The sequence below is a fragment of the Hakea prostrata genome, chromosome 9, assembly GCF_041222555.1.
Source record: "Hakea prostrata isolate BN-2017 chromosome 9, UWA_Hpros_2, whole genome shotgun sequence".
NCBI lineage: Eukaryota > Viridiplantae > Streptophyta > Magnoliopsida > Proteales > Proteaceae > Hakea > Hakea prostrata.
Window position 1 is genome coordinate 5489374 of NC_142608.1, and position 69905 is coordinate 5559278.

A 69905-nucleotide genomic window follows, 5' to 3' on the forward strand; every position below is an offset into this window, starting at 1 on the left:
GTAATATTTGATTTAAGATTACAGTTATTGGAACTTGGAAGATCTCTGAGGGTGAAAAGTTTTGAAAAGTTTTCTCTTACTCATTCTGTGCCAACTATTCTAGGAGTTCCTCATTAGCTTGTGCGGATGTTCCAGCAGGAGTAATTTGTCTAAGTAATGGGTATCTATTGGTGCTTTCAGAACCAAATTCGTGACCACAGATTGTCACTTTCAGTTAGAAAGATCACTGAATCACTTTTAGCGCTGATGGGTTGTCTCACAGCCATTACCAGAAGAAATAAATAAATAAATAATGGACAAGCAACCAACCTGCTAGAGGCCAAGGAATTTAATCATTTAGATGATAAAAAAAAAAAAAAAAAATCTCAAAGGGGTTGTGATTGATTGTGACTTCATGAATGAGAAACCAAAAATTTTGTTTCCGTGGACCAAATGAAGCAGATTTGAAGTTTCGGTGTTCTTCTTCTTGGAGTTTTATAAGATGATTTTTGCTATTGTGTTTTGTTTTAAGGAGATTAAAGAAAGAGGAGAGACTCAGAAAAGAATGGTGGAGACAAGCTTCAAGTTAGTGGGCTTTGCCAATTTCGTCCACCGCAACACTAAATCCAATATGTGCCTTGAATTAGGTTGATATGAATTTCTATATGCTATTTGATAACAATCTTTCGTTTCGGATTGTCGAACCAGCTCCCCTCAGCTTCAATTTTGGTCACGAATTTCATCCCACCAATCACCTTGCTTGCTCACGACTTCTATCCCACCAATCACCAGGCTTGCTGCTAGCGCTTAACTGTTTACTAGTTTTTCAGCTTGCTCGCCCAGTGATCATTCTTTCTATAAGCGACGTAGCGATCCAAGAAATGCGAGCCATCCGGCTTTTTTATAGTTCCACAGCTCCTGCAACTCTACATTTTGAATAGTTACTGCTGTGTGCCTATGCTGGTTCTTTCTTTTGCCAGGGAGAGCCCTAGGACGCTTGATAATATAGGCCGATGCCCTATCAACTCCAGGGTCTGCGAGTAGGTCTGCTTCCAGGTCGGTGATGAACACGACAAATTTGCCATCCCATCTAAAAAAGGCAGATAAAAAGGTAAATCATTTAAATCATGTATAAAGAAATTAGCATTACAACAATGAATGCTAGTGAAAGTAGACTACACTATCTCAATCATTAAAAATCCTACGAAATCATGCATCCACTGCTGCAATAGCCACTGGAATAGAGCTCTCCAAGATCTCTAACTATCATGTGAAGACGATCAACAGGAAATAATTCCCCAAAATGCTCCATATATTTAAAATCAATAAACCAGAATTCAATATTTTTTTTTTGTACAAAGGCGCTTTTTATAAACCAGAATTCAATCTATATACCTATGACTTGAACAAAGGAATTGGAGCCACAAAAGAATTGAAACCAGATCAGATGGGTTCAAGCCAAGGTAAAACAAATCAAATCTATTCACTTAAATAAGGTAGTTACAGATTAGCCCCTCAAACATGTATGGTTGATATTGATTTGACTCAAAGATACGTCGTTGAATCTTTTCATCTATGTAACATTAATTAAGAATTGATATCAATAAATATTTCCACAACAAAAAAATGATATCAACAAATATGAATTAGCCAATTCGATAGAGTAATCACTAAATTCTTCAAAGGTGGCAAGGCAAGAGGATTATTTTTGGATTCTCACACTATAATTGACCAACTTTGAAAAAACCCAATAATTGATCGTCTACATCGAATAGATTTACCTTTGTGCAATTATATTTTGTATGTATGTATAGGTTTTCTTTCATAACATTATAAGATGGAATATGACATTACAAAAAATACAAAACTTACCAATTTGATTTCCTCCAACTTCTTATCTTGGACTCACATTGAAAAGAAAAACCGATATCTAATGTTATCAAAATAAGAAAATTGGTCGCTGCCCCTTGATCTCCACTTTTTAAAATGGATTCTAATGTATAAATAGAATTGTGTAGTTCACCATTAAAGAATTAATTATAAATGAGAAAACATAAATAATGTGAATAACATAACACTAATAGCTTGCATGTCTTTCGTTTGTAGTTTGCATGGTTTTTACATTTTTATTTTATTTGTGCTAGATAAAATTAACACCAGGTCGAGTAGAATAACTCAAATATCTGATATGTCAAATATTTCACTGAGATAAATAAATATAACTCATGATAAATAATAATTCTAACTTTGAAGGCATAATAATAATCAATAGAACTATAGTTCATTATGCATGATAAAACATAAACATAAACAATGTGAGTAACATAACAATAAAAGCTTGTATGTATTTTGTGTATAGTTTCTATCATGATTTATGTGTGTTGTGACTAAAATATCCATTGCCGGTTTATACCTGGCCAAACCAATCTTAGCCAGGTTCGATTGAGAGATAAAAGAAGGATGATCAGCGACGTCCAAAAAGGAGCGATGATCCGATGGCTGTGATTGAAAAAGTGTTATAAGCGAGAAAGCTAGTATAAAAGCGATGGAAGATTCGTAAGAAGGTAAGTCTCTAGAATCAACCAAACTCTAAGCTCACTCTGATTGAACTCCATTACAAGCACTTTAGAAGCTCCAGAGAGCTCTGAAACATCATCTTCACCATACTGACTAGATCGTCGGAGACGAGACGCCGATCAAGACGATCGGCTCCTTTTCTTACTGGTATTCTGTTTCTTTCAGGAGTGAGAGGTTGATCGATCGAAGAGCAAACCAGATCGAATCAGATTTGAGGAGTTCAGTGCGGAAAACTACGGTTCAAGGCGATCGGCAAAAATAGCACTAACAATGTGTGCTAGACAAAATTAACATTATGTCAAGTAGAATAGCTAGAAATATCTAACATAAAAGTTCTTGTTCTTATACATAAGTACCAAGTATGTCAAGTATTCTTATGTGGATAAACAGATAGCATTATAAATAATACTTCTAACTTTAAAGGTATAATAATAATAAATAGAATTTTAGTTCGTTTAAATTAACTGTATGGTCATCTATTTCTAAGGTTTACTGGGAAGAATCATCTGGAAATAACAAAAAACGATCCGTATGAATCCATTTTTCGAACAAACTTGATAAACTTATGAGATTATACATTTGTGGGAGTAATGGATTTGGATCATTTTCTCTGTGGGAGTAGTGGATTTGGATCATTTTCTCTCCTTTTTTTTTTTTTTTTTGGTTGAGGTTCATCTAGGGCAGCTTGTGCTCACATTGATTACACTCTAGTGGGGGAGACGTTGTCAACAAAGATCGAACCCACAATCTTTCCATTGAGAAGTATGAATCTCTACCATTCTACCAATCCTGCTTTTGGCCCCAATGCGAGATTTAGCACGTATAATATTCTAACTTAAAAGTATTTATTCAATTTATCCTTTTAACTCTTGAACATGAATAACAATATTACAAATGACTGATTCAAATAACTAATTGAACACTCATTTGGAGATCTCCTCCAAATACGTAGTTTCAAATACTCAATCAAGTATTTTATCATATCGCACTTTTATCTTCTCGAGTTCTGATCATCCAATGTTGCCATAGAGAGGTGACACTTGGCTATTCAAAATGTAATAATTTATTTTTTATTTTAATAGATCAAATCTATATGCGTAGTAGTTACAGAGATATTCTTTTGAAATGCCATAAGAGAAAGGTTAGAAATTTCGCAAAATTAGGAATATAAATTGGATCTAGAAAACTCTAGAGATTATTTAGGATTAAAAACAGAAGTTAGATTTTGATAGTAAGTTTCAAGTTTGTGGACTAAAATTTGAAAAAGAATTACCAACAAAAAAAAAAATTTGGAAAAGATTTAGAGGATGAGAAGTTGAAAAATCAAATCTTACGCCAAGTAGTTGGAAAAGAACGAAATAGATTCGGAGAAAACCAGATTTTTATTTTTGAATGGGAAGAAAAAGAAAAATCTGAGATCTCAGGCGCGTTTGAGTTTGTTAGTTATTTCGGTTTTTTCAGTTTTCGAATCACGTGGCATGTGATACTGATTATTCGTTAAAGTCTTTGTCAGTTGAGATTTTTATTTAGTCTTTCTTTTTTTTTTTTTTTTTTTTTCTTCCAAATGAAGAACTATAAATAAGTTGAAGTCTTTAAATTTTCAGAGTAGTAGTGAAGACTTGGAATTCAATTTGGAAAGCAGAGAACAGCCATGGAAGCTGCATTGATTGTTCAGAGATCCTTCTTCAGAGGAAGGGATCTCTCTATTGTGAGGGACAACTCATCTTCACAAGTAATCCTTCTGCTTTATTTCTATTTCATTTCATTTCTTGTTATTCTGAATTGAAAGTTCTAGTATTAATTGAAATTGGTAGGAAATTTGGATTTGTAATTGTTCATTTATATTTGGAAATATTCTTCTACTACATTTAAGAAACTTTGTTATTATATTTATAGCAGAGATTAAATACTTTGTTTGTCTGGTTGATTAATTACAATTGTTCGTGGAACTCTTTAGAAAATGATTAAATCATAGTTTTCACGTTTTATCTATCCTTCCTTGTTTTTATTTATATATATATTTTTAAAGAAAAGAAGAACATCTTTATCGGTAGCAGATTAGTTTGAGCAGTTGCTGGACGTATATATATGTATATATTGATCGTGTTGAACCAGAGAGGGGAGAAAAAGTTTGATCGAGTGTCTTATTTTGGCAATGGTTTTGACATTTTCTGTTTTTGATTCATTTATTATTTTCAGTGGACTCCAAGGCGAAAATGTTATTTATCATTTGGGGTTTCACCCAATTTCATCGTTAGAGCAGGTTAGTGTGTTTGATTGATTTCTTGTTCAGAAACTACTCTTCTGGTGCATTTTGAGTCCATTTTTTTTTATAATGACTCGGTGTTCTCATGGAGAATACCAGGAGAAAGCCTTGTTTCAGGGCCAAATGGCCGTGCTGCAAATGGTTCCTTAAAATCACGAGATGGAAATAGCACCAAGAAGAGAGGAAATAGCACCAAGAAGAGAGACAAAATAGACACAGGAGACAAAGCTGACATCGAACAGGATCTCAATGAGGCTAATGGCACTGTATCAACAAGCCATATGTTGGGTGTAGCAAGAAATGATGAATCACGGTTTATGGATGCGTATTTGAATGTGATTGGGAGAGATGCTGAAGTTGAGCATTTGGATGTGAGTAGGAGTGAAGCTGATGAAACGGTGGATAATGAAAGAATTTCTTTGGTAAATGGAAAGCTTTCAACAAGAAAGGATCCAGCAATGGAAGAATATTTGGCTAGAAAGTTGAAGCATGAAGCTGCTATGTGCAGGCAGCAGGTACTTAGGAATCTAGCCGAGGAGAACTTATTAAGTGGGTCTAAGATGTTTGTTTATCCTCAGGTGGTGGAACCTGATCAAAATATTGAAGTGTTCCTAAATCGAAGTCTCTCCACTTTGGAAAAACAACCAGATGTTCTGATGATGGGAGCTTTTAATGATTGGAGATGGAAAAATTTCACAGCGAGGTTGAATAAGACAGACTTTGATGGAGATTGGTGGTCTTGCCAGCTTTACGTTCCTGAGCAGGCATACAAGATTAATTTTGTCTTCTCCAATGGTGGGGATGTTTATGATAATAATGATAAGAAAGATTATTTTAAACATGTCAAAGGTGGGATGGATGCCGACGGTTTTGAAGTTTTTATGCTTGAAGAAAAAAATAGGGAAGTAGAAAGACTTGCTGCGGAGCAAGCTGAAAGGGAAAGACAAGCAGAAGAGGCAAAGCGAAAGGAAGCAGAAAGGGCTGCAAGAGAAGCTGACAAGGTCCAAGCTAAGATGATGGTTGAAAATAGCCAGAAAAATGTCAGTCAATCATTGAAGAAGGCTGTAAGTTCTACCAATTGGCATATACTGCCTCATAAGTTTGTAGCTGGAGACTTGGTTAGATTTTATTACAACAAAAGCTCAGGTCCTCTTGTTCATGTTAATGAACTTTGGATCCATGGGGGGTACAATAACTGGAAAAATGGGGTGTGTATCATTGGAAAGCTTACTTGCAATGAAAGAAGGGATGGTGATTGGTGGCATGTCGATGGTATGTATTAGTACAATGTTCCTTACCCTAGGTGCCATCATTTATTTCTTTTCTAGTCTAAATAAATTATATTCTGATGAAATCTATTGCAACTTGATTAGGCAACTTAGCATGTTATCGACGGCACTGGTAAATGTGGGTGCTTGCAAAGGGGAAACCATCATATGGAATGCATAAACTGTACTAGAGTTTACTGGCCTATCTTCATAATTATCTTTCTATTAGAAAAAAATGTTGCAAACAATGAAAGAACCTAAGAAAGAAGTCTTTGCTTAAAAAGAGACTCTGGACACCAATGTATGTGCTGGCTTTCATGACTGAACATATGTTACTTTATATATTGATGTTGAATGTATATCTATACTTTTCTTTCTTGTGCAGTTGATACTTAGTGAAGTTATTTTTTATTGAGTTACAAACAATTGTCTAGGTTGAAAATAAATCCATATAATTGTGATACTATGGGTGATAATATATGTTGCATATGGACCTTCATCTTTAGATTTAACTATTATTGAGTAGCAACAGATTTTGTGTTACTTTTCAGGGAAAAAAAAGAAAAAAGAGGATTTTGTGTGTCCATATAGCTTGTTATGATCTCAAGGTTTACTTCTATCTATCGCTGACGTGCTTCCCTTGTCATTTTCTCTTCTCAATAGTTCGTGTACCTGATCGAGCGCTTGTCTTGGATTGGGTTATTGCTGATGGACCTCCGAAGAGTGCCAATCTGTATGATAACAAGCACAGTCAAGATTTTCATGCTATTGTCCCAACGGATATACCTGAGGAACAGTATTGGTTTGAAGAAGAGAACCGGATATATAACAAACTACAGAACGAGAGAAGGTTAAAGAAAGAGGCTATACGTGCTAAGGTTAGTTTAGCTTGAATGATAGTCAATATAGTTGGACAGTTACTTTGTGATCTGGAATTTAGTTTGAAAGGTAAAAACTGAACCTGAACCCCTTTTGAGAGAGAATTTATCAGAAAGGATATATACTAAGTGCTACTTCATTGGATGGCTAATGTTGTGGCTAAAGCTATTGGCTTATTGTAGTGGATCCTAGGGTGGAACTTCTCCTCCCTTGTTGTTTATGTTTTCTGTTTGGTGCCCTAAAGTGGTTGCTACAGTTATTTCCCTGAAGACTCCAAGGTCAAGTCACTTATCCCAGGCATCCACTATCTCCTCCAGTTGTGTACTCAGTCCAAGGTTCTTTATGTCTCCCAGAAGCATATACGGTCCCTTGAATGACCTCTTTGTTAGTGTCTGTAAGTTTGGCTACTTTTGTTCTTGAATGTAAGCAAGTTGCTTTCTGTTTTTGCTCTATTCTCTTAACTCCTTGCTTGGTTTCTTGAATTGTAGTTCCTCTCTTAGATTGGAGTTTGGTACCCAAAAGCCAAAATAAGTAAATAAAGCTTTTTGCCTTTTTGCTGAGTTTGACTTAAAAGTTATTTCGTTGGATGGTTCCACAAAACATTTTGTGTTTCCCCTGTTTTGACAATTAATGAGCGGTTGAGGACTTGCAACTTTGATATTGACTATGACAACATCAAAGTTGGTACTATAATCTTTGAGGACTTTTAGAAATTCCCCAAATATGGATTAGGAAATTGACAAAGGAGTTGGAATGACATTTTTCAGTGCAGTGGTGCTTTTCAACTTTACAAGTACTCTATATGCTCTCAGATAGGAATTCTTTTTTCCTATATATATATATATATATATATATATATATATTGCCATAAATGACAAAAAAGCATAGATGCCACAACCTTTTCTCTTGAAAAGCACATCCAAAGTTTTAAAATGGGAGTCATTTTAGTCTCTCGATGGAGCTTACCACTCTTGCCAGTTGCCACACAAGAGGAAAGCTTCCCTCACCAGAAATCCTGCACCATGTGGTTGGATCTCAGAGATTCCAATTTTGCCTTCTTCCACTGCTCCCTCAAAGCCCACAACTATTATAATTCTATCACTCTACTCCATAAGGATGATGGCTCTGCAATCTCCTCTATCCTTGGGATAAAGTTTTGAAGCCATATCCCACTTCCACTTACTTCTATATTCTCCAACTTCCCCCCCCCCCCCCCCCCAAAAAAAAAAAATCCCCAATCCCCCTCCCTTGTCAACAAATTTGTTCCTCTGTCCCTTTGGAAACTCTCCAAGCCATGCCTTTCAAATGAGGAAATCTATACTGATGTGCATGCTCATAAGCCCAATCATGCTCTTGGGCTTGACGGATTTAGTATGGGATTCTACCTTTCCTGTTGGGATATAATAAAGGATTATCTCACTAATGACATCAGAAGTTTCTTCTTCAACCGCCATCAGCTCCATTAAATAAACCAAACCTTCCTATGCCTCATCCTTTGATTTGCGGGGGTCCTTCATAATGGTCTCTCTGCAATCTTCTCTATAAATTCATTGCAAAAATCCTCACAAATTTGAATCTAGCTTGTTGTTCCTCTTTTTTTTCAGTCCCAACCTGTTTGCCTTCATCTTTGGTCTGAGCATTATTGATAATATCCTCTTGTGCTTTGAAATCATCAAAGGTTTGGACTTTAAGCACACCTCCCCTGCCGCCATTCTTAAAATGGACATCCATAAAGGCTTTGACTCCCTTAAATGGGACTTCCTCTTGGATGTGGTTGATCTCATGAACTTCCCCCTTGTTTTTCCCAATGGATCCTCACTTGCATTTTCACCCTTACCTTGTCTGTCCTTGTCAATGGTGCTTAAGCTAGGTTCTTTCCCTTCAAGGTTGGCAGTCGCCAAGGCTACCCTCTTTCTCCTTATGTCTCCTCCCTTGCCTTAGAAGTTCTCTCCCATAGCATCCATACTCTCATTTCCTAGCACTTGGTCTCCCCCCTCCCAAAGTTCAAAGCTTCTAATTTCATTCACCTTGCTTTCGCAGATGACTTCATGATCTTCTTAAAGCTGATGCCATTTCCATCTTCTCCATTACCTTTTTCCTCTAGCAGTTCACATCTCTATTTGGTCTTTGTGTCAACCCTTGGCTGCTTTACTATATGATGGGACTGTATGCTGTGTACACGTCTGGTGTTCCAAAAAAACTCCCCCTTTTCTTCCTTCATCACCTCCAGATCTTGGTCCCCCGATTGCCCCCTCTACAAGCTCCTTTGTCTCCCTTCCAGAATTGGCACATTCATCACAGCCTCCCCTTGGCAACACATCCATACCCCCTCTTCTAAAGTCCCTTGGTCCAACCTTGTTTGGTTCAAATGCCACATCCTTGGCTAAGCCTTCACCTCTTGGAGAGCTCTCTCCCTTTGCCTTCCCACCCAATCCTTCCTAAACCACCTCTGTTTTCCAGTCAACCCCCCTTGTGTCTTATGCCCTGAGGAAGGAAACCATTTCCCACCTCTTCTTTCCCCCTCCAAAAGTATCTGGCTTCTTTGTAGTGCCTCTATTTGGCACCGATCTAAGCATCCCTTACCTTTTGACTGCAAGTGTAGTTGGCTCACATCTTCCTTTAGTGTTACCTCAATTGCTGACAAGTTTGGGAAACTGATCTTTGGAGCCAATATCTCGCACATCTGGATGGATCACAACTTGCACAGATGGACATCCAAATCTAGACCCACTGACCAGATTTGGAAGGCCATCTACAGGGATGTTAACTTCAAGATCGCTTCCCTCCCTAAGAAACTACTTGTAACTACCTAAGGAACAGGGATATTATTGTTACATGGAGACTTGATACTGAGGCTGAATAGTTAGTTAAAAGCCTGATTATATTCAATGGAGCCAATACGACTGGTCCTCCTTTGCTATATAGGTCTAGATGAACTGAAGCCACATGAGACCCTCCCTCCATTCAGTGGCTGCCTTCCTATTGCATTGTGCTATTTGTAGAAGTACTACATTTTGTAAACTATCCTTGACATCTTCAAGATGGATCCTTCTTTTTCTTTTAAAGACCTATTAAATAGATTTTCTTCTGAATTCTACTTGACTCACTTTTTCTTTTATGATGTTTCTTCCATGCTTGCATTTTCACAGGCTGAAAAAACGGCACTCATGAAATCTGAAACAAAGTCAAGAACTATACAAAAATTCATGTTGTCTCAAAAGCATATAGTCTACACTGAGCCAGTTGACGTCCAAGCAGGAAGTACTGTGACAGTTTTTTATGATCCTTCAAAGACAGTTCTGAAAGGAAAACCTGAAGTTTGGTTTAAAGGCTCATTCAACCGTTGGACCCATTGTGATGGTCCATTACCTCCTCAAAAAATGTTGCCTACCAATGATGGTTCACTTGTCAAAGCTACTGGTGAGGCTTTTCTTTAGATGAACCTGTTGTTGCACTGCATTGCATTTATAAATCTGGTCAGTATCATGATTATTGAATCACCTCTTATATTAGATATTCAAAAGGAATTTTCAATTTAATTTTCATATTTAATGTTTTCCTAGGATTATAATTTTTAAATCTTGTCGGAACAATGTTCAAACTCCAGTTCTCTTCCCATTTTTGCCGTCAGTTGATTTGTACCTATTTATCTCTATATACAAATTTTTTTAATGGATAAATCTTTACCTCTTTTTATGCGAAGTTGTAGAATACATTGCTAATGCTTATTTTAAAGTATACCATGAATAGACAATGCATAAGTTGACTCAGGAAAATAAGGGGTGATCTAAGTATATAGTGACTTATTGAAACCTGTGAAAATGCAATTGGGGAGAAGTTGACACGATTATCTTAGAAAGTTTATATACCCCTCAAGGAAATCCATTTTTCCATAGCAATGTTGATATGTGCTAGTGATCCATTTGACGAACTTGTGAAATTCATGACTCATGGACTCCTAGCTTGATCTTCTCATTTCCCAGTATAGTAGGACTTGACATTCTGCATAAAAATTATCTAATTCTTGTCCAGACATGAAAGTGTGAATTCTTCTTGCAGTAAAAGTTCCATTGGATGCCCACATTATGGACTTTGTTTTATCAGAAAGTAAAGATGGTGGTGGGACTCATGACAACAAAAGTGGGATGGATTACCATCTACCTGTCTTTGGAGGGATTGCAAAGGAGAGAAAAATGCATATTGTGCATGTGGCTATTGAAATGGCCCCAATTGCAAAGGTTAGTTTCTGGCTTTCTGCTCTACTTTATCAGGGTTCTGAATGAAGCTTCCCAGTTGATAAATGCTGATGAATGTTGTTTTTTCTTTCTAGATTTTTTTCATGAAGTCAGGAGTTTATTACCTTTGAAAAGAGTTGAGAGTGTTTCTTTCCCTTTTTCTTGGTGGGGTTAGGGTGATGATAAATTAGCTTGAACGGCACTGCATTGATATGTAGAATGTGCTGGGGTTTTTTTTTTTTTTTTTTTTTTTGGGGGGGGGGGGGGGGGGGAAGAGGAGTGAGGTTGTTAAGGTATTGGTGCAGGCACTTCTTATCTGGTAGAACTTATATATCAAAAGATATTATTCACATTTGAAAGAAAATAAGGGGTGTAGAGGAGTGATTAAATAAAATTTTCTTCCAAATCTCTTAAACACAGTTATAAGCCCAGACTCAACCATTGAAACATGATGTATATTTCCCAAAAAACTAATAACTTCTTGGATAAAAATAAAGAATCCATTGAATCAAATAAAATTGTATGGTCCCACATAAGAACGAAAAGGTTCTGTTTGTGGACATCTGTTGCCGTGTAATACTCAATAATTGTACCAGACCTTCTTAACCAATCACATGCCCTTCAGCTTAGGTAGCTAGAGTGGATATTGTCAATATCTATGCTGACTTGCATGGTGGCCCTATAAGTAGTTGTTGTCTAGGGAAAACTTTTTGTGCCTGTGTGTGTTTGTTTTGGTCCAGGGTTCCACACCATAGGCCAAAGAAACACCACTAGGGGCCATATAGGGACCCACAGGAGGCCAGGCAGGGACTCACAATTGGAGAGCAAGGGGACCCATAAAGCCACACTAGTTAGCACACTGCACACCACTATCAAGAAGGGTGGGTAAGGTGTAGGAGGATCGATCTCTCACCAGTTCTCTAGCTTGAAGCTCATCTCCCCACTGTTGTGTTTGATTGTCAGGAGATGTCAAACAGCTAGGATTAGGAAAATTGCTGTAGTGCTAAATAAGACACTGTTCATAAATGCATCAATCTATGGTGAAGGGACAGAGAACACAGGGGGTGTTTACAGATAGACCCAGGAGAAGCCACTGTTTAGTCACTGTGAGTTAGTTATTCAACCAGATTTGATGTAAACTTACCATGAAAATTCAGTTTTTGAGGTCTGAAATCTAATGCTGCATTTGATAGGTCTCTCATAGGCAGTGGATAGTGAAAGTTGATAGAAATTGGGGAATGTGCACATTTAGCTGCACAATGGGAATGAAGGGTCAGATGAAATTCAAATTCTGAGACAAGCCATCCCAGCTTCATTAGTCATCCGTTAAATATGAAGGCTGCAAGAAAAAGAAAGAATAAATAGAAAGAGTAAGAAAAGTTAAGCAACAAAACTACCCTAAGGGTAAAATGGGCATCTCCAGTGCTTGAGGCTCTTGCTAGTACCCAAACAAATCAGTTCTTGTTCTTGCATAGACACAAAATTCTGCGTTGATCACACATCCAAATACTATAAAAATGTGAAGTTCAAAAACCATAAAGCATATTTGGACTGCCAAATATAGAGGGGCATAGATTCCTAGAATTTTGTCCAGAGCATTTTTAGACCATAATAAGATTGGCTATCTATTGATTGAGAGAGAGGGACCAGTTAGGGCCTACAAGCCAGGCTCTTTCCTTTCTCTCTTGCTTTCTCCTACTAATCCATACATATTCTTTTACTTCCTAGACGAATAAAAATACACTTGGAAGTAATTGTAGAACATTTCCTTGTACAGCCATTGGAATTCAGTGTTATCAGCCCATCAGCCATCATCTTGCTTCTGGAGTGGAAGCAGTTCTGTGTGTCCTCACTGCTTTTATGTGATACGAGATGGGAACAGAAGAGGAGGGTGTATAAATGAGAATAAATATATTTCTCAATAAGTGAGTGGTTAAAGAAATATTCAGCTCTATTCAGTTATTTCTTCTTTCTAAATTTTTTTGGTAGAACTTCTTTTATTTCTATTTTGCAAAAGGCAATCTTATCTGCTTTAGATATATACCTGCAGTGGTGTATTGGAAATTGTTGTTCTGAAAAGTAATGCTAAAAAATTTGAGGCATCACTCTTCTCAGAGTGCTGGATCTGTGTCATCTGACATGAGACAGGGCATCATTTTGTGGAACATTGTACCTTCTTCTTCATGCTGGATTATCTGGAAAGGCTCAGTCTAACTTCTTTTGAAGACAAATATATAATAAGCAAGTGAAGCATTAAGTTTCAAATAGTGTCGTGTTTCTTGATGAGTTAGAAATATAATCTTTACTGATCATTATTTTTGTGTTCTTTTGTAGATAATACTATGTTATATTACTATATTACTATCTCATTTAACTGTTATTAGTTGATTTGATCTTCTATTGATGTTTGGGCCTCCTGTCTCTCCTCAATGAATTACTGAAATATTACCTGACATCATCCAGAAAAGAGCATCTATAGTTTCTCTATGTAGTGCTTTTGTTATTTTCTTTTGAAGGAGCATCTTCCAAAACTTTGATGTATACAATAAGGGAACCACCCTGTAGATATTGTAAATTAGATATCTACTTATATCTTTTCGTACATGATTGACTTAAATGTTGTTGATCTCTGTTTCAGGTGGGAGGCCTTGGAGATGTTGTCACAAGCCTTTCTCGTGCCACTCAAGATTTAGGCCATAATGTTAACATAATCCTACCAAAGTATGACTGTTTGAACCTTAGCAATGTAAGTTCCAAATACCACAGACTGGCCACAGATTTCATGAATTTTCAATCTTTTTTCTATTGAAACCGGTGGAATACTATCTTGAACTTTTATGATCAAACTGGCTAGTAGTCTTCTCTAATTTAATTAACCTTTTCAGGGGTAATTTGTCTGTGGTAGATTTGGTACTTCTTACTTACTATAGTTGTTTCCTTTGAATTAAACTAGTTGCTTTTCTTGCTTTAGATTTCTCATATTCTACATATATTTTTCCTTCTGGTTTCATTGAATAATTCATGCTTTTATCTTTTTATTTGAGGTGTTATATCTACATGATTTGTTAGTTCATTAGAGTGCTGGAGGATCATCTAATGTTCCTTCAAATGCCTGCACTTTTACTTCCTTGCTTAACATACTTATGGTTCCACATTTATTAGCACCTCCACCTTCCCCCATCCCCACCAAAAAAAAAAACAAGATTCCAGAATACTTGTAACAATTTCTTAGTTTACTGAAGTTATGTTCATCTTGTAAAATAGGTAAACGATTTTAAATTCAGTTCAAGCTTTCACTGGGATGGAACTGAAATAAAAGTTTGGTTTGGAAAAGTAGAAGGCCTTGCTGTCTATTTTTTGGAGCCGCAAAATGGGTAACGTAGCACTCTTGCATAATTAAAAGTTATATCAATTATATTCCAATGTTTCATTTGCTTCACTGTTACTGATTAGTTCATCATCGTAGGTTAAACTTGTTTATATATTTATGCCAACTTTATTTTAAGTTTTCTAGATCAAATCTTAAAATTTGCTCAACTTTGGTTTTCTTGTTAAATTTTTAAGGGTATTCAGCCTTAAATTAATGCAGATATTCAATTTATGTGGTCTCCTGTTTAGTGAGTTGTACATTTCATATCTAGTTAAGGAACGAACGTCGAACTTTAAGACTGTTTAGCTGTTCAGCTTCCTTGAAAATTGAAACTTGTTTTGTTGCCAATCAATTCTTTCTTTGACAACAACTGTCTAGTGTCTTGGGCATTTGATGAGCTGTGTTGCTCCTAAAGCCAAGCTCAACAGGTGGTCTTTGGTTCCAACCTCTGGGGCTATTACCTTCACCCCTCAATACATCCTGATCAGTAGTGATTCACATTAGTCTGTGAGGAACTGAATGCACAACCAAGCTTTAGTTGAATGCTATCAGCCTGTGGTTTATACATTTTACATTTGAATTGTTCTTTATCTTCAAGATGAGAATTGACCTGTAAGAGTTATATCAACAGAAATGGTCAGGCAGTAATTAGGCCGGTTGTGGATAGAAATTGTCCCGAAGTAATGAGAACAAGTGATTCAATCTATAAGACTATTCCTATGCTGCTTACCCTTATCCTGTATTCAACTGAAGATGTACTAGAAAACAAGTCCAAGTAGGGTTGTCCCACAACTCCCCATCAGTCTGGCTTGGTTGGGAATTTGAAGGGCTGGGTCTACTACAGAATATCAGACTGTTGGGAACTTATGCCTGACTTGGTTGGAACTGGTCTATACATGCTTGAGTCTATCATCTAGAGATATAATGCTTGTTAGGTTACAAATTGATGGTTGTGCTATATATGGGAGATCTGGAATGAAATGGAAAATGTTGCTTGGATGGAAGGAGAGCAAAATCCAATGAAAAAAAGTCTTGGACCCTCCCTTTTGGTTGTTTGCTTTACCCAACTCCCCTTATTGATAAAAACACAAAAGCCCTCGACCAGACACTCACTAGTTCCGAGTGAAGCTACCGTACAGAAGGCATGCCAGCTGCTCAGGTTTGCAGGTGAAAATCATTAATAGAATATTTTTTGATGAACTTTGTTTAGATCTCCTCCTCAAGTATTGGATGCATGACTATCAAACAAGGGAAGTAGTTGTGTATAATGTCGAATATATATCAATGTAAGTAGATGTGCTTATTTCTGGATGGGGTGGCAGAGTGTTGATGTCTAAACCTAACCTGGCCAAGAGATTGCCTGTATATCTGAGTATCAAACCCACTCCCCTGGGCTTCAGTTTGGGTTCAGGCTGTGACAATACCAAGTGAGCTGAGCCAAACTGGGCAGACTTCATCAGAGTCGCCACCCTTAGGTGGGTCACATGCTAGATAAGCCAAAGAGTGTTAAGAACAGACACAGTATAGCATCAAACAGAGAATTTATTTTGAGGATCTCTAAATTGATAGCATGTTGAATTAATGACTGATCCTAACTGATGTTGAATTTCATGTTTTGGTTGATGTAAGCTTATGCATTTTTTAACTCAAACCTCCATTTTGAGGGATATCAGGTGTCATTTGGGGTTGAAACTTGAAGCCTGGGCCTCAAATTTATAGAAAATTTAGTGAATGAGAATTTCATTTTGGACCCCAAGTTGGAAACTGCTATGCTGAAGTAAAACCAACGCCCTATTATTCTGACATGATGCCATTATCTCATAAATTAATGTTCAAACAAGTCTGTGTATATAATACACATAACTCATGTCCATAGTTCAGAGTTCAAGCTATAGTTCCACAGATTAGCTCTCGGGCCCCAAGCTGGTTACCTTGCTTGTAGATTAGCTTGAAAATGGATTGGTTCCTTGTAAATGTGGGATGGAACTGTAGAAGTGCTAGGGATCACCTCCAGCAGATGCTTTAACCAAGAATTAGTGAAAGATTTGGCAAAAATGGAAGATTTGAGCTGGCCGCCAGCTTTGAAGAATGTTGGTGAAGCTTCTTTGTCTCAGAAAAATCAAGTAGAGATTTCTAGACTCAATCCAGTTTGGTTTTATAACAGGGGTTGATTGTAGTTGTGTCAAAGTGAGATCTTAGGTCTTGTTCTCAACTCGACCGAGTTATTCTTTCTCTCTCTCCCCCCCCTTTTTTTGGGGGTGGGGGCGAGGTATTGCCTGACATCTCATCTTGCTAAACCAAATAAGCGAAATATATCTTGAAAGATCTCTTTGAGCTGGCCGCCAGCTTTGAAGAATGTTGGTGAAGCTTCTTTGTCTCAGAAAAATCAAGTAGAGATTTCTAGACTCAATCCAGTTTGGTTTTATAACAGGGGTTGATTGTAGTTGTGTCAAAGTGAGATCTTAGGTCTTGTTCTCAACTCGACCGAGTTATTCTTTCTCTCTCTCCCCCCTTTTTTTTGGGGGTGGGAGCGAGGTATTGCCTGACATCTCATCTTGCTAAACCAAATAAGCGAAATATATCTTGAAAGATCTCACAAGTTTTCGTACTATGGGTATGCATCTTGGATCTCTCATTGTCTTGTAAAACAGTTCGTCACAGTTTTTTAGCTCTAATTTGTTTTTAGCATATTTATATGTTTGTCCTTTTATGCCATGTTTATGTAACCCATCTTTTTAACCACAACTTGTAAGAGTTACAATTTGTTATTTGGGAATGAATGCCCAATAGACAGGATTCCTGTAAATGATTATAGTTTGAATGAAGACTGATTTGTTGCTCCTTCTCTGCAGACATTTTTGGAAAGGTTGTGTATATGGTTGCAGTAATGATGCAGAAAGGTTTGGGTTTTTTTGCCATGCAGCGCTTGAGTTTCTCCTCCAAAGTGGATGGAAGCCTGTAAGTTTTGTAGCTAGATTCATTTAGGCTGCGTTAACTGGCTAAATTTATTTCCTTGTTTGGTTATAAAATCTCAGGTGTAAATTAGTCAATCCTATTGTGGAACAGCAGATTGGCCTGATGTAGTGTGTAGGGTCATCATGTGTGGTGCAAGAATTAAGAATTTTTTTCTTGATAATGCAGTATGATTTCCATTTTGTATGTTGGAAACAACTAGCTTCATTGGTATTTGTGCCACTGCTTGCTGATAAATCAATGATTTCTGGCCTTTGGATTGAAGCATTTTGTCTACTCGTGTGGTCTCTGGGGGTTTAATTGTGCTAAACACAGACTTCAGATTTAATTTCTAGGAGATGCATCTCTTAAAAGTATTGCAGTATGCATTCACCTATGAGAGGGCAGGAAATCTAAGGGTGACATGGATGGCTCTTTATATTGTGTAAGAGTACTTGTAAGCACGAATGGGTGGATTGAGTGAGTGTGTTTGTGTGCAATGTTCTAGAGCCTGTCCTGCCTTAAACCATCTTGTATTTGAAGATATGGTCAACCAGTGAGTGAAACCAACTAATCTGCTAGAAGCCATTGGGTTGGCTAGTAACCTCTCTCTTTCTCTCTCTCTCTCTCTCTCTCTGGGTTTTTGGGGGCTCGGCATTGGCTCATCTGATTGTTGATGTCTACGTTTTTGCCCTTTGCACCTCAAGCTTTTAGGAAACATTTCTCTATTCCTTCAGTTTGTTGTTTTGTCCTTTGCATGTCTCTGCATCTTAACTAATATTTTACATGGTGAGCAGGATATTTTACATTGTCATGATTGGTCTAGTGCACCTGTTTCGTGGTTATTTAAGGAGCACTACATGAAATTTGGTCTCCGTAATGCTCATGTTGTCTTCACCATTCATAACCTTGAATTTGGAGTTGACTTCATTAGAAAAGCAATGACTTACTCAGATAAGGCTACAACTGTGAGTATCTCTTCCAAAGCTACAGTACCTTTATAGAATTTGAATTGCGGCTCATAATGTGTTGAAGAATTTAATTTGTTGAAACTCATAATCTGCATGCCAATTCCATGTCTGTCAAATAGTTTCACCATTGATATTTTATTCTCTGATCCATTGTCTTTGGAGGATGGAATGAAATTAGATTAACTTCTTTCCCTACCCTTCCAGTCCTAATGCTACCTTAGTGCATGTTGTCTAGTGGCTTTTGCGGTATCCAGTCATCGATATTTTGTTTATAGATTACTTAGGGGGATGGGTGTGAAGATGAGATCCAACCCTTTGCCTAGTTGCACAAAATACAGGCTTCATTGATGCACCACAATCCACATTCCACTTTGTTACCTTGAAATCCTTTGAATAGTCAGTCGTTCCAAATGAGGAGTAATAGAAAAACAAAATAGCATTGGCATACTTCTTTTGTGGGGGAGTACCTTTTTCCTTTATTTGATTTTGTTGAGTTATAGTGCCCATGTATGTGATTGAATAGGGTGTTAGTGAAAATGATTTACTCAGTACATGTATACGGCAGAATTTTAATTTGGGGTGTCAGTAGAGATCACAATTTATTTTAGTGTTGGATATGTATCTATAGGCTCTATCGCAAATAGGATGTTCCATAACCCCTGTCAGATTATTTCGTACTATTTTCCATTTTACCTGCCTGAATCTAACAGAAATCCTGTTTTTGTTTGATATAATACCACAGAAACCCTATTGTTATTTTAAGCCCTTCCACAAAAGCCTGCCGTATTCCTTTGAGATTTTTTTTGTAAAACTGGAGGATCTCACATCCCTCGTTTTCCTGAAAGTCTTCCATATTCTTGTTTGCTGTCTTGTCCCTAGTCAAACAGAATTCCTGTATATGGTGCTATATGAAATCTCGGAAAACTTATAATCCCTCACTAAATTGGTAACAAGCAATGAAAAACAAATAATGCAACTTGGTAAAACGTTGCTATTAATAATTTCAAATTGAAATTGTTGGCAACAATGCAATAGACCTAAATTCTTAACTTAATGAAAAAGATTAGCTGAATAATATATCAGAATGCAATTGAAGGCCCTACATTTTGGGTTATGAATATCCAGAACATAAGATCCAGCTTCTCCTTAATCTACTTGTCCTTTCCCTCCCATTTATTGTACCTAAAGCCCTTTAACATGGTTTTAAGTGGACCCCATGAATGCATAGAATGAGGTGAAGAGCTCTCTCACCAACCTGGTGTTTCGGTAACTTGAAGGCATGAATGTCTAGTAGCTATCAACATCCAAAAACAGCTGTGTGAAGAACTTGTGTTATATTTATAGAAAGTTGGTCCAAATTTTCGTTTAAATAATTTGGTTATCTTTTTCCTCCACTGCTTAGCACGTAAATCTTTTTAGCAACTCGGACATAAAAAGTGGTGCATGCCATGAAGACTTGCATTCAGCACATTGAATTAATTGTACATTTTTGTAATTCTAACTGAATTTTTTAGCCTGTTGAACTTGTCTTCTTACACCATATTAATATAATTGAACTTGATGTTTCAGCATGGATAAGAAGGCCCCCTGCATTTTCTTTTAAATGTTTGATTTGGTCTCATAATAAATGATTCATCTTTGTAAGCTACCCTGCAGGTATCTGAGACTTATGCAAAAGAGGTTTCAGGAAATTCAGCGATTGCCCCTGAACTTCACAAATTCCATGGTATTTTAAATGGAATTGATCCTGATATCTGGGATCCGTACAATGATACTTTTATTCCTGTAAGTGATTTGAAATACATATGAATTCCTGAAATTTGTTTGGTTTAACTCACTAGGGTTCATTGGGCGATACTGTACAACATAAGTGGTCGAATTCAACTTGTTTTTAGTAGTATACAGAATGAGAGACCAAAGTCTTCAGAAGTATTGAATTTCCCTTAACATTACTTTTGAATATTTATTAAGCGCATGGGAGTGTAAAAGCCATAGATCCATAAACTACAAATTGTGTACAAATCTAGTTAATCTATATATAGGATTTGGTTGAAGACTGCTTTTCTTTTTTTTTTTCTTTTTGTGACTAATGAGGTCAGGAATGATAGCCAGTGGCTTACTAAGGGTTCTGGTTACAAGGATATTTTGTCAAGTTTCTACTCCTATATGGTGACTCTGGGTTGCTTCTTGTGGATTTGATCGCTAGAATGCTAGTTCACAATTATCACTACCTCTAGATGACAATAGAATTGATGAGACTGGATTCTTATTAGCAATTAGCACATTTTAGTAACCTCGTGAAGATGTTCAAAATAGTTTGGATAGACTAATATGGTAGACAGGTAACATTTTTCTGTCCATGTTTTGTTTTCTTCCCTTTTTTACCAGTCGAAACCAGGCAACGATTGCAGTAGATTTCAAGGATTAATCCTGCTGCTGGAATTTTTGAATGCTTTAAGTTATTCTGAAAATGTTTCTAGAATTCTAGATAACTCTTGGGCCTACTTTTTATTTATAATTATAAGTGTTTTCAAGAAAAGAAAGAAATTCGAAATCTTGTTCTGGAAAGTCTAAGAAGTCATTTAGATGCCAAGGCCATGCAAGATTAGAGCCTTTGATTAAAGCAAATGGGTGTTGATCCATTCCTGGAAAAACTGGAATGGAATCAGTTTTCCACTTTATTCACATTTTCGTTTGTTTCTTTTTTCCCCCTTTTTTCTTTTAGAAATATGTCCCTTCAATATAGGCAAATTTTATTATTTTCTGCAGTTAACAGTTTTTCAATAGAAGATAAAAGAATTCAATTTTCTCGTAGACCAGTATGTTCCAAGTGTTTAACAGAGAAGTACTTCCCTTGGTCATAGGGATCAATATAATTGTTTCCCAAAAGCAAGGCTTCTTATGAATTGAATGACATCATCTAGTGTAAAATTGTGAGTGTTTCTTCATTTACAGCTTCTCTTTATTGATTGTTGTTGTGACCAAGGTATATAATGCATGCAATTTCAGATTTCTTACACCTCAGAAAATGTGGAAGAAGGAAAAAGGGCTGCAAAGGAAGCCTTGCAGAAAAAGCTTGGACTGAAGAGAGCAGATGTTCCATTAGTAGGAATCATCACTCGCTTGACTGCTCAAAAGGGAGTTGATCTTATCAAGCATGCAATCTGGCGCACACTTGAGCGTAATGGACAGGTTGTTCTCTCTATTTGTATCAGGGATAAGAAGCACTGACATTAAAATAATAAATAAAAAAAAGCACTCACACATTGAGATGCCTGATGTTTTCTGTCTGTGAAAGATAGAAGAGTTTAGTGGCATTAGTCTCACTTTGCAGCTGCGCTTGTTGAATTCATCCTTACCATTCACATTGTTTCTTTCCCTTCAGCATGCTACCTGAGAAATGTGAAACTGTGTTGTCCTGTCTAATGTTTGCCAATTTCTTTTAATGATAAAGGGGTGTGTCTGTCTTGTGCATGTGTGATGCATCAATTTACTGATGGAAAAACTATGTTGATGGCAGGTTGTATTGCTTGGTTCAGCTCCAGACCCTAGAATACAAAATGATTTTGTCAATCTGGCAAATCATTTACGCTCTACACGTGGCGATCATGCATGTCTTTGTTTAACCTACGATGAACCTCTTTCACACTTGGTATGTCTCATTGGTTAACTGGGAATCCTTCTAGATTTGAAGCGCATTTTTTCCATGAATGATATAAAACCAGCAATGACTAATTCATGCTTGTTCATAGATATATGCAGGTGCTGATTTCATTTTAGTCCCCTCAATTTTTGAGCCTTGTGGACTGACACAACTTACAGCAATGCGATATGGTTCGATACCTGTTGTTCGTAAAACAGGAGGTATGTTGGTACTTTTTATGTTGCTCTTTCTCACACATTTCCAGTTAATCTGTTTTTGGGTATTTGTAATCTTGGAACATATGCCAACTTTTGAAGCCACCACCACCCCCCCTCCCCTCCCACCTCTCTTTCCAAACACCTCTTTTTTAATATTGACAAAAACCTTGTTGGAGGATTCTGAAACACTAACTGTCAGTTTTATTAAAAAAGTATTTAGAAGGGCGAATGAATGATCTTTAACTAACTTCTGGCTCTCCTTCCGCATCCCATTCCAGAGCACAGAAGCGATGGATCCCCTATTGTGATGTGTCCAGTGGAAAAACACACCTTTTATAACCTAAGGCATTCCTTCATGAAATCTCCTAAAATTCAGAGAATGAACTGGGCTTGAACTATTCAGTTAAAAGAAAAAAAGGGCTTGAATTATTCACTCTTATGAGGCATTTTCCCATGACTGCACTGGGTCTTCTTCTTGCCTGACATGTGAATATGATGTTAGTACTGCCTTATTGGGCTTTAGAGATTGAGAAGGATCAGAAGTCGAAATGAATCATCCAGGGTTGCTTCTACTTATAAGTTGGAACTTGGAAGGGGGAACATTGCTAGGCTGTGTGGCCTTCGCACCATTTCAGGTGTGATTAAAGGCTGCATGGGGGCATCCAACATGAGTTTGACCTTTTATTTCATGGGGAGGGGTTTCTTTGGGAGGTCATTTTGCCCTTTTTTTGTCCCTTGTACATTTTACTAAGTTAAGCCAAGCCTGCAATTTCAAGTGTGTGCATGTAGTAGGAATAGAAGTCATTCATGTAGGATTTTGCATTAAACTCTCACACTCAGTCATTTTTCCTAAATGTAATAGTGCACCTTTTGTGATTATTTCTTCTCGCAGGGCTCTATGATACTGTGTTTGATGTTGACCATGATACTGAGAGAGCTCAAGAACAGGGTCTCGAAGTTAATGGATTTAATTTTGAAGGACCTGACAGGGCAGGTGTAGAATATGCTCTTGATAGGTAAGTAAATGTATCTCTATTTCCTTTTGTATTTTCATTTCTTTCCCAAATTTTATCTGGTCTGGGGCAACACCTAAACTTATTGAAATACAACACTATGTAACTAAAATACAAAAGAGGGGAGAAAAACTGCCTTACTGCTTGCCACAGGAAACAATACACAAAACACTCAAGTAGAGCTGATAAATAAACCCTGGAAACTGGAAAATACAGTAGAGGAAACATCACATTCCAAAGATCATTAATGCAAGCTTATCTTCCTGTAATATGCATGTTACAGTCTTTTTGCATTAAAAAGACATTGTAATATGCATGTCTTGTATGCTTTTACCATGAGACTAGGACGAAGGCCCCAGCATCAGTCTTGAGTACACCAGAGTGTTTTCTTCATCTTCTTCTTCTGTTTCCTGTTATTTATCATGAATATTTATAAAACACATGGTCTTACAGAGCACTCTCTATCTGGTATGATGCTCGTGATCGGTTCAACTCATTATGCAAGACAGTGATGAAACAAGACTGGTCTTGGAATCGACCTGCACTAGACTACATGGAACTCTATCATGCAGCTAGAAAATGAAGAATGCCAAAAGATTTCATGGACTAAAAGAGACAATGTACATCCGATACAATGGATCAGTTTGTACAGGCTGAGCGTTCGTTGCCATTTTTTTTAATCGTTTAGTACAGATGGCTGCAGGTGACTCCAGAGTCTTATAGAAGTGCAGAAAGTTTTGGCCCTGAATTTTCATTATTTGTAGTGGTAACTTAAAATAAAGATGAGTACAATGATGTAGGGGAGGCCAGAGGTCCTGTTGCTATCTTTTACAGTTGACATAGTGAGAGTGGTAGACTACTTCTCTGACTAATACATTCTCTTAGCTTGCATATTTGTAACTTGTGTAGCAAAGACTTTCTTGATAATGCAGAAAATGGAGGGGGATTATTTTGACATGTCCTATGACTTTGGTTCAATGGGTTAATTAGATCGAAGCCCCGTAAAGACCAACATCTTTTGCATTCACGATCTACATAGGCTTCAATGGGTTGGGTTGAATCTTCGAGTTCGGCTTCAGTGCTGTGTAATTAATGTGCAGAATTGTGCAGCGAACGATCGAAATCAAGATCTCAAAAGTGTGAAAACACACTTTTCAGAAATGGACGGTTGAGATTGAAATTTCATTTGGTGCTTAATGTGCAGTACCCAAGCAATTTCCACTGTATGAAAAATGAATTTCTGAAAGTAAATATTATCATTAAACTGTTGCCTTTTATTGTCTATTGTGAGAAATACCCTTTGTACTTGAACCAAAAACCTGTAATGTGAATTCAAAGGAAATTAAACTGATCAATAAAAATTATGTTGCAGAGCATAGTCCAAAGTCCCATGCATGAGTTAGCTTTGTTAAAAGCGTCCAATGTCAGTTTTGATACCATGAATTCAAGGGATTAGTTACCAGAAAAAGAAGAAGAAAAAAATTCAAGGGATTCAAGTAAGAGACATCTCCCCTTTTGAGAAGGATTTGGTCCCTTCAGAACTTTACAGTGATATCCCTAATGGGCTTGAATCCATGGGGACCAAATGGCATATCCCAAAATCTCGTTAAAGTATCTTCCTTTAAGATCACACATTCAGATGAGGTCCCACGCTGGAGACTAGACAAATCTGGATGATCACTTATTCCATTGGTCGCTGATTTTCATATTTTAATGAAGAAATTAAACACCATTTGTAGCTTTGAAGTGACGGCCAAGAAAGCTTCAAACTTCACTTTGCTCTGTTGTAGTCTCTGTGCAGTAGAGATTCTAAGAGGGTTCCTATATTTCTTCCTCAGTACAAGATTCGTTGCTAGTTGAGACTTGAGAGATAATCTGAAGTTGTTATTCAGCTCCACCTTTTACTGTTATGAATCTGTTCTACTTTCCTTTGACCCAGAAAAAACAGGAGCTCTTCTTTTTTTTGATAGAAAAGTTTTAAATTTTCTTATTGGCGAAAACAGTCGTGCAAGGGCGGCTTGCTTTGGTGGATAAGACATTTTAAAGTCTGCGGTACAGGTCAGCTTCACCAATCTTTCATTCTCCACCTTATTCCCAGTTTTCGTCTGTTCAGAATTTTTATAAGCTAGACTCCCGAGAATATCAGCGAGAAGTCTCAGATTTCATAGAATAAGAAAGTTGGGTTCTGCCAAATCGAGGATTTCGAAAGGAGGGTGCTTTGCGTCGTTCTTAGCAACTGGTTCATGGCCTTACTTGTCTTGCTGCCTCGTTCAGTTTCCATTGGCTTTTGAGATTCATGGCGTATCCAGTTATCAACTATAACTGAAACCCAGAAACCCCTTTGAAGCTTCAAGTTTTCCTTAATAAGGGAAGAAGAGGTACATGAATTCTCTTTAATTACTTTGTCGATTTTGTGAGATACCCATTTAAGATATCAGTCTAGGTTACTTGAATTTAGTGATTTCTGGGAGATTTCAATTCCGGGAAAGGCGGATTCGGGGTTCCCACACGTCACTTTGCCCTTTTCTCTTTCTGGGTCGCGAATTCTGTTGCACAATTTCGTAGGCATCTTTGAAAATCTCCGAGTTTTGATATTTTTATCTCTGCCACCAAATTCAAACACTCCTCCTCGGCTGAAACTTCCATCAATATTTGAGCTATGTCTAACATGGCAACTAGGTATAGTTTTCTCAACCCTGGTGGCGGTGTTAGATCAATCAGAGGTGAAGAATTTGAAGAAGAAGATGTTTGGTCGATTGCCGTGGACATGAACAACACCACTCCAAAGGTTAGAAAACCCAAGCAGGAAAGGTACTCGGTTATTTCTACTCCTACTCTAAGGCGCCTACCAACTGCTTCCAGAATGATCCCAAAGCCCAACAATTCATCTGAGTCTCATGAGGCCAAGGTTACACTGCAGCAATCTTCAGCACCTGTGAACATACCAGACTGGTCTAAGATTTATCGGAAGAAACCCTACAAAGAAACTGATGATAGCTCTGGCTATGGTGGTGGTTTTGGTGGAGCTAGTCTACGTAGTGGTGGGGGATTTGATGGCATTGTTAGTGATGATGAAGATGATGACGATGAAAATCTTATACCACCCCATGAATGGGTTGCTAAGAAGCTGGCTATGACTCAGATTTCTTCTTTCTCTGTGTGCGAAGGTGTTGGGAGGACATTGAAAGGTCGAGATCTCAGCAAAGTAAGGGATGCTGTTCTCACCCGAACTGGCTTCATTGAATAACAACAACCCACCTTCAGTTTGTTTCATGCCATGAATTGCTTTCTGCAATTGTAACTTTTTTTTTCTTTTTTGGTTTTTTGTTTGGGTATTCTGAGATCATATCTGGAAGAAAAATAAGGAACTAATAAGAAACAATGAAAAAGTATGTTTTAGTGGAAGCACCATAAGATTGACAGTTTGGGTTTTATGGGTGGAAGCTGTCAGGTGGATGATGGGGAAAGGCAAGTTGCTTGTGAACTTTTGTTTCTTTCTTTATAAATTTGATGAATCTTTTGGCTTTCCTTTTCCTTTGATGGTATCTTAGAGAGAATTTCTTTCATGATTTGTTTATTTGTCTTTGAAATGGACATTCCCCTTCTCTCTCTCCTTCCACAATAGGAAGCACAACATTCAGACGGACCACAACCAATTGCATCCCTAGCTTGCTGCAAGCTTTCTGAACACAGAATTAGAAAAATGTGGAGAAGAATTCCATTGGATGTGTCTTGTAAAAGGTATGGAAAAGATATAGAATCTATTGATCATGTTTCTAGAGCTGTATGGTCTGGATTTCCATTTTAGCATTCACTTTTTCAGCGGAAGAAACTCTTTCTTGCTCCAATGGTGAACAAAATTGGGATCAGGACAAATCTTTTGAGCAGAATCATCCATCTATCATTTGCTTCTTTTTCACTTGGTCATTTGGAAATCAAGGAATGATTTAAATTTTAACAACTACAGATGGAGATGATAAGTTGTCTTTAGTATAGAACAAAATTCCATTGAAACTTGCAAAATTTTCACCGAAATTTCTCATTTTGGAAAATGAAAAACGAAACTCATGGGGACCGAAAAAAAGTCCTTAGTTTCGATCGAAACTGTCGAAATTTCTTCGAAACTTGTCGAAACTTGGTTCAACCTAGTTGGACCAGCTGGTTCATGAGGGGAAAAAATTCCTAAATTTCGTGGGAAACTTGGAAAATTTCGTGGATACTTGAGAAATTTGTTGGAAACTTGAGAAATTTCATGGAAACCTGGGAAATTTTGTGGAAATTTGGGACTTTTTCAGGTAAATTTTGTAATTTTTCCAAATTTTCAGTTTTTTATTGTTTATTTCATGTTTCCCCAAATACCCACGACAAATACCCTCTCCATCAGGACTTCTCTATCCAAAGTGTGTATTCCCTTAGGTTGGTTATCTTAAGTATATTGATGACCAGACTCATAAAGTTACAGTTGTCAATTAATTTGACAACCATTGACATAAAATGTCATGGGATGTCTATGTTCGTTGGTTGGAGGAAAGGATGTTACGACAGTACTACATCATGATGAATACACTATTGGCACTCCTCTTAACACTAAGTTGTATTTTCTTTTTATTGTCAACTATTTTTAAGTTAGAAATTATATATTGAATATTATGTGCTTAAGTAGTTAAGTTTATAATGGTCTGTTTGGACAACTCTACATTGATGTTATGTACATTGAATGACATATCTACATTGATTTTTCTAGCAGAATACAATAAATGTATTCTTTATACTCTAATTAGCTTAAATATTTTTACCAAAAAAAAGAAGCTTAAATACCGGATCCCACCCCAAAATACGGAAACTTGATGTCGAAACTGTACGGAAAGTCCTCGGTTTCCTCGAAATTTCCCAAGTTTCAACCTAAGTTTCCCATTTTCACCCGGTCGAAACTTGAGTTTCCCTCGAATTTTTTACCATGGTCATTAGAGTACTGTTGATGGAGAAAATACAGACGATCGAGTTAGTCCAGGCCAGCAAATCAAAGACTCCATTAAAGAATGTCGACTCCAAGAGATTATGAAGATCATGCTCTTCAAGGGTTAGAAAGCTAAAGAGAGAGAAGTGGTTGGGATGTTCAAAACTTACCCCATTCAAGCTTAGTGATGGGTTATATAATTGATTCATACCTCCAAAAATAGCATGCTTCTTAGCCTTTGGATGCTCTTGTCATGAGATGGAGGGTGGAGATGGCTTCTGCAATTTGAGGATCCGAGGCACAAACAAGGGAGTCGCCTAAGCCGTCAAAGGTTCCATCAGGGGGGAACGCGTATGTCGTGCCTTTCTACCGATGTGACTGAGGCCCACGAAGAGAGGTCAAGTAGGCCGCCACCCCAAGGCTCAAGAAGATCCTTGAGTGTACATAGATTCTGACATTTGCAGCAGGGGCCCTGAGCTCATTTAATATGGTCTTGCCAAATCACGGATTGATGACTGGTATAATAGACCTTTAAATTACTTCCCAACCGATGGGTCTTTGGTGAGATATTAATCAAGGAGGAACTCAAGCCCAATATGTTGTCAAGGGTTGGCCCTAGAAACCAGTTCTTTGGACCATACAAAAATGTCGATAACAAGTACCGACCAAGGCTTTTGAAGAAAATGTTGCAGTTTCCATTATTTCTGAAAAACTCTAGAAAAACTCTCTCAAGTTTTCTACCTTTGAATTCGATGAATCAATCTGGGTGGTTACCACCTAAGGGTATCAATCGGTACGATTTTGATAATTTGCTACGGTTTCAATACGGTACCAACTTTGAATATTGAAAACCAAAACCAAAACCGTACCGTACCGAATTTACACGGTACAGTATGGTGTCAGTATTTGCAAAAACGGTTTGGTACAGTTTCGGTATTAAATTGGTACGGGAAAATGGTTTAAACATCGTATCTAATGCGGCACACTTTTTGTATCGAACAAACCCATGCCAATTTTGTTATTAGTTCATTAATATCCTAATAAAATTGCGACCAAACAATCGATAGAAGTTGATATTAACAAAGACAAAGCAAGTAAATCTAATTAATAGAGACAAAAACAAGTAAATCTAAGAAGAGGAGTGAAAGACGAAACGAAAAACTGAAAATAGGGAATTATGGATAGGGTAAAAGTAAAATGTTTTCATTGAAAAATGACATTTATATCTCTTAATTTGGTACGGTACCAATTCGGTACAGTTTTGGTACATACCGACGGTATGAGTAACTAAAACCGGAACCGTACCGAAGAAATTCGGTTTCGGTACGTATTGTACCGAATTTTGAAAGGTGCGGTACGGTGCGGTTTTAGACGGCACGATTCGATACGGTTAAACGGTTTAGATAAGCAATTGACACCCTTATTACCACCTCAGCAAGGATGGTTTAAATTGAATTGTGAAGCTGCCCTGGATACTTGTGAATCTAAGAAGGGAGGGATTGGTATTGTGATTAGAAACTCGGATAATGACTTGCAACCTAGTTATTAGCTGAAGCACCAGCACTTAGGAAGGATTTATTGCAAGCCATTAGAAGTGGAGCTAATTGTTTAGTGGTGAAGTCAAATTCAAAAGACTTGATTCAACGGATAAATCTGAACTCCTGTATAGTCTTCCACTTGGATTCAATGATGTCAGTTATCATTTAGCTGAAGATGGCCTTTGAGGCTATTAACTATAACTTCATTTCAAGAAACTCCAAGAAGTTTGCAACAGATTCCTTGTCTAAGGTTGGCCATCCGTTGCCAAAAGTTTGGGAAAATATCAATCTTTAGCTTTTGAATTTTTGTAATTCAGATGTCAATGTTTGTATGCAGCTCTAGTACTCAATAAATTTATTTGACACCATAATAATAATATAAAAGACTTCGAACTCATAATGAGACCCTTTTTTTCTTGGTAAATCTAATGACATAATCATCTATCATCTACCTTACAATTAAGCCCATAAAATTAAATATTTCAATTTTGTAGCCAAATAGTTGCAGTCAACAATGAAGAATGCTTGAAATGGCTTCAACACAAGATTGATTAATGAAACATTCTAATTCCTTGAGAGCCAATGATCTAAGCCTCTCCACCACTAATTCCTTTTGCTCTACACCATGATCACCAACCGTTGATTTCATCTTCCCATGTATCATGCCTGCATAGCGTCCAAATCTTCTCAAGCTTTCTCTCTCTTCTTCAGTGGCCCCACCCAAGATGGCCCCACACGCAGCTCCACATCCGTAGACTAATCCTTCTTTCTTCTCATCATCATCTGATCCACTGCATCGCATCTGCAGGTACTGTTCCTTCACCATCCCTTGTGAGCCCATTGCACGCGTGATCTCGGTTATCACCTTCAAGATCAGTTCCGCTTCATCATCATCTGGACGGTGATGATCTGAGGGCCTAGCCAACAACTCGTACCCGAAACTCAAAATGCCATCACCTGTGAGAAGCTCAATGCCTGCTGGATATGAAGGATGGTGGTCACTATCTTGATTGGCTCCCAGATGCCGATCAGACAGTGGGAGACGCTGTTGCAGCAGTGATGCTGTATGCATGAGGTGCAAAGCTGAGGCTGTAGGGATGGCTTTGTCTGGTTGGCCGCCGACGAGTTCACAGGCGGCGACGGTGAGGGCTGGAGCCATGGTTTTTGGGGTGGAGAAGACCAGGTAATGCATGGGCTCGTGCACTAAAATGGGTGGTCGTACCTGGATGGCTTGTCTGAGGTGGGTGTCGATGGTGGCGTTGATGGAAGCCCAGTATGACTGAAGGTGGTTCTGTGGAACAAAGACATTAGTGGTGGGTTTGAAATGGTGAGGAGCTTCCGTAGAAGGAGAGGTCATGAGATGCCTCAGAGATGCTGCGGAGCCTTCCATGGAGCCTTCAAGAGGAGAAGAAAGAGAGGAACGAATTGTAACCAGCAAAAAAGAAAGTGAAACATTAAAAGACAAGTAGAGAAGGGTTCTTTTAAGCTTATCTTCAAGCAGGTGGAGTCCCAAAAGTCCTACATTGCAAATGGGCTGGCAATGATGGTGGTGGGATCCTTATTCCTGAGCTGCTACACTACTAGGAACCTGTCCTTTCATTTTCATGCGCGCCCTGGCCCTTCCACGGATAAAGCTTAAAAAGCTTCAGTCCTGCGCCTTTAATGCGTAGGACGGACTGTCCTGCAAAATTTTGGCCCGCCGAATCCAAACTTTTTCTATTGAGATTTCGATCTCAACCGTTCAACTTGATCTAACAGTCCCTTTTATTTCACTGGACGATCCTAAATAAGATTGAAGCAAGGTCCACCTTCTATTGGCACTTGCAACAAGTGGGACAAGATATGGGTTTGGCAACTTACTCAGATCCGAAATCCTCCGTCTAGGTCTTTGAGGCTTTCTCACCACAAATATTGTGCGGGATAGTAAAAAACTAAACATGTAATTACCCATCTAAAAAAGGGTTGCCTGTTTGATTCACGTGAAACATGTTTAGGCATTGCAAAAAAAAAAAAACAAAAACAAAAACAAAAAAATAAAAAAACAAAAATATGTTTAGGTGCAAAGTATATTATGTCGCCGAAATGTCTTGCACATTATGTGGTTTAAATGTCACGACATTTTAGCAAAAAATTGGCATGTCGTTCAGGGGCAACACGTCGAAATGTCCTTGCACATTATGTGGTTGAAATGTCACGACATTTTAGCAAAAAATTGGCATGTCGTTCAGGGGCGACACAAAACCAAGCATTGAAATGATAACAACCAAAAGTAGTCGAGAAATTGCTAAAGAAATCATCGAATCGGTGAAATATCGACAAAAATTGAAGCTTTCATTGCTAGTGGTATGAATTCTACCACTACAGGTACTATTGGATGTTGGAAGAGAACAATAGTTCGAAGCTTTCTCCTTCACCTTCTCCGACTCCGATAACGGAAACGCCTCACAACCCTCATCACTGCAACTCTTCTCCACCACTGTAGGTCCGTCCACAAGTACATCTGCGACCTCTTTTCTCTAATATTTCTCTCTTTCGTTTCAAGTGAAGTAACAGCTAGATTCAAGTAACTCCGGAGACTTGATTTTATGGAGGTTCAACCACCAAAATGTCGTCATGTCGGTGGAGTCGCCAGCTAGCGACATGCAATTTTTGGCCGATATTTCGAACCTTGTTTAGATGTAAGCGTAAAGTTGGCTTGGTTGTAAATTTGTGATCCAACTGACTCTCACATCACAAGCCAAAATCCTAGGTGAGTACAAAGAGTAAATTAAAGCATAAGTGAACTTGTGGGCCTAGTTCTTGGTTGAACCAACCAAATCACTAATGTGATGGCCCCAATGTCGGTTGAAAGTTCAACCCATAATCAGTTCATTCTTGAATCTAAGTTACACCGACTCAAGGTTTAAAGTATCCATATCAAGTATTCTATCAATTAGGTGATTTTAAGAAATATATTGTCTAGTATCGATCATAAGACCGTGCTAATCAATACATTTTAGTGCAATTTAATACATGTCCTTCTAAAAGAACAAAAAGATGTAATGATACGAATAGGTATTAATATACCGAATCATATTGTACCATGAGATACTTTAAACTATAGTTAACACTTATGATCAACTTTAAATCATCATCATTAGATGAGACTTGATGTATCCATTCCAAAAATAACTCAATTTTATTCTCCAAGATTCATAGAGTTTCAAGTTTATTTGATTGGTCAAGCTCAACCACCAGATCAAAGTCCCTTGTTTGAGATTTTCAAACTTCTTTCTTTAAAGGGATCTTGTGGTCAATAGACAAAGCGTACAGTTCTGATGGGCCAATCACAACGACTTCTAATTAAAAGTTGGTAAGTGGGGATCGGCTTCTCTTTCTTTTTGTCTCTCACCTCTTTTCATGCAGGTTTACTTTCCATTTAAAATTTTGAAACACTAATCTAAGGGATTGGTTCAATTGATAGAAACCAATATAAATTCAGAGTTTGAATTTCCTTCAAATCAGGAAGATGAAAGCGAAGTAAGGAGACAATTTAAAGCATAACATGTTGTTTAAGAGATACTCTTACTAATTATATATTTAAATCAAATTATAAGATGGAGAAAAAACTTATAAAAACGTGAGAAAAACAAAATTTCCTAACAAACAGTTCTTTTAAAATCAAAATATCATAATTTGTTGATTTCACCAATCAAGTGATTAGTGATGATCTTTAATAGAATTAAACATATTCAAATTCTTGAAACATGTATCTATCAATCACCTATTACGATTTTTATTTGCAGCAGCCACCGCTAACGGTGTTGATTGCGCCACGTAATCAAAATATGATCAAACAGTTGAGAATCTAATGGCGGGTTTACTCATAAATATTATCTTTTATTTTTACATTTTAAAGGGTTTAAAGTTTACTAATTTATAAAATCAAACCCCTCATTTACTTGAATCCCAAATCCCTATTTTATTTTGCTTGCCCGAATCCCCGTGACTTGGGACTATGCTTCCTAGAAACCAGAGCACTTGCAGGAGAGTGCATGAGAGGTTAAGTGTTGGTTGCCAAAATCCAGAGAAAAGGATCAAATAATTAAGGAAAGAAAAGAATATACGACATAAGTTACGAGCTGAATCCAAACCATCAACGGAGAACCGAATTACGAATACGGTCTTCTCAAACAAGGCAAGAAAAATTGGGATTCGCGGAGTACTTTGGAGAGAAAGTGCAAATATATTCTCTCTTCAATCCTGAAGTCTCCCGTGTGTTTTATAAACCGAAGTGCTCTGGTTTCTCCAAAGTCTGGTCCCAAGTCGCATGGATCTGAGCAAACAAAATAAAAATAGAGATTTGGGAGTCGGGTAAATGAGTGGTCTACTTTGAATATTAGTAAACTTTAAACCCTTAAAATATAAAAATAAAAATAAATATTTACAAATAAACCCCGCCATTTAATTCTTAAAACAGCTACTACGACTCTCATGTGTCAAATCTTCATGTAGATTCATGCCATTAATCCAACGAACATTCTCTTTTAAATATCAAGACTTTAAGATGTTAGAGAAAAAAAAATCTTACCAAAAACAAACAGAGAATCTCTATTCACTGATGCAATCGCATTAGATAATAAGCGTTGTTTACAGTTTCTACTTTCTATGTAAAGTAGATTCTTTTTATTTTAATTTTTAAGATATTCTTGAGACAATAAAACTAGATTAAAAATTATTTGAATTCTATTTCAGTCCAAACCGACCACCAATGTGGTCTATTTGCTAACTTCAAAACTGGATCTCGTCAAAGCCATAACCTTCATTCTATATCTACCATTTCTTGTAATTTCTCTTAGACATCAACACATTTTTAAAAGTAATTTATTACAAATTCAAATCACTTCTCATATCCCTATAATGAATTTTTTATTCTAAAGGATAAAGGCATCTATTTTCTTATGTTTCTCCATTATACATTATGAATGGAACTCACTAGAGGGTTGATATTTTATTTTTCTTATCATAATTTAGAGGTGAATTTCAGTCTTAAGATGTGGTGATGAAGTGTGAAGAGAGTGCAGATCGAATCCCTCCCATGTGGCAACATCAGGGTATAAAATGGAAAGAGAGAATGGGGTTTCTCTTGCTTTTGGCATATTAGGCAAACATGACAGGCTATTAGCTCAGTGGTATAGTAAACTGATGACAATTGCATTGTCGTGCCTGAACAACTTTGACTCTTAACCCATAAGTAGTTCAAGATACTCATCAGTGTCTGATCCGGAGATGAGATGTAAATCATCCTCCTTGCCGTCCTTGGCGACTCCACTTCTTTGTAAGCCCCCTTAGAGATAGGGGCGAACTGCCTTGTCTACAAAGCAGAGTGACCTCACTATATCAATGAGTGAAGGGCCCGCCACAGCGAAGGAGGCTTTGATGAGAACTCAGGGCCTACCCAAGGAGGAGGTACAAGTTGAATCATCTGAAGCTAGCTCTTCTGCTATGTTTTCCACAGTTGCTACAATTGGATTAATGGTATTATTAATGACTACTGCCACTGGATAAGTTGTTACTAGATTTTCCAATATAGAAAGGTAGGGGCCAAAGGATATGAAACAACTGGTTGGAACATGGAGTTGCTCAACTCTGCAAATGAAAAGAGGAATCCTTCACGTTACCAATTTCATTATTGGGAATTATTTTGTTAAGAGTCGTGAATTCATTAAGGTCTTCATTACCTAAGAGACTTGACTTTATCTTTTAACTCCAATGGAAAAGAAGAAGAAAAAATATTTAAATTACACAAATCCCAAATGATTGAGATGTGAGTGAACATGGTAAAGAGTATAATATATATTTGTTATTTTGTATTAAATAAAATAAATGACGAAAATACCCTCCAACAGAATAGTTGGGATGTCAGTTGGGTTGTCGCTGCAAGTAACAGCTTGAGGTAGATACGGCAGCAGTAGCAGAAGGCAGATTCAATGCTTAAACCAGTAACCGACCAAACCCATCAGAGAATGTTATGACGACACGTGGCAAATCATGTGATGTGGGGTCACATGACAGCACCCATTTCAAGGAAATCCACGTGACTGAAGCTTAAGTGAAACTGAAGCCCAAGCCCACCAATAAGAGCCAGTCACGTGCCCAACTAAAGCTATTTCAGATCTAGTCAGACATCAATCAAGTATCCCGATCTACTAATGCTAATCATCGTCGCTTTTATCAACCCAAAAAAATATATTAAATAAAAAAAGGGGTTAATCATCGTCGTCTTCCGTCGGAAAAAGAAAATCTTGCAAAAGCGGAGATACAAGCTGCGTGCAATCCTGCTGTTAACTAGCGAGTGTCTAAATCGGTCGAGGCATCCCCAAATAAAAAATCTTCTGGCTTCCACCACCTTCGTCTCTCCTTTTTAGGAGCGCTAGAATAACCGGTTAAGATTTAAATATTAATTTAATTTAAAAAATTTAAAATAATTTTATAATTTTTTTTCTTTTTCAACTAGTTATTTGCCATAAATGTATACTATGTTTTCCGTCTAATAATTGATTTTCATACATAGAAAGAAAATTAAAAGAGAAATTCTAAAATTTTGGAAAATAAATGAGAGAAATTTCAAATAGCTGGGGAAGGCATGGCTTCCTAACCTCAATGTTGTCCCTGGCATGTAATAATAGAGATTTGCTTTTCTCTCACATTTTTCATATTAGATATTAAGAGAGGGTCTACCTCTAAATTTTGATAGGAAAAATCAAAGCTTAACCCCCCCCAATAGTAAGGCCCACTTATAGTGTGCGGTGGAAAAGTGAGGAGAGTTTAGACTTCTGCCACCAAGGTTTAAATGAACAGTATCGAAGATTGTATTAGTTAGGTGATTCTAAGAGCTATATAATTTGGTATCAAGTATTGTGTCGAATTGGTCAATATATTTTTGTATAATCTAATATATGTCTTTTTAAAAAATTGAAACATACCGATATGTATCATATCGATTGTATCTAATATGGATATGTGTCCACTAACATCACATTATTTATAGCGATACTTTACTTTAAATCTTGCTTTTCTTTGATTGGTAGAGGATCTCAACTCTTCATCTCTTGGATTTGGCTTCTCTTCTTAAAGAAGCTCTCTCAATGAGTCCTAATGAGTTTTTTTTTTTACCATGTAGAATACTTTTTTGGAATGAAGTTTATCTGGACCAGCTTTCGCGCACCACGACTACATCCTCACGACCATGTAAAATACTTTAATCCAAAGGCTATAATAGATTCAATGAGTGTCCTTGGATTAGAATACTTATCCATGACAATCGCTCAACACTATCCCCGAGAGGATCCAAAACCCTCTATCAGGTGGCTTGTGCTTACCAAGTGTCGCGGTGGGAGCCTTTAGGTTTAACCGTTTAAGTAGTAGGTTAGTGAAATGGTAATTAATTAGTTAATAATAATTGATTAAGTAGTAGCTTTTCGTTTATAAACTTATCAACTGTAGAAGGGTAATTATGTAATTACTCGCTCTGCGGACAGTGACAGGATGACGGAAGCATTTAAAAAATGGGAGGTTTATTGAAGAGTGGTTTGCAATTTTGATATAAGGCTGAGCTGTTGGGGGGTCTTCTCAGTATTGTGGTTTGTGAATCCTTCTCTGCAAAGAGAGAAGAAGAAAGCTTGATGCTGGAACCAAAAAAAGCTGAGTAAAGGAGAAGTGAAGTAGAATTTATTCTTCCTTTCTCCCCTGTCTCCTTCTGTTAATCTGCCTCTCTGTGCATATCACTTCCCCTCCTTCAGTTTCAGATTTTCATTTCCAGAACCTCATGTGATTCGCTGATCAGTGCTCTGAATTCTGAGGACATGGTTATTCGAGTTTGAGGAACCCTTTTTGAAATTATAAAAGATGAGTTTTTCTTCAGAAAGTTTGTGACTTGGGTTACAGAAAGGAGGAGCCAAAATGTCTTTCAAGAACAAGTTCATAGAGCCGCCTTCTAAGAGCGTTGTGTCAAGGAGATGGACCATGTTGCTTTGTGTCGGCAGCTTTTTAATTGGAATGCTCGTCACTACCAGGTATTTCACCATTTGGGGTTTCTTCTTTGTTTCTTGCGTTCCAACCTGTTTATATCCTTAATGGCGATTTCTTTTTCTTTCTCTGGGGTTTGCTTGCCGTTTTTATTGTCTACCCACAATTGTTCATCTTTTAAACTCAGTGCCGAATACCCATAATCAAGCGAGTTAAACTTCTGGGTCTTGAAATTCTCTCTTGTACTGTTTCAAATGGATTTTGATTTTCATGAGTAACTATGATGTAATGGTTTACCATGTCAATTTACCTTTCATTATCTTTCAATATACTGTATGCGGTGATGCGGTTCTTGGTACTTTGGATTGAGTTCTTGTTCATATCATTCTGGGTTTACCTATTTCTGTTATTTTCTACTTCCTTCTCCCTCTTCTACTGCAAATCTTTCTAGTCGGCCATAAGTGCTGGATAGATCTGAATTTGAATTTCTGGTCTGACCCAACACCATAGAACTCTTCCTTTGCAAGCGTTAAGGAATCTCATGTGGTTGTCAGCATGTGCTTCAATTTGAATATTGTATATACAGATCAAGGTCAATCTAATTATTCGACATCCCTTTTCTACATTTGCATCTGTTCGATAACGCAGTCCTTTTTTAAAGAAAAAAAAAATTAATTATGATAATTATATTAATGTCCCTACGTGTTTGAGCTCTCACCTCTAGTAGATCCGCGTATGGCGCAAAACTGTGACTTATTCTTTCTCTCTCTCTCTTTGTCTTTCTAAAGTTCATCATAATCTCTTGGTGTCACGGTTATTATATATGGTATGCCTCACCATACTGTAATCCTATTTAGGGTATCTATAATTGGAAAATTCTCAATGATTACTATGTGTTGGACGATGGTGCATTTCTCCCCCCCCCTCCCCTCCCCTCCCCCACCATAATCCATATATTGTTGGGTGTTTTATTTGTAATTTAATCAATTGAGAACTGCTGTTGCATATGGCATCCATAGGTATAAATTGTTCCTAATTTACTGTAGACTTGGTAACTACCTCCACACATTCCCCCCCACCCCCAAATCTCTTTCTCTGAATTTTCATATCAAGTAGTTTTATATTACTCATTCTAATCTAAGAAAGTGTTTATTTTTCTAAGAAAGGAATGTTTTATGTATGTTGTATTTATCAATATCAATCTCTTTGGTAATAGAACGTGGGATGTTCCGGAAGCAGCTGATGCTAAAGGGCTAATGAGGAATAATGCTGAGGATGAAAAGCTAAACCTAGTATCAGAGGGTTGTGAGCCTAGATATGTGAGTATATTTATCCTATTAACATTCTGTTTTATGTAATAATGTATGTAAGTATGGACTTGTATCCTCCAATAAGTACTTTGTATTCTAATTTTGTTTCTTTCTTTCCTTCTTTTTTTCTTTTGTTTTTGGTGTTTGATAGAAGGGCACAAGGCGTGATTCCAAGGACATTCTAGGAGAAGTTTCAAAGACTCATAATGCTTTACAGTAAGTCAAGATGGTTTCCTCGCCCACCCTCACCTCCCTCAAAAAAATAAAATATCTTAAAATTTGATGGGTAGCTAGGAGCTAGAGATGATTTATTATCTATTTGATACTAATGTACAATGTACAAACACTAATGATATGCAGAACCCTGGATAAAACAATTTCGAACTTAGAGATGGAATTAGCAGCTGCAAGGGCCACCCATGACTCTATACTCAATGGATCTCCAATATCTGAGAACCAAAAGATCTCTCAGTCCACAGGGAAAAGAAAATATTTGATGGTTATAGGAATAAACACTGCTTTTAGCAGTAGGAAGCGGAGAGATTCGGTTCGTGCTACTTGGATGCCACAAGGTTTCTGGACTGATTCCCTGCTTTTATTTTTCTATTGAATGCATGTCTTTGATCCTGCATGTTGCTTGCCTGAAGCTGATTTATTGTACTGGGATCTCTCAAAAAATTGGAATAGGTGAAAAAAGAAAGAGACTGGAGGAAGAGAAGGGAATCATTGTTCGCTTTGTAATTGGTCACAGGTAAGAAGATAAATTTTTCTAAATCTAAATTCAATTGTTCATAAACTTATTCCTTTTTCCTCTTAATTTTATTGAGCTTCATAGCTTCAGGTTTCAACTGCTTGCCTCACTTGTGTATTCCTGTGGTTTATATGTATTCAACTATTATGACTGGGGAAGTGGCATTGACATGCATTGATGAGAGTTTCATAGCCATAAAGGTTACAGATTCAAGATTATATAATTCTACTTACTTGCATAGTGGCAATCGAGTTCATTCATTTGTTTGTCTCTAGGGGTACATTTAGCAGCCAGAATAGTAGATAACCCTCATCAGTCTATAATCATGGTTCTCAGTTAGGAGTCTTAGGACATCCTAGAACTATTTTCCACTGAGGAAACTGTGACATATGAACCCTATACCAGAAAGCAGGCTTTCGTAGAATAGCTGAATTTTACACTCTATACTTGAACCATTTGTAAGTTTGTCCATGGTTTGTCCATGGATGGACATCTAATCTCAGCCGAGATGTCATGGAATCCTCAGCAGTTTTGGTTTTCATATTTCGATCATAAGAAAATTTTCATTCGAACTTACTAAGGTTGCACTAACAATTCCAAAGTGAGATGCATCTGCTACCATGAACCGTTGTAGAATTTGAACCACTTTTTGTGACCTAGAACAGCAGTATCTTCTCAGCATTCTTTCAACCAAGATTTCTCCTTTCCCCATGCCCCACCACTCATTGACTTTGGTTCTGTGCGCAAATCAATTTTTTGTGTATCTTTTTTCCTGTTTGGTAGAGGGAGAATAAAGGTGATTGAAGCCACTAGGGATTGATATAATATCTTGATTGGATACAAACAAGTGCAAGGCTTCCTCTGTGCTGGGCTTGATCCGTATTAATAAGCATATGTTTTCATAGATAGGTTCAAATGGAAAGTATGATTTTAATGAATCAGAGGGCTAATAATTTTTTTTCACTTAAAATTTCATCTTCAGTGCTACATCAGGTGGTATCTTGGATAGAACTATTGAAGCAGAGGATACAAAGCATGGGGACTTGCTCAGGCTGGTAATGCTTTTGTACGGGTTTCATATTTCATTGTTATTTTATGCCTGCTAAAGCACACACTGAGTGTATTCTCAAATTTATTTATTTTTTTTAGTCTAAAAAAGAAGTTACTGGATATCACTTAGTGTATAAATAAGTTGATACTATGACAGGATCATGTGGAAGGGTACCTTGAATTATCAGCCAAGACAAAGTCCTATTTTTCTACTGCTGTTGCTTTATGGGATGCAGATTTCTACATCAAAGTTGATGATGATGTCCATGTAAATATAGGTACAGAAGAAATGCTTATTATGTATCTTTTCTTAATCACGGATTTGCAAATTTGTGTGACTGTCCAGATAGGGGATCATTTTCATTGTTTTTGTTGGAGAAGGAGAGCTTTTGGAAAGAAAATAAAACGCTTGGAACATTTTATGCTAGTAACCATTTTAGCAATAACTTCTTTCAAGTATCGATGTTCAGCAGAGGCAGCCTAGACATCCATGTATGCTTATGCTACAATGCCACAATGGTCAACACAGGATTTAGGATTATTAAATCCTGTTTTTAATAGGTTTATTACAATAAAGGATGATAGAGAGATCCAATGGCTGTGCCATTTCAACATTTTTTCTTGGAATTTAGGGAAGTTGTTGAAAAACGAAGAACTAAAAAGTGTGATGTGCCTGATTGGAGAACCTTCTTTTTGGTTGCTCATGTTTCCTTCATCAAGTGGGTTTCTAATGGTTGATCCCAACTGATGAGTGTGACTTCTAATTGATCAGTTTGGATGTGAAAAGAATGACCGTGTTGACAGCAAACCAAGTTTTATGATGTATGGCTGTACATCAACTCCTTTGTCCCATAATCATGACCAGAGATTAAAACTTCAGAACTGGATATTTGCCGAATCAGGCGAGGCAATGATGACTCTGGCTGATCCATGTAGAGATTCTTGGATGAGGGCAGATTAATAACCAATTCAGTTGCTTCTGATATGCGACCCGGTTCTGGATTTTTGAACCCTGATCATGTCAGAAGTGGAATTCCTTGCCACTTTCTAAAATGGTTGAATTTCAAAAGTGTGCCCTTTTCTTGTTGGGGGAATGCATTGTTCTCAAGTTCCTTTTGGATACATTGTTTTGATTTACTGTAGAAAACTGTGTCTTGACTGTCATATTTTTCCTTTTGGGGGGACTGGGCATCATTAGAGTGTCCTTTAGTCTGCCAAAGATTACAATATTGCTAATGTGGAAGGAAGGTCTGTTAATATAGTCTTTCATGGTTTCTTGTCCCATTGATTTACTCTTGAATTACTGCAGCAACACTTGGAGCAACTTTAGCTAGACATCGCTCAAAGCCCCGGGTGTATATTGGATGCATGAAGTCTGGTCCTGTCCTTGCTCAAAGGTAAGCTATCCTGTCTTAAAGTCTTAAACTGGTCTAGTGGCTTGATTTTTTCTGATTGGGGAAAATGCTGATCATTGGATATTGGTATGCCATTGTCATGGGACAGAGGAGTTAGATACCATGAACCTGAGTTCTGGAAATTCGGTGAGGCGGGAAACAAATACTTTCGGCATGCTACGGGTCAGCTATATGCCATTTCAAAGGATCTAGCTACCTATATATCAATAAACCAGTAAGGCTTGGCTACTTCAGAAAAAGCTTTGTGTGTATATGGTTCTGTAGTTGTTGAGTACATTCAGTTTCCCTTTTGACAGTTCACATGTATATATATATATATATATGTTTTCTCAGGCACGTGCTTCACAAATATGCTAACGAGGATGTTTCATTGGGAGCATGGTTTATTGGCTTAGATGTGGAACACATTGATGATAGAAGATTATGTTGTGGTACCCCACCTGGTAAGTTATTTGTTTCTCGTGATATTTTGAAATTTCTGTGCTTTAGGGTTGTTTGAAAATGAGTAGTATCTGTGCAAACAGTTCAATTTGATTAATGTTGAAATTGAATTACTCTGAAATCAATGGGGCTGTGTACTAGTTGAAACAAATTGAGTCTGTCCAACTCAGCATGTTTTCATGAAGCGATGGTTGGTCTTAGGCTCAGCTCTGGTCAGCTCATCTTAGCTTATGTCTTGGGCCCAAGTAGAGCCAGATTCTGATCCAGATACGAGCACCCAGGATCAACTGCAAAAAATGAACCCCAGGATCAAATGAAAAAATAAAAAAAAAAAAAAAAAAAAAAAAAAAAAAAGAAAGAAAGAAAGAAAGAAAGAAAGAAAAGAAGAAAAAAGAGAGAGAAGAAGAAGAAAAATACAATAACCTAGGAGTTTACAAGATAAATTGGTTACAATGGTGCCAGTCACCCCAACAGCATAAGCTGCCCCCAGCCCCTCAGCCAATGGCTACCTTAACACTCACATAAGCATTCCATAACCTCATTTCCCACTTTCCCCCTATTTGTAATCTCCTAATCAACACTAATACTTTCTCTCCTCCACATGGCACGATCTTGGGGCCCTAACAGATCCAAATTTAATTACAATACCAACTAGGTCTAAACAGAAACTAACGATGGAGTTCAATATCTTAGAAAGTTCAACTATACTTTATAAAGGATATTTTGCACCCGAGCTAATTGAGTAAGAACTGAGGAGCACCCTAGCTCTGTTGATGATCGATAGAGTTGTGTTCAGTCTTGAGTTAGGGCACAGGTAAGCTATGGTAGCTTCAGTTTGTCAGCCTTACCAGAGATGTTGTCATCCCTCTTTTCCAGTCCAGTGTCTCCATTGAACAACAGAGCTGTTTCTAATTGGAACCTTGCACCAATTTAGAAGGTATTAAAGAAGGGAGATGCATATTATGATTGAATCTGAAGCTGTGCATGTGGCTTTCCAATTTGTTAAAATTTTCTTTTTATTAGTGAGTTGCCACTTGGGTTTTCCATTGCTTAAAAGCATCTCTGCAATGTTATGGAATTAGAGCCTACAAATATCACTAGCTCTTTTCTATGAATGATACTCAGAGCCACAAAATGTCTCATCCAACTTTGAATTAAAAAAAAAAAAAAATGTTGCTCTGGTAGTAGTTTTGATTTCAAAACAATTTCTTTTACTAATTGAATTTCTTACCTCAGATTGTGAGTGGAAGGCTCAGGCAGGCAATATCTGTGTTGCTTCATTTGATTGGACTTGTAGTGGGATTTGCAAATCTGCTGAGAGAATCAAAGAGGTTCATCAGCGGTGTGGCGAAGGTGAAAATGCTCTCTGGAGTGCAGTTTTCTGAGAAGCAGGCTGAAGTTCTTCCAAACTCAGGAAGAAATAGAATGAGAAGGAAAGCATATGGTGCGCGAGTCTTCTGGTGTAGAAAATGTATTTAACATCACAATGTAGAATTAGAGTTGGAAGAGAGAGAGCCTTGCTGCCTTTGAAATGGGTTTTTTGCTGTTGTAGCAGGGGAGACCACTTCTAAAGCAGAGGCAAGCAAGAGGTTATCACCACCATTCTTTAAATGCTTGGAAGGCCATATTGTAACTTACTTTTGAGTGGCTACTGAGCTTCAAAATAAATGCTAATTTTTAGTGCAGCTTTTGCTGCCATTTGTTCCATAAATTAGTGAAAGCTGTTTTAGGCTTTGATGGGTCTTTCCTCCTTTTCATTATTACAACTCAAATGCTGAGAAAGATGCTCATTTGATTGCTTTCCTTCAGTTGGAAGATAGCTTTTTATATCATTTCAGGATATCCCCATAGAGTGCCCATTGAGCCCTCAGAGAATTGCCACGTGTTTGATTCCAATCTAAAGGCTATGGTAAAACAGTTTCTTGTTTGTCCAATTTGTAGATTGATGGAAAACAGTTCCTTGAGAAAACAAACAAGAAAAAAAAAACAGCTTGTTGATCAATTTGAAACCCACATTACTATAAAAGCACTAATATTGGACAAATAAAATTTAATTTTCAAGTTCCTCCACAATCCTTTTTATAAAAAATTAAAAATAAAAAAGAAGAAACGAAGAAGAGGAAGATGAAGAAGTTGAACAGACCCTTTCCTTGGAGTTCAAATAAAACTCAATTGAAAAAACGAAGAATGAAGATTAAAATTTAAATCGAGAGGTACCTCTTCCAGAAAATTTCCAGAAAAAAAGAAGTCGTTGATATCGAGAACAAAGGGGAAAACTGAATAGTTCTTCCTATTTGATCATCTTCCACAATCTTTGTTCAAGCCAGAAGCAGATTGAAGAGAGCTTGAACAGAGACTTGTTGGACAAACTTTTAGGAAGCAAAAGAATGGAGATTAAAATCTAAATAGATTTACCTCAGAGAGTGTTCATATTTAATGGAGATATGAAGGCAAAGTCTATGGAAACAAGAAGCAGGGTGAAGATGACAAAGACTGAAGAAGATGAAACCACAGATAATTTGGGAAGTGGAGGGAAATGTGGAAACTAAATCTGAGTATGGAGATATTTGTTGGGATTTTATACTAATGTGAGTTTCAAGTTGGGTAAAAAACAGGGACGTTGATTGGGTCCTGTGCAATAAATGCGCAGGACCATCAAGCCATTCACTTTGAGTGGTGGGATCGGAATCTGACATGGACCCGGCGGCGATGATCTGCACATTTATCCAGGTCCAAGCCTTTGAAAAAAACATGTTTTATTATATCCTTTATGAAATCTGACATGGGCATTCTCTCAGGTTCACCGGGCAATCTATGTGTCTCTCTCTTATTTCGATTGATGACTTTGGCATCAACCATCTGGGTTCGGGCCATGAGATCACCATACGTAGTGAAGTTGGTGAAACCGTGAAAGAAGCTTCAATTCGAGTGTTCTCTATTAAGGTATTCGATCCTCAACACGGACCAAAAAAAACAGAAAATAGAGGGGAATTCCACCATCCCACCATGATTGATTCTTGGCAGCAGCAGCAGAAAAGCAAGCGCACTTTCAAATAAATCCATCACCCCCACTAGAGACTATAGAGACTACAGACTAGAGTCCTTACAAGTGTTTCCTTTTACTCTGATGTGTGAACCCAGCAAGTTCACCTACTTTCTTTTCAGAATGGTATCTCTGAGACTCTGACACGAGGTATTGGCCTCAGTCGATTCTTGATTCAGCCAACATCAGTTGGAACTTGGAATTCTGTCTGAACCCTATAAACCCAGTTCAGGTAGCTCAATTTGGATCGGCTGAACCTAATTTTCAAAACCCTAGTTCAGGGGGGGAGTTGGTTCATGTGACTATGTAATAGATTCCCATCTCATCCCCTTAAAAAACCCCATTCGCCTTTAGAACTGGGTTCCCTTGCTTTACACTCAAAGAGTTCTCTAATTTGGATAGAAGCATGTCAGAGTCAAAAAATCACCTGGGGTTCATAGATCTCTCTCTAAGAATCTGTGCGATACCTCTTTGTGTTGCATCCATATGGCTCACCGTAATCAACAAGGAGGACAGCAGCATCTACGGAAAGCTGGAATTCAACAACCTCTCAGGGCTCAAGTAAGCACACTGCTAAATTATTTCTGTGTTGTTAGGTTTGCTTGTTCTCTTCTTGTTTTGTGGACGATGAATTCTTTCACAGGTACATGGTCGGCATCAGTGCCATCTCAGTTGCTTATTCCCTTGTGGCTATTATCTGTTCTTGGCTCAAATCTCTATTGAGTAAAACTTGGTTCTTCCTCTTTTCAGATCAGGTTCTCTTTTTTTGTTGCACTCCCTTCTGAGATCTTTGACTAGTCCCTTCACTTTCTTTGCTTCTTTTACTGAGCTTGTATTTTGACTGTTGGGTCATGGGTGGATTTTTGCAGGTTCTTACTTATCTGATGGTCACATCCACAGCTGCAGTCATAGATTTACTGTACTTGGCCTACAATGGTGATACAGAAGTCTCATGGAGTGAAGCCTGTAGCTCTTTTGGAAGATTTTGCTATAGAGTGAAGGTAGCTTTGGTTCTGCATGCCATAGCTCTCCTGTGTTTCTTGATCTTGTCTTTGATTTCAGCTTTTAGAGTTTTCAGCAAGTTTGATCCTCCTTCTGTTCTTTCTGAAGAAGTGGAAGGAGAGAAACGAGTTGATGATAATGAGTGACATTCTAGGGAGTAGCGTCTTGTATGGTGTTTCAATAGATGATGAAGGTTGCATATAGATTCCATGTTCTTATGGTAAAGCTTTGAGAATTGTTGTTCAAGGAAATAGACTTTCATTTGTAGATAACACATCTCACTGTACTTTAGTTTTTTTACTTCAATAACTTCTGAAGAACAGAGGAAAATGGATGCTTAAATTAAGAAATGAAACCAACTGAAACCCACAATCCGATCTGTTTTTGTAAGACAAATTTAATCAAGGAAAGTGTTATAATCCCATCTTTCCCTTCTTTTCTTTTCATTCCTCAAGTAGGTAACTGGACAATAGAAGCTGATCTAATCAGGAGTTGTGTAGTTTTGTCATGTAAGGGGGTTCATTTCCAATATAAATAGTCAAGCAGAATCTTTTGACAACATAAATGAACTCCTCGTTAGAGGAGATATTGAGAAACAAAACAAAAAATTCATCTTTGAGGAGATTACTTGTTTAAAGTTAAACAAGAAACTAAGATCCTTCTTTCCTTTTCGCCATGGTCAGCTTGCATGTACCAACGTGCTTCATGTGCTGTATTGAGGGGGCAGAACATTTTTCCCATTTGTGGGTTCTGCACTTCTGCTTGATGATGATTAAAAAAAAAAAAAAAAAATAATAATATTGTTAGCCTATTCGCAGACAGGAAAATATCCAAAATTTGAGAATATACTAAAAACAGTAGCAAATAAGTTAATCTTATTATCTATTCAAGAACATTCCCCTAAACAAACCCAACTTCTCTATAACAGAACACTAAGGTTTAAAAATAAAAATGTAATCTTGGTACCCACCTTTTATATTGATGAGCTCTGATAATAAATGTTGTTGCAGAGGATTTGCTGCGAGGTACCCTTCAAGAACAGAATATGTTTGATCAGGTGAAGCATCACCTACATTCCAGTGAAGATCAAAGAAATGCTATGAGAAAAGAAGAAAAAAAACCCTTGAAAAAAAATAGCAATGGAGTCATTAGGAGCTGTACCACGTGATATTGGCACGGCTCAATCAAATAACAGAGCTCAAATCTTAACGAGAACTGCTATCTAATTGAACCGGACCAATATCTCGTAAAACCAAACCAATCTGATGAGGAACTCTCTTCTGCAAAAACACAACTTCTATAAACATGGAAAGAGATGGGGAAGAAACAAAGTTAACAAAGAAGAAAAAGAGGATTCTTCAGGGAAGGAAGGAACAAATGTTCCCATGAGAATTTCTCTCTTTTAAAGGAAGCTCAGACTGGGGAAGAACAAGTTATTAATTGGAAGAAGTGGTGCATTAAATTCTACAACGACCGAACAGGGAAGAGGTTGTGAGTATTAAATGAAAACAGGAAGTAAAGATCTAGCATCATAAACAAGAAAAAGCTCACGGTTACAATTTGATTCCTCAGTGAGCTTTTATTTTTTGAATTTATGAGATCTCAGTGACATTGTGGTTGGCAACTTTCTAATCAATTTGGTTGGCTTTTCCACGAGAGCCAACCTCCCATACCAACTTCTTCCCTTTTTCTGTGTCAATTGGTGGGTTGTTCTTATTTCAATGGAATCCGGCGTAGCATCAGGTCAAAATGACCAAAAACCTTTTAGGATGGATTTCAATTTTGGTTTGGTTACATTTATGAAATGGGTATACGCATAAAGGAAAAAAAATGATCATTTCACTATAGAAAATCTGGCAATCTGATTCTAATGCTGTAATTTTTTATCCCCTATTTCTTAGCCGAAAAATAAATAAAATGGGTGTGAAGGTAAAGAAATTGAATGCTTTCCCCTTAAGTAAGTTGAAGTTTGAGATTATTACGAATAGTTGTCATCAACCATTCATCTGGGCCTTCATCATACTTATATTGACAACAAAAAATCGAAATCTTTTTATGTAATTGGAAGAGATTCAGTTTGGATAACTTACAGATGATTATGTTCCCTAGACTGAGTTGATCGCTTGCTCAAGACTCACAATCACTAGTTGCGATTGTTACAACTTAGTGATGATCATTCAGGCAAATCAGTATTGATTTCCTTGGCCTACCAAGCAGTCATCAACACATTATCCTCTAAACTCAATCATTTTCAGAAGAGATAGATGAAATGCACCCAGGCACTAATCCCATTGGACATGAGGGTCCTGCTTCCATTGTCAGCTCTTCTTTCTTGTCATCAGTTAGTTTCACTTCCCACATTATGTAGTTCAATCAAAAGTTCCTTTTACCAACCATGGGTGTAAATGTTTAATGGATGAAGACATTAGCTAAGATGAAACTTTCTGATCTGGGAATGGAATGAATTGAGGAAAAAGAATCAAGAATTCAGGTCTGGAAAAGAAAGAGCGAGTGAGATGTGATGGGATAAAGTTTGAAAGCATTGGGGCCGATCTGTCATGTCATCTTACAGACGCAAATGAAACAAGTTCAATTCTTAAAAGTCATCAATCACAAGAGTGTCGTATCAAGCTAACTGGTAGTTATTCAATCTTTTTATTGAAAAGATATCATAAATCATGAAGCTAAGAAGTGAAGATACCCCTTTTTTATCTTTGGGTAATTAAACTTGACAACTTGGGTTTCATAAGACATGAGGAAGGTGCGATTTGACAAATGCAACTAGGTGAAGGCCACTGCTTAACTAATGTGTTCTTGACTCTTGTACTAATGCCTCCATTAGTCATTCACTGAAAAACAACATAGACCTTGATCATATGAAATCTCAGAACTGTTACTAAATTATCTCTACAAGAAAGTGGAAAATTAAGAAAACCCAAGAATGAATTAAGATCAATTCAGTCTCAACAGATCGGTTAGGCTCCAAGGAATTTTTCTGGATGCCAGTAGCAGTGGGGAGCTAGATAGTGCAGTTTTGGGGGATGAGATGCAAAGGGGGAAGATTGGATCAAACCTTAGAGAGAAGGGACCAGCAGAGAGATGAATGCTGAGAACAGAGTCAATTTCAGGATTCGTATCAGATACACCTGATGGGGACTTGGAAGATTGTATAGGACTCTTGAAGGGTGTCAAAGGTCAAGCTAGAAATAGGTAGAGCAACTGTCTGCTTAACTGAAATTGAGTCTACAAGTTGATATGTGGCTAATTCATAACATTTATTACAAATCCAGTGGTCAATTGAATAAACCCATCTATCCAATGTGGAAGAGTGTAGTTGCAGATTAAATGGAGTTTCCCTTTGTGCAAAGGAATCTCTAGATATGATTGTAAGATTGAATATGTTCTAGGTTTATGTCTGGTTTTCTCTTCTGGGTCCCAAGCATTTGCGTGTGTCACATGTCTACTTTAAATGTATACATAGAAAAGTCTATCATGTCTTTGTACTTCAAGTCCCCTTAAATGGAAACCGAAGACCTAGCTAGCTACCTTAATGGAACTCAAATTCAACTAAACCCACATTTGGTTGTCCATAAATCAGGGTTTTTCAATAGCAAATATGCCTATCCACAGTACTTGAATCCCAAGATTAAGTTAATCTAGGGGGAGGGAGAGAGAGAGAGAGAGAGAGAGAGAGAGAGAGACAGATAGATGGGGAAGCTAAAATGAGAAGTAAAGGTAAATTACATGAAAACAGAAGAACATGCAATTGTATAGTCTTAATTTGATGAAAGGACTTGAAGAGAAAGATGAACAAAGTTGGACTAGGCAAGTTATAATTTTGGGGTGGGGTTGCTAGAATAGTGTTTGAATAGAACATTTAAAATGGTGGGGCTGTTACCTGTGGAAAGACATTAAAATTTAAAAGCATTGAATGACAAACCAAAACTTAAAGCAGGGAAAACCCCATTTCCCATCTCCATCAAAATAATTGCAGTAGAAGCGCATGCACAGGTACCACACAACAAAACACCAGTACTAGTTGACTAGCTACTTTTTCTTAAGCAAACCTTGCTAGCTATCAGAAGAAATACCATTAACAAGCCCCTCTTCCCCAATTCCCAGCCCACCCCACACAATGACACAAGGAGTTACTTATCCTTATCAACCTCTATCCATCTTTCCCAGAACTTCCCAAAACCCTAAATTAATACAACTTTAATTTTTACTCTATACATAAAGGAAACAAAGAAACACTGTACATCTCCTCCACTATGATCTGTTTTTTGCTTTTCTCTCTCTCACCAGTAGTAAGTAGTAACCATCTTCATACTGTTCTCACGTGAAAAGCTTGTCCCTACACACTGATTTTTACTTGATTTGGGTCTCAAAATTCTAATCTGATAAGCTACTGAGATCTGGTTGTTTAGGAAGTTAAAGGTAAAGGACCACACCAACAAGCAAGCTAGTTTTATCACCTCTGATTGACTGCTGAGCTGCTGTTTGTACAATCAATAAGAGAGCTAACTTTTCTTTGTTTCTTTTCAGGTAATACTTCCACCATGATTGGCCGGACGAGGGGGAGTTTCTGCTACTATTCTCCATACTTTTGCCAGCAAAGTAACATCACTATACATCTCCTTAGAATGTAGAGCCGAGATCTTTGCTCCTTTGCTTTGGCTAGGCATCTCTTCATTAGGCTTGAACGCTCTTCTGACCTTTGCTCTTTTGCTGATGGTGCAGTGTAACACTGGCCCATGTCTTTATCCTTCTTCACTTCTTGTCTTTCACTGTTCTTCTCTTCTTGGAGGACTCTCTCTCACATCTTCACACACACACACACAGAGATGGGCTTATGGTAGCTTCAGTGGATAAGACCTGAACCCAGGAAGAAGAGGAGGGAGAGAGAGAGGTATGTAAAGAGAATTGTGATGGCCTTAATGGTGGGAGCTTCTCAGTCGGTAAGAGCTGAATATCCACGGAAGAGAGAGAGAGAGAGAGAGAGAGATTGGGATGGCCTTAATGGGAGCTTCAGATCAGTGAGTAAAATATGCAGGGAAGAGAGAGAGAGAGAGAGAGAGAGAAAAAGAGGGGTACGTGAATATCATTGAGTTGAGCTTAATGAGAGCTTCCAGAGGAAGTTTAATAATCTCTAGAACTGGGGGGCAGATTGATGGAGATTAGAATGAACCACAATTGATAGTGACAGTTAATTATTCAATATTTAAAATTAGAACTCAAATAGAAAAAGAAAATCTAATAAATCTTAAAGTTAAAAGCTTCAAGGAAAACGATGGACAAAATTAAGAGAAATTTTATAGTGTTTTCGTTAGATGAGTCTAGAGATTTTAAAAATTTATAAATTTTAAATCTATAGCATCATAATTCATAAAATTAATTGTTTGGTTAATCTGAATTTGTAAAAATGTTATTATGAAAAACTATTTGGTTGTGTAAAGGTTGTTGTGTAAAGAATAAGTCTCTGAATTCAAATTTGAGTTAGTTACGGTGGATTTGAATTTGAATTTGAATTCATAAGCTTATCCTTTACACTCTCCCGTAAGGTCGTTGGTTAATAACAGACAGTGAGCTTGGATTTTAAATTTTGAATTTGAATTCATAAGTTTATCCTTTATAAGTCAATTTGATTTTGTGATTTTGTAAATATTTAGTGTTTTTTTAGTAGGGGTGAGATTTCACCCCATACCTATAAATCTACAGATTTACGTTTTTTTTTGTAAAAAGATAAATCTTTAAATTTCCTAAATCCAAGGATTTTCACAACCAAACAAACATAAATCTCGCATTCATGAATTCAAAGATTTCAGGATTCATGTAATGAAACAAGCCCTTAGAGACTCATTAGATTCAGTTGTTAGATGAGTTCTAATTGTGACCTAATAATTTGCGTAAAAGATGGGTTCTAATTGAAATTGAAATTAAAAATCATGGACAAGCTAAGTAACAAATTCTATCTTCATTGTGGTTAATTTATCTCATATAGTTTAGGAGAGCTAGTGTAACCTAAAATTCTAATCTTTGTATCATTTAAATTTTGAAAATTAGTTGTAACACAAGAGTTGTATATATGTGTACTTACACCATAAAAGCACTATGTATAAAACTCTATCTTATAGTATTTTGAATTATTGCTTGTAATTATCTACTAATGACTGCATTGACCTAAGTAACCTTCTGACCCAATAACTCAATTATTAATTAAAAAAAAATTTTGCTAATTAGTTTGATTGTGTCATGGTTATTTTAATTGAACCTTTTAAGGTGCATTTAATAGTTGAATTTTTCTAATTATCTCTTCAAATGACATAAATAGTTAACTCCATTGCTTGCAAAGCAAGGCTGTTAATTTAATTTATTAATGCAAATCCAACCATGGCAATGTTCCATGCACCTTCTGTGAAGCTCTTTCAAAGAAATTGTCAAATAATTTCAATCTAATTAGAAAGTCACATGAGGGATTAATAATTGATAATTAATAATTAATAATTAATAATTAATAATAAAGATTTGCTTAATATTTAACATTATATATTGTCATGTGAAATATTCTCCCACCGCCATTTAATGTATAATTTATTTATAGAAACAACGATCGAAAAGAAACTATTTTTTTCCGGTTTGATCCGGTTCGATTTTTTATTTACTGATTTACATATCAATTGGTTCAGTGTGGTTCGATAAGTTGGATATTGATTGGTTCGTTTCGATTCGGTCTTTTACTGTTTTAAATGAAATTCAAACTAGACAATAAATGCATAGCCGAAATCTGCCTTTGAATTCTTTTTGGGTGTATGTATTCGAAAATTTTCTTACTGAAAATATGTGTATTCGTCCATTAAGCAACAGGATTCGAATTTGAATAATTGGATAATTAGAAATAAAAAATTATCCAGTTAGAATAAAGTATTAAGACTCTTTTTTGTATCAATTATCATTCTCAAATATGGAGATTTTTTCATTATTTTAAATTGTTTGGCATCTATTATAAGTTTTGTTCTTATATAAAATAATAAAAAAGTCTCCAAAATCCCTTTTTGTCTATTATGGATTATAGTGAGAATTTCATACCCTTCATTTATGCAAAGGATTACTTAAAATATTATAGTTAAGATGAGGGTAAAATAGTCAATATATATTTTTATATAAAAATTCATTTTTTGTCTCTTTTCTCACTTGTTTACTATCATTTACTAACCATTTTTTATTTTGACATATCAAACTTATTTTGTATTCCATAATTTATTTTTGACACTATTCACAAAACCATTTTTCATTCTTAACCAATAATGAATTCTTATACTAGTTTATTTTAAATAGACATAATAGAAAATGAGAATTGATACAAAAAAGAACCTAAATACTTTTCCCTAAAAATGGCTGATAATCAAATTTGAAAATCCAAAATTGTAAATAAAAATACAAAAAAAAAAAACAATCACCAATCAATAATTATATAGTTTATCAAACCGGATTATTATTGAATACCCGATAAAGTTTCGAATTCGAATTTGAATGCCTGATTTTGGTAATTGGATTCTGATGCTAGTATATCAAAAATAAATCCGATCCGTATAAACGTCTAATCCAAACCGATAAAAGTTGAATTTTTCAGCTGATTTTTTATTTGAATTTATCAGTTATGCAGTTTTGATCTCCAACCGGTTCGGAGTAAAATTTGACTGCCCCACACGCTTTTGTTGGGATCACAGTAGTACGTGGACGGCCAAGATTATCCGATCACACTGATTTGTTTCGCTTTATGTGGGGTAGGCAATAGTTCCGTATAAGGTATTAGTATAATAGAAAAAGCTTAAACTTGGATTAAAAATAGTATTAGAAAGAGAGAGAAAATCTGTAATCGTAAGCAAACACAGGTTTTGAGCTTATCACCTCTTTCTCTCTCTTTCTCTCTCTCTCTCCCTCCTCTTCTCTGTGTGTTGGATTTTGGTTGGGGAAGGAAATAGAAGGGAGAGTTGGGAGCAACACGGTTTCCTTAATTTGCAGGCAAATTAATCGTTATTTCTATATTTATTATTTTTTTTATTTCATTTTAGATTCCGTGTTGGTTTCAATCACATTAGCTTGTTTTCCGATTCTTCCCCATAAATAAACCACTCCATTTCTCAATTTCTTCCACTTTGGTTTTTCACAGTTGGTATTTATTCTTCTGTTGATCTGCAAACAATTTTGGGTTTTCAGTTTCCGTCTTGGGTAGGGTTAGGGCTATTTTGCTCCCTCCTCATTCTTCCTTTTTTCGCTCCTTGCTTTTTCCTTTTTATTGATTGATCGATTGATTGATCGGTGTGCTTGTTCTTTCATTGTTTGAAATTCGCAGATTGTAGTTCAAGTAGCAGAAGTCTTGCAATGGCCAAAAGTTCTTTCAAGCTCGAACACCCTCTGGGTTTGTCTTCTTTTTCTATCTTTCATTATTTATTTATTTGGTTTAATTTAGTAGGTAACTCTGAGTTAAGTGTGCTTGGATCATCTTGCCCAATTCTCACCCCAAGCTTAAATTTTTAGAGGCATTTTCTTTCCGGTGGATATGCAATTTTGTTCAAAATTTCATCAAGTTCTGTTTTATGTATTAATTTTGTTGGCAGTATGCCGGTAGAGGAGAAAGCATAAGTTCTGAAGATCTAATATTTTTTTGACTGTGAATCTGTGTTCATTCATTTTTTGGAATTAAGTTTTCTCTTGCGTTACGTACATGATTATTCGGATTGTGGCTTCATGAAGTGGGAGAACCCCATTGAAGCAGTTGGACCATTCAGAATCCTTATTAGGTGAATTTATAGATTATTTATTTTAAAAAGAAAAAAGAGAAAAGGGGAAATTGGTGTCAGCAAGTTTAAACCCTTTCATTGATCAGAATAATGCATGTAGTGTTCTTCTTACAGTGTTTATAGAAATTCTGATTGTGGGACTCTAATGGATATTTCATTCGCATGGTTTCTATCTACTATTTGCATGTTTCTTATTGTATAATTCTTCGCTGTTCTTGTAGGCTGGACCCAGTAACCTTTTTTTTTTTTTTTTTTTTTTTTTTTTTTTTTTTTTTTTTTTTTTTATCGTGTTCTAGTATTTATTTTAAGCTTTCGATGGTATTTATCTGATCACCCTTTTTCTTGTCTATTATTTTTGGTGGGAGGTGGGGGGTTTGCTAGGGGGATGGGTTGGGATCAATGGTCCTAATCACCTAATATATCTGTTGTTCATATTTGACATTTCTTGGTGATTTCTGAAGGTCGTTTGTGTTGTGTCAGCTACTCTGCTTAATAAATCAAGCTTTTAAAGCATCAACATTATAGTTCTGAATGGTTCTTTTTACATTAGCTTCAATCTTGTTTCATTTTTTAACTTGTGCATGTTAAAATTTATAAAGGGAAGGCCTTATGTGATAGTAAGGTTGCTTCATTATGACCAAGTGGTCATGGGTTCAAGTCTAGAAACAGGTTTTCTGCGAAAGTTGGGAAAGGTTGTGTACATTTTGACCTTCCTAAGACCTGGCAGTGTCTAGAGCCTTGTGCACTGGGTAACCCCAATATTTGAATTTCCTGAATTTAATTGATCTTTGGGAATTGGTATAACTCTACTCCAATGTTTCAAAGAACAGAGCCTTGTGCACTGGGTAACCCCAATATTTGAATTTCCTGAATTTAATTGATCTTTGGGAATTGGTATAACTCCACTCCAATGTTTCAAAGAAGAAACAGGAAGTTGGTCTTTTGCTTTTAGTTATAAGAAAGGAAAGCTTGACTTTACCTTGAATTATATTTTTCTTGTTTCAGAAAGGAGGCAAGCTGAAGCTGCTCGTATCAGGGAGAAATATCCTGATAGAATACCTGTATGTTCTTTTTTGAGAATGAACTACTTTTTCTTTTCTTAGAGTTGTGTATTGAGAAAATTATTCAACTTGATTTTGTGTAATATTTTGTACATTTGTTCAACTTCATCTTCTAAACTTATCATTCTTCTGGGCAGGTAATTGTGGAGAAAGCTGATAGGACGGACATTCCAGATATTGACAAGAAGAAGTTAGTCGAATTTTTTAATCTTGTTATAACTTATCGTGCACATATACTTGCTATATAAGTTGGTTGTTAGTGATATTCTTTCGGGTTTGTTTTTGTTGCATGTCCTCATTTTGTTTTTGTTTCTAGTGTTGTCCTTAAGATTTGCTCCTTAAATTGGTGGTGTAGTCCTTGGGAAACATGTTCAGATTTTGCCACAATTCATTAATTCAATTGTCTTTTCATTCATGTGGAATTTGTGTTGTGATAGTAACATCGCATGACTTCCAAGTATTGCAATTCCTTATATGGATAGCTCAATTGGCGAACCTACCACACTTACTTGTGTATGAGCTGACAAGTAATGATTAGCTGCTACAGATGCATGAAGGAAGGCAGTCTATTCATTGATCCCTACATCTAGTATAGTTTTTGCTACACTCTATGTAGGTGTTATCAGTACATATGGGTTAGCTTGTCTCTGCAAGATTGGTCACTTCTACTATATGCTTTTCTGTTTTAAAACAGGGATTCTTAGAGATTAGGATTATAGCTTGAGACAGAAGAATCCGAGCAGCGCCAAACTCTGGTTGGATGCTTTCCTATGTCAGGAAAATAAATCTGCATAATATCTTATATAGCCTGCACAAATAACTCCTACTGCTAATAGGTGAATAGAGTAGCAGTACTGGAACTAGAATGGTAAGCAACAAAATGCAGTTTTCAATGCAGGTATCAAGAGTAACCAGATGCTTCAAATTTGAAGAAATTCTTAACAGCATTCTCAGACAGATTAAGTAGGAAGCAACTGGAATTTTGGTTTGTGGTGCAGTTTGAGAAGAGTGGTGGATAACAACAATTAGAAGCAAAATAATGACTGAAAAAAAGAATTTACTCCATTTCTTTTGAATGCAGGTATCTTGTTCCTGCCGATTTGAGTGTTGGGCAGTTTGTTTATGTGGTTCGGAAGAGGATCAAGCTTAGTGCTGAGAAGGCCATTTTTATCTTTGTGAAGAATCTGCTACCACCCACTGGTAATTCAATGGCAACTACTCCATTTGTCTCCTTACCCATTAAGCTTTGTTGCTTTTCAATGTGTATCTCTAAACTACTCACATTTCCTAAGCACATCTTATTTTTTACGTTTCCTTAGATTTGACTAATAATGCTATTAATTTGTCATTGTAGCTTCTATGATGTCTGCTATCTATGAGGAGAACAAGGATGAAGATGGTTTTCTCTACATGACCTACAGTGGAGAGAACACATTTGGGTGAACAGCTTTGATTTCTATGTGCTGTCTAGTCTACTACTCGCTGTAAATAAGACTTCACATGAACTTAGAATGGGAAACTAGAGGGGGGAAGAAGATGTAAATTCTGAACAGCTTCTCTGCTTTGATGCCCTCTTTTGCAAGCTACTTTTTCTTACGTTTTAAATAGGATTCATAATAACCTATTTTCAAGCTGATTGATTATGCAGTTTAGATTTTTATTTTTCAATGGTAGATTTAATCTTTCCCTGAATCATTATTGCAGTTCTCCTTCACTATCTTAAGAGTTTATGTGATTGTTGTGTGCTACTTTCCTTTGTTTTATAAAACATTCTCATTATCATTCCGAAAAGCCCTTGATTTGAATTTTTTGGATGAGAATGAGTAGTTGCAATTCTCCCCAGCCTTGCTGTACCCAACGATCTCACTGGAAATCTATCTCCACAAATCTGGCCTTTCAACTGGAATTGGCATTGTAATTCCGGCTGCTCGAATCAGCCTGAACTTAACGGCGGGTCTTTTGAATGGAGATCCTGACATGCATCCATTGATGATTCTTTGAAACATGATTGGCATATCTGTGTTAGGATTGGACATTATTTACAGGATGCTGTTTACCTTTCTTTCTCATCCTGAGATAGCCAATCCTGGATATTAGGGGCCTTGATCAATCAAAGTCATGATTCTGATTTATTAATCTTAGGCTGAAGCGATTGATTGTTAGTTACATACCATGCTCACTGGTTTCAAGAGTCAAAATCAGATCAGCTGAATTGAGTTATTCAGATCAGCTGAATTGAGTTATTCAGAACAGAATTGGCTGAAAAAGCAGACCCAAATCCATTTTTAGGGTTAGGGTAGAATCTGATCGGTATCTGTTTCAAGATCTCGATTCCATGTTTGCATACGAGGGTTTTGAATATCAGAATTCGATATTGGACCAGTGACATCCAAATCTCTCCCAGAAAGCCTAAAACGGATTCAGTCACTTACTGAAAATCAAACTCGGTAAGAGCAACCCTAACAAATGCCCGCTTTGGAACGTCTATAATCAGAAATCGTCTGATCTTTTGAAAGACTAATGTTGGGCAGCCTTTTTTACAGTAACAGATCACGCAGCTGAAACTGATTCCACAGCTCTCATGGTGAGCAAATTGGAATGTTTTAATCTGGTTCTAGCTTCATTCGTCATTTCTTAAGCCAATATAAAAAAGTGAATGCATAGTTTAAAAGCTTGGTGTGCTCATTTAGGGACCAAAATCACCAGAAAAAGAATTTTCAATTAAAACCCATATGCAGAATTACAGACTTCGATGAGTATTTTGTTTGGGTTGTGAATCCCAGACACAAAGCAACGGTTGAGAAATCACACATTTGAGCTGGAGGAACTACCCTTTTTCTGGTATTTAGCTTTGACCCAATTGAAACCCACAGAGGTCCCAGTCTTAACCTTCCCTGCTCCCAGCGCTGCTGCTGCTTTTGCCTTCCCCAACCCTGTTGAGGCTGCTGCCTTCACGTTTGCCAACTTGCTGTTGCCGCCATTGCCGCTCCCTTTCTGGGTATTGGGCATCTCAGCATCATCTCCTGCGCCAAAGCCTCCTGCACCCCATTGATCAGCCCAGCTTGGTGCCTCGTTAGCCATTACTGATCTTCACAAATCCAGAACACAATAATCAGTAACCTCTGCACCTTGATTCCTATCAAATGTGAAAGAAACTGTGATGGGGTTAGCCCCCTATGTATGTGCAGATGAATCAAATTCTGTACAACTAACGTTCTCTACATGTTTCACATTTAATGAAGGGAAACCCACAAAAACAGTTAGCCTCTCAATTTCATTGTCAGCTAAGAAGTCTCAAGTTGTTAATGGACCTTCCCCCCAAAAGATGCTTCTTTTACAGGGACTGTTGAGATGTCGCATCAACCCAAACTAGTCTTTTATCATTAGGGTTTGGTAATTCGGGGAGGAGCTTCCAATGGCAAAAAAAAAATCAATTGCCTTCCGGTTCAAGTGAGCAAAACGGAATGAAGAGGGGAAAGAAAAAACAAGGATAAAGCAGTGCATCTTCTCAAATTTAGATCTAAAAACAGATCTCAAATTTCACAAGCTACAGTACACGCGGAGAGAGAGAGAGAGAGAATACCTTAAGAGCAGACTTCTGGATTTGATAGTTGTAAATTGGGGTTTTTGTTTGGCAGGGGAAGAGAGATTGAAGAAAGGAATAGTTGGTGAGATGAAACGAAACAGCTGTTTGTTTGACAGAGTCTCATATGGTAAGCTTTGAATGGGAAGATTCTTACCCAAAAAAAAGAAGAAAAGAAAAACAAGAATGGGAAGATATGAATATTCAATTGCCAGTCGGTTTGGCTAAGGCTTGGCTGTCTTCATTATTAATTAGGTTGTGTGAACTCTTGACCAAAAAGAAAGAAAGAAAGAAATAAGGTTGTGTGAAGTGTGAAGTGTGAACTATGTCTATGCTTAACCTTCACACCTGTAAAAGCAGCTTTGGGTTTCTTCTTTAATGCCTAATTTGCCTTCCTCCTTCCTTTTGACTCTTCCTTTTTCCAAATATACCTAACTTCAGCCCAGCCCATGGGCATAAAATTCCCAAACCCTCATCCCAAGACCATCAATGAAATGCCCAACCTCCAGCCCAAGGTACCCTTGGGCTGAGCCATATTTCTCCTGAAAACAACAATTACTAAACCCATCCCGAACAAGTCTAGATCCTCTAGCTGCCAGGGACTCAGGGTGGAGGTTTGTGCTCCCGTCACACCTTTCACCACACATTAGAAGGAGAGAATGTTTATGGGGGATCTCATCTTCGATTTATTTTATCAAAACTCAGAGGTGGGTTCCATTCCTAATGTGTATTGGAAAAGTGTGAGGGGAAACACAGACCTCTACCTCGAATCCCTGGACTCCAAATGAACACCCCAGCACCATGAATTCATATTATTAGTATAGGAAAAGTGATTATGCCCTAGAATTTTTCCTTCCAATCTCTTGACCACTTTCTATAAAAATGTACATGCATAGTCATATGCTCCTCTTTAGGTCCCCTTTTCTTTGTCCTCAACGTAATTCCTTCCATATTTCTGCAATAAAAGGGAAGAATCTCATTTTTCTAGAAATTTGTGGAACAGTTTGAGCATTATTACAAAGCAATGGTCAGAGGAATGTTATTCAGTACACATTTGAATCTTTCTTTCCTGTGAATCTTTTCTAATATGAGACACTACATTTGAAAGACATATTTCAAGTTGTCAAGGAGGCCACTCTTTCCTGCAATGGGTATATACTGAGATAGAAATGAACACTTTTTTGTTCTTTTTTTATACATATATTTTTTTAATCAAAAGAAATGAACACGTCACAAACACTTCATGCTAGATTTACTACAATCTTCCTAGTTCATTATGCTTTGAGATATGATAATTTGTCTGTTCAGAATTTGAAGAACTCTTAGAATTTTCCAGTAATGGCTTACTTATTAACATGAATTTTCCATCCTTTTCGAGACAGACAATGTAGAAGACTCCAGGAGCCCAGAATCTTTAAATAGAAGTGGATGGGAAATTCTTCACATGCAGTTCATTCATAATCAATTGACTGCTTCACCCCAAAATCTTTCATATATTTTAAGTTCAATACTAAATCAAAGAGGCCCCATTGTTTCCAGCATTTCATCCTCCAGATCCTTATCAGAGATTGTTAGAGAATATATGAATCAAGGCTCAACCCCATTACTTCAAATATACAGATGTACGTTGGCAGGAAGAAACAATATTGATCTCTATCATTTCTTGCTTCACAAGCATCTAATGCAATTTGTGTTATTTTTAGAATGCTGAGATTATATGGTTACAAGCTAGTGACGTCTAAAGAGTAATGGAGAATGATTAGATGAAATTTATCAAACTGAATACGGATTGTAAGACAACAGACTATAGAGCCTATAGAATTGGGGGAATATATGGTGGGGTATGAGAAGAAATGTCATTGTTAGTCAAGAAAAGTGGCATCTTCCTTGTAGAAATGGTAGGGTAATAGGTTTCCAGCCCACAATCCTTTCTTTACATGATTAGCCTAACTTGGCCACAGGACAGAACTGATTTGCTCAAGTGGGTGATGCTTCATTGGAAATTCAACTACTAGTTTTGGCAGAGCTGTAAAAAAGATTACAGAGATATTCTTCATGCCAACAACTGTCTGTGTAAGTGTGTATGAGAGAGAAAGAAAGTGTGTGCTGAGGATATGAAGGGGGACAGAAAACAACCCCTGTGACTAGAGAAGTAGGTGGCAGCCAGTCTGATTTGGATCAAATACGGCCGGGGTATTTGGTTGTGTATCTGGCCTGGACCAGCTCCAAACCCAGAAATAGGATTTGAATTTGTTTTCTGGGAATGTGTTTATTATCAGAGTCTCAATTCTAGTTGACAATTTTCAACTGGGTTTGACATATATTAATCAAAGGTTGCGAGGATCATATATTAATCAAGCTCTGCTTATTCCAAACTTGTTCTTTTGCAAGATCTGAACTTACTTCTTTTTGGTTCCCAAGTTGATGAGAAGGCCAAGGTTGGATTCACAAAACAGGTTAAACTCATGGGTTTGCTAAAACCCTAATCTTGGCAAATTGGATCAAGTAGTTTGAATAGACAAAGTGGGTCCTCACCTGATCATGGTTTCTGATGATACCAGATCTGTTTGGGGCCCTCAGATGTCATACAGAAGCTTATTGTTCAAAACCATACCTTCTGGGTCTGCAGATTGGACAGAGCACATGATATTGCCAGCCCCAGAAAGGAAGGACAAATGCATGGGTTGATGTGATTGTCATTAGTGTAAATGATGAGATTATGGACGCATGAAAGAAGCACTGGAGCTTGAAATGAAGTCTTGTGTGGGAATGGAATGCCCCCGCTGTGGCATGTGTTATGCATGGTTGAGTATATCATACTATCATGCAATCTCAATGTCCCCTTAAGGCCCTGAAATGAATGATACCTCAAAAAGAATACCCTTTCGATCGCTATCACCATCACCGATAGGTATCAGTTACGAATTGATATCCGTTGATGTCAATACTGTTACAACCGATCTGATCCAGAAATCTATGACCATTTGGTGTAATGGTGTTCATCCCTGGCTCATGGGTCAGCAATGATGATGATCAATTTTGATTTTGGACATTCTGATCCATATGAGTTTTTGGGTTTTTGGGTATTGATGGCGAATTTGAAATGAGAAAGAGAAGGGCCATGATTAGGGGAAAAAGATGGTCCGCGTGAATCTCCTCTGAAGACAAGGACTAACAGGAAAGTTACGGAATGGACAAGCAAAGGCAATTGGGGAACATCTCTCCTTGCATTCTTTTTTTAGATTTAGAAGATGCTTAGCCAAGAAGGTACACATAAAACCCCCTAAATTTAGCAACTTAGAGGAGAACCACAGCTAAACTTTGCAGAGTTTCCGGTAAAGGAAGAAATGAATGGGCCACTCTGTTCCCAGTTTTGAGTCTAATCGTGCCTCATCTCATGAAATTCGCTTCCTTTTCGAATTTGGACCAGGTGGGTCTGCTCTTAATTAAATGGCCATGGCTGGAAAACACAGAAAGAGAGAGAGAGAGAGAGAGAGAGAGAGAGAGAGAGAGAGAAGCTTTTTTTCAGTACAGTCATAAACTAGTATTTGATCAACAACAAACGTGACAGTGAAGTTTTTTTTAGTAAAGTATATAGTTGATATGTATATGACAAACCACTCAATGAAAGCTTCAAAAAATAACTGGCAAGAAAAGCACTCAAACCCATTCCACTGGAATTCACTCGCACAAGACCATCAATCTGCAATCCATAATCTGTAATCAACAAGCTGCTATATAATCCTGTTTTATGTTGGATCAACTAAAGACTTAGCAAGTCGAAGTAATGTTATTCCAATTTGGCCAGTCAAGTCTAATTTCATCGTCTGTAACACCTGATGACTGCCCATTTGACATCTCACCACTATCGCTGTACAAATCAGGAACTCGCACTGTTGGCATAAAATCAAGAAAACTCAAGTCTTCCAGTGAATTCATCCCATCGTTTCCTTCTTTCTTTATCTGCAACGCTGGAAAGAATCAATGGCAACAACCCACATTTTGTCAGAAAAAACATTCATATACACAAACAGATGACCAATATGCTACTTTTTCACTTTGAAGATCTAATGATTGGCTTATTAAATTTCGGATTCAGAGCCTTCAAAAGCTTGTTTCCCCATTCAGGATTTTTATCGAACGGTAACGGAAACACTAATGAAGCAGAGCTGGTTTAAAGAAGAAATAAAGAAAGAGCATTAAAATTTTACAAAAGTTTAGAGGGTTGGTCATACTGAGATTTTTCTAAAGCTAATTAAAGCCCTTTAGACAAACAAATCCAGTATTTATGAGGAAGCCGAAAAACTGAAGCAGGCGAAAGCAGCAGGGAAAAGTAATTGACAATGAAGTTTGAACAGTTAACAGAACAAAATTGGCAATGTGGGAAGCAGCAACAGATAAGTGAAGTGAACTATACAAACGTAATTAATTCTTGGCATTTAAGAAGAAAGAATCCCAATTAAAGTTTTTGGTCTGGCTGAGAAGTTTAAGAGCATTGCATTACAGCGTGAAAACCGAAACTGGGTTCGACCAAAAAATTATACATATACATACAGAAACGGGAAAGAAGAAAAGATTAAAAGGAGGAAAAACGAAAGGGTAAGAAGAGAGCTCACCAGGGGAGGAATGGACAGAGCTGGAATCATCCCATTGACTAGCAGAGGCTAATGGAGGGGTTGTATTGTTGTCGAAAATTGACCCAGAAGGAGGGGCCTTGCTGACACTGACCAATCCATCTAATTCACATTTCTCTTCTAACAATGCATCTCTCCTTGAATCCTCGGTTTCGACTATAGCTTGAGATTCCTGAAACAGAGCATCCAATAATCCACTACTACTGCCCCGCCCCAGCGGCGAGATCATCTTAAAATCATTGATGGAACCCAAGGCAGCAGCTTCATCTGCTGGTTGGGATAGTTGTTGGTCTGAAGGGAGCTCTAATTTCGTGGAGAAAGGAGAACTACTGTCGGAATCAAATGGGGTGGTTCCCAGAATGGGTGGTGGTGGATTGAAGTCGAAATTGCTGGAACTAAGTTGAAAAGATGACGCTGTCAGCAATTGGGAATTAAGACCCTGACTGTACAGAGGCGGTGGTTGATTCTGCTGTTGAGGAGGGTTTGCAGAGAAAGGTAGAGAGAATCCTATACAATTGTTGTCCCGAAACCTCTTGTATCTGTGAAATGGAGGTGGGAGATAGGGTGCAGGGTGGTGGCCTAAGAGAGGACCCGTCACAGGAAAATTTACAGGATCGAGCAGGGGCAGAGGAGAACCGAAATTGGGCTTGCAGGTTTGCTGCTGCTGCTGCTGCTGCTGCGATGAAGGATGTTGAGCAGATGCTTGAGGAGGCGCAGATTGAAAAGAACGAGGCTGGTTGATCTGGTTAAAGTGATATACAGCTGCTTGCTTCTGTATATCTTGTGGGTACAGAGGTAACCCTGCGCGTTGCCGTCGCTTGACTCTGGTGTTCCAATAATTCTTGATCTCGTTATCTGTCCTTCCAGGCAACTGGTACAGAACACAATAAATCAAAACCCAATTCAGATTGAGATACAAGAAGGGGAAGAGCAACAAGAATTTAAAGAAAAGAGGAGAGTAGAGGAGAGGAGATAAAACCTGAGCGGCCATTCTAGCCCATTTGTTGCCAAGCTTGCTGTGAAGCTCGAGAATGAGTCTTTCCTCTTCGGGAGAAAAGGAACCCTTCTTGAGATTTGGCCTGAGATGATTAGCCCAACGGAGACGGCAGCTCTTACCACAGCGAGAGAGGCCGGAATTCTTCTGCACAGCATTCCAGTTGCCTTCTCCATGTTTCTTCACATAATCCATGAGAATCCCATCTTCTGCTGCCGTCCAAGGTCCTTTCTTCAGTGACCCAGCAGAGGACCCACCGTTGCTTCCTCCTCCTCCACCTCCGCCGCCATTACCAGCACCAACGGACCCATCGTTGTTGTTGCTGGTGGCTGGAGAATTGCTGTTAGGAATCATCCGTCGTTGTCTATAAGGACCTTCTTGCCTCTCTTAAACCAACCAACCAACCAAACAATCGAGTTTTCTTTTTCTAAATTGTCGCTTCCCTTTGTTTTATCTATCTATTTACCTATCTATCAATCTAGTCTACTTGCAACCTTTCATCAATTTGGGCTTCTTTTTTTCTTTTTTGTTTTTCAGAAATCTCACAATTCTGCAATTTTTTGGGATTTTAGGGAGATCTCTCCTCTCTCTTTTTTCAAGGAGAAAACATGAAGAGAGAGAGAGGTGATGAAACTGTTTTTGTGATACAAAATACAATGAGGGTGTTTCCTTCTTAAATCACAAATGATTGTAGAAGAAATTTTGCAAAGAGGAATAAGAAAAAACTGAGAATTGAAGCTGAAGAATCAATAATCTCAGGATTCACAAAAAGCCAATAAAATGAAACGAGACACAGAGACAGAGAGAGAGAGAGAGAGAGAGAGAGAGAGAGAGAGAGAGAGAGAAAGAAAGGAAAGAAGAAAGAGAGTGTTGGGATTGAAGCTGTGAGAGTTGAAGGGAGAAGGGGGGGGACCAGCATACCCTTTTGGGAATGTTAGGGTGTGTGTGTGTGAATGATTTGGGTTAAAGCTTAAGCTGCTTGAGGGAGCTGTGAAGGACAGGAATGGAGGGGACCCAAAGAGAGAGAGAGAGAGAGAGAAAAAAGAAGAGAGCTTCTTGGGCACTGGTTTTCTAATGGTCAACAATTTTGAGGAGGGAGCTTCCATTTCGCTCCGACTCCGAATTATATTGCGATATACCCTACAGAGTCAACCCTTTCTACGCGTTTTTTCCCTCAACCCTTGATTTTTTCCATTTTTTTCTCTTATATTTCTCCTTTTTCTTTCTTTTTTTCTCTTCTATTTTTTTGGACTTGTACAGCTCCAATATCACCTAATGAAGATGAAATTTACATGTTTTCGATGGTGTTAATGGGTTGGACGACCCTAGTTGTGTTTCCACGTGTTTTTCTCCGGCTGAATGGATTAGTTTTATACCCAAAATTATATACATTATATTATTTTTTTTTTCAATTTTAATTGGATTAAATCGGTTTTAATGCATGTACAAAGTTGAAACAAATCCGAGCCGTGGATTTCCCTTGGTAGGGTCGTATGTGTATGTTCAAAGTTTCAATTTGATTCAGATTTGGTTTCCAAGGATATACATTCGCACTAGGAACAATAAAAAGTGAAAACATGCTATTTTATTTAAGGTTTAAAGTATCGGTATCGAGTATTGTATCGGTCAAGTGATTTTAAGAGACATATCGTCTTGTATCAAGTATTATATCGCTCTGACTAATGTATTTTAGTGTAATTCAATGGAGAGACGTATCGTATCGGCTAGTATCATAAGGTATCGTGGGATACTTTAAACCTTGCTTCTATTGCTTTATCAATTTTATTGGGTTTTTTCATTCTACTCAATTTTGATTTTGTTCTATCTCGTAGATCTTAGGGTTTAAATTCTACACAACCAAATCAAATTCGACTCTTTCACCCTTTGTTTGATTGGTTCGATCAATTTGTTTTGTTATGTCAATTTTGTATTGAAATTAATTAGAGAATAGATTAGTCCTTGAGGTACCTTTCTGTCCTCATTAAAGGAAAAGAATCTCCCTTAGAACTTCATATGATAGAACACTATTTTTCCACCAAAATATATATACTATATATCAAAAGCATTATTTCCTCATCTTCCTTTAAGGTATGCACTCATTTTCTAGACTTAACATGTCTCAGTAATGTTTCAGAGACAATGAACCTCACTTTCTCTCTGAATTACTAGCTTTCCAAGATAGAGAATGAGCAGCAAACAGTTTCGCTAGATTGTCCATTACAATGCAACTGAATAACTTGTTTCATTAACTTGTTTCGCAATGACTTCCTCTAACTTTGGGAGAATCCGGGTTTATAGAGAGCTGAAGCAGTCAAGTTTCTATGAATTGAAAAAACAAAAAATCACCCAATGATAGTAGTTTTCATTCATTTCCTTTGGTTGAAATCTCCTTGTTCTAACTCAAATGTGCTTAACAATGATGATCATTCCTACATTTAGAATTGAGAAATGAAATTGGGGATTAATACATATCATATTTAAGACCAAATTAGGATTTGTGACCCTTCATTATCCAAAATTAGTAAAACTATGTAGTTTTTTTCTTTCTTTTTCTAGTATAACTATTATTAGATAGTTATACTTTTAAATTTTAGGATAAATCGAAGGAAGAGCTAAATATCCATGAACAAAGATAAGAGATTCCTTTTTTGGATAAATAGATAAGAAAAAGCTTTAAAATAAGACATTACAAATGTCTAATAACCTGAGTCTTGTAAATAATTTTTTCATAAAAAAATTACTTCAAACTTATGAATACAAAAATTCCACCAACATCTTTCATGGCTAGCTATCTTTGGCAACGTGAGAAGCTGAAATGATTATGGTATCTTTTACACACTAAAAAAAACATTATGACAACATTTAAATCATATGTGGGTTTATCACTAGTTCAATTATTTTCTCTTTTTTTTTTATTATTTGACATTTGTGGGGAAGTTGATCATTTTTAACCATATTTTTTCAAATATAGCAAATAAATAGTGATGGAACATTTTTCTCTTAGCAATCATCATAAGGTATGGTAACACCCTCATTCTTTAATCTTGATCTTTTCATGAGTGGCCTCTATGCTCTTTTATATTATACTCTTATGAAATTTGCTTTGAGAACTCTTTACAAGTAAAAATTAGAGATACAAACCCATTTCACACTCAAAAAGACATCGATTTGAACATATGAACAATAACAACTATTGAATTTGATGAATCCTTCATATGATTCAATTTGAAGTTCATCAATTTAATTCCCTGATGACATCACTATTGAATCACGAAGGCTAATCTATTCCTAAAATGGTTATTTAATCTTCATTCGTAGGTGCAATTCTATATTGTATATATATATCACCTAATAATATATATACAATCCCATGTGTGAATGGATACAATATTCATAAGAAATAAGTAAAAGGAGAGAGGTTCCCATCATGCCTTACCAGTTTTGGTAGAAACTCCCATGCCATACTAATTGTGGCACAAAAAATAGTATAATCCACATGAACCCAGATGGTTACAGAGGCACAAAACAGTGAAAGGAATTAATCTGTGCACCTAAGAATGTAAGAGAATGATTTTTGTGCCAAAACCAGATCCGAAGCCTAATTTAATTCCTGAACTTCAAGTATAGAGAAACAGCACATATAAGGTTAGATCATGTGACTGCATAAATTCCAGATTAGGAAGTGATTCCATTACTGAGAATCAATATAACTTCCAAAACTAAATGGGTGGCCATGGCAGTAGCCAGAGAAGATTAAATGCTGAGATTCTCCAACTTTGTCTGGTTGGTTGAATTAAATAATCATCGTGTAGGAATCTGAGTTCTGAATGTGGGGTTAGATCAAGTTTTCTATACAGGAAGAATTAGATTATTTAAAAGAAACCTGGGACCTGCGCTGTTAATGATGAGGAAACATTATTTTCTTTTTCCAAAATGTCAACTACTAC

General features: G+C 37.1%; 7 protein-coding genes across 7 annotated transcripts; 5 read left to right on the forward strand and 2 right to left on the reverse strand.

The window, feature by feature from the left end:
- The first annotated feature begins 4941 nt into the window (after positions 1-4941).
- Positions 4942-24024, forward strand: LOC149004244 (soluble starch synthase 3, chloroplastic/amyloplastic-like). The gene is made up of 14 exons (XM_089168540.1): positions 4942-6094; positions 6754-6968; positions 10119-10389; positions 11029-11207; positions 13843-13950; positions 14469-14578; positions 17427-17532; positions 18324-18494; positions 20154-20282; positions 21507-21689; positions 22018-22149; positions 22250-22361; positions 23251-23374; positions 23825-24024. The coding sequence occupies exons 1-14, from the start codon at positions 5104-5106 to the stop codon at positions 23952-23954; spliced, it is 2961 nt and encodes a 986-aa protein (XP_089024666.1). The 5' UTR covers positions 4942-5103; the 3' UTR covers positions 23955-24024.
- A 1073-nt stretch (positions 24025-25097) lies between these two features.
- On the forward strand, positions 25098-26904 carry LOC149004245 (protein S40-6-like). The gene has a single exon (XM_089168587.1). It carries the CDS (start codon positions 26031-26033, stop codon positions 26616-26618), a length of 588 nt encoding a protein of 195 aa, XP_089024713.1. The 5' UTR covers positions 25098-26030; the 3' UTR covers positions 26619-26904.
- A 3261-nt stretch (positions 26905-30165) lies between these two features.
- LOC149004246 (heterodimeric geranylgeranyl pyrophosphate synthase small subunit 2, chloroplastic-like) lies at positions 30166-31438 on the reverse strand. Its single transcript, XM_089169235.1, has one exon. It carries the CDS (start codon positions 31254-31256, stop codon positions 30375-30377), a length of 882 nt encoding a protein of 293 aa, XP_089025361.1. The 5' UTR covers positions 31257-31438; the 3' UTR covers positions 30166-30374.
- Positions 31439-37469: 6031 nt separating this feature from the next.
- LOC149004247 (putative beta-1,3-galactosyltransferase 2) lies at positions 37470-44708 on the forward strand. The gene is made up of 11 exons (XM_089168279.1): positions 37470-37920; positions 39090-39192; positions 39335-39399; positions 39544-39755; positions 39871-39934; positions 40917-40989; positions 41142-41262; positions 42294-42381; positions 42488-42613; positions 42733-42842; positions 44077-44708. Exons 1-11 carry the CDS (start codon positions 37808-37810, stop codon positions 44223-44225), a joined length of 1224 nt encoding a protein of 407 aa, XP_089024405.1. The 5' UTR covers positions 37470-37807; the 3' UTR covers positions 44226-44708.
- A 1003-nt stretch (positions 44709-45711) lies between these two features.
- LOC149004248 (CASP-like protein 2D1) lies at positions 45712-47157 on the forward strand. The gene is made up of 3 exons (XM_089135644.1): positions 45712-46444; positions 46527-46638; positions 46753-47157. Exons 1-3 carry the CDS (start codon positions 46290-46292, stop codon positions 47029-47031), a joined length of 546 nt encoding a protein of 181 aa, XP_088991770.1. The 5' UTR covers positions 45712-46289; the 3' UTR covers positions 47032-47157.
- A 7933-nt stretch (positions 47158-55090) lies between these two features.
- LOC149004249 (autophagy-related protein 8C-like) lies at positions 55091-58522 on the forward strand. Its single transcript, XM_089168519.1, has 6 exons — positions 55091-55114; positions 55239-55304; positions 56692-56747; positions 56885-56937; positions 57829-57947; positions 58102-58522. The coding sequence occupies exons 2-6, from the start codon at positions 55268-55270 to the stop codon at positions 58188-58190; spliced, it is 354 nt and encodes a 117-aa protein (XP_089024645.1). The 5' UTR covers positions 55091-55114; positions 55239-55267; the 3' UTR covers positions 58191-58522.
- Positions 58523-63821: 5299 nt separating this feature from the next.
- LOC149004250 (uncharacterized) lies at positions 63822-66742 on the reverse strand. The gene is made up of 3 exons (XM_089168992.1): positions 65944-66742; positions 64947-65835; positions 63822-64301 (listed from the first exon to the last, which is right to left on the reverse strand). The coding sequence occupies exons 1-3, from the start codon at positions 66310-66312 to the stop codon at positions 64102-64104; spliced, it is 1458 nt and encodes a 485-aa protein (XP_089025118.1). The 5' UTR covers positions 66313-66742; the 3' UTR covers positions 63822-64101.
- Positions 66743-69905: the final 3163 nt, after the last annotated feature.

Bases quoted from the DNA above. Each gene is read 5' to 3' on its own strand.
- LOC149004244 (XM_089168540.1), top strand. From the start codon at position 5,104: ATGTTGGGTGTAGCAAGAAATGATGAATCACGGTTTATGGATGCGTAT. The intron at 13,951-14,468 runs GTAAGTTCCAAA...CTTGTAAAATAG, and splicing joins ACTGTTTGAACCTTAGCAAT to GTAAACGATTTTAAATTCAG. The intron at 18,495-20,153 runs GTGAGTATCTCT...GCTACCCTGCAG, and splicing joins ACTCAGATAAGGCTACAACT to GTATCTGAGACTTATGCAAA.
- LOC149004245 (XM_089168587.1), top strand. From the start codon at position 26,031: ATGTCTAACATGGCAACTAGGTATAGTTTTCTCAACCCTGGTGGCGGT.
- LOC149004246 (XM_089169235.1), bottom strand. From the start codon at position 31,256: ATGGAAGGCTCCGCAGCATCTCTGAGGCATCTCATGACCTCTCCTTCT.
- LOC149004247 (XM_089168279.1), top strand. From the start codon at position 37,808: ATGTCTTTCAAGAACAAGTTCATAGAGCCGCCTTCTAAGAGCGTTGTG. The intron at 39,756-39,870 runs GTTTCTGGACTG...AAATTGGAATAG, and splicing joins TGCTACTTGGATGCCACAAG to GTGAAAAAAGAAAGAGACTG. The intron at 42,843-44,076 runs GTAAGTTATTTG...TTCTTACCTCAG, and splicing joins ATGTTGTGGTACCCCACCTG to ATTGTGAGTGGAAGGCTCAG.
- LOC149004248 (XM_089135644.1), top strand. From the start codon at position 46,290: ATGTCAGAGTCAAAAAATCACCTGGGGTTCATAGATCTCTCTCTAAGA. The intron at 46,445-46,526 runs GTAAGCACACTG...ATTCTTTCACAG, and splicing joins AACAACCTCTCAGGGCTCAA to GTACATGGTCGGCATCAGTG. The intron at 46,639-46,752 runs GTTCTCTTTTTT...GGATTTTTGCAG, and splicing joins TCTTCCTCTTTTCAGATCAG to GTTCTTACTTATCTGATGGT.
- LOC149004249 (XM_089168519.1), top strand. From the start codon at position 55,268: ATGGCCAAAAGTTCTTTCAAGCTCGAACACCCTCTGG. The intron at 56,938-57,828 runs GTTAGTCGAATT...TTTTGAATGCAG, and splicing joins CCAGATATTGACAAGAAGAA to GTATCTTGTTCCTGCCGATT. The intron at 57,948-58,101 runs GTAATTCAATGG...TTGTCATTGTAG, and splicing joins GAATCTGCTACCACCCACTG to CTTCTATGATGTCTGCTATC.
- LOC149004250 (XM_089168992.1), bottom strand. From the start codon at position 66,312: ATGATTCCTAACAGCAATTCTCCAGCCACCAGCAACAACAACGATGGG. The intron at 65,836-65,943 runs GTTTTATCTCCT...GTTCTGTACCAG, and splicing joins GGGCTAGAATGGCCGCTCAG to TTGCCTGGAAGGACAGATAA. The intron at 64,302-64,946 runs GTGAGCTCTCTT...GATTCTTTCCAG, and splicing joins CTCTGTCCATTCCTCCCCTG to CGTTGCAGATAAAGAAAGAA.